Raw genomic sequence first — 64,207 nt, 5'->3', positions numbered from 1 at the left:
CAGGAAAGTGGAAGGTTGTTGGGAAGACAAGTAGCTGCAAAAGCACAACAGAAGGAAAATTCCAGGAGCAATTCATTGATTTGTCAGAAGGAGCAATAGATAGTCCTCAACCCTGCCCTGGGATGAACTGGGGCTTCATGATCAAAGAGCAAAGTGTGGCTCTGAGCCCTATCTTGTGATGTAAGATATGATCACACAGAGGTTCTGGTCTAGTGGAGAAAACACCCCCCCCCCATGACTTTCAGTGAGAAACTCCAATTCAGATTACCGGTAAATAATGGGCAAGCAGCACATACACTGGATCTCCCAGTCATCTATACATCTGCTCCTACATCTAAATCATATTGTCCGTTCTCTTCTTCCTTGTAGTAAAATCTCCACCCCAAAATCCTTTTTATTAAAGAGAACTTATTAGAAGGTAGCAGCTTAGAAATGTGGGTTTTATTTGGCTGGTCATAAACCTGAGCAGTTCCCTGCTACTGCCCCCCCCCCACCCGGGTTGAAAACTGGTTTCTTCCATTAAGTTCCCTTTCAGTTGTTCCTTTCTACCAAGATAATGAACCACTAAAATTCTAGTTCACATTTGTGTTGTGTGTCCTAGATTTAGCTGTATATAAGCTAGGTTTTGTTGCTGAGATTTATGAGTTCAATTTCGGGTGCTTTTGTAATTTAGTCGTAAGCCATTATTTTTTGAACATGTATTTTTACCCAAGTCTAGGCGGTTTAAAACACAAGCTAAAAGTTATTTATTGTAGAGTATGTGGAAACTATACATGTATATATACTTAGAAATGTATGTGTACAAGTACAGAACACATGTGTACACATATTTCTATGTAAATAAAGAGAGTTTGTTAAAACTGTCATTTGTTAGGTTAGATTTCATTTTGAAATTTATTTTTCTCAGTGCAACAGCGAAATGTCATGTTTTATGATGCTTTATCAAAATTCATCAGGACTCCAACTTACATCCACCTACCTGGAATAATGCCCCATTAAAGTCAATAAGGCTTATTTTAATTAGACATGTCTAGCATTTTACTGGCACAGTGCAATACAATGCATGCCTACTCTAAAGTAAATGCTATTAAGTTAAATGGGACTTACTCCCACACAAAACAGCATAGTATCACAGCCTTTGTCTGTTAGGTTTATCCTGCTGTTAACTGGTGAGTCCACTAATTCATTCAATATTGTTGTATCTGTGAAGCACATCAAAAGTGATAACAGGGAAGTCTTGTTTTCACACTGGAATTTCCAACTTGGAACAGGAATGTCAGCGGATACAAGAAAGGGAAGTTTCAGTGCTGCAATGTCTTCATATTACCAAGCTCCTGCACAGAACACACTCCAGTGCATGAAGCTGTATGGAAATTCACATAAACATAACATACAGCATCTTACATGCGAGTTTTCAGCGCGTGTACAGTGTCCAAATCACAGCTAGGTAATCTAAGTCGCAAATGTTCCACAACAACAAGCCTCGTGATGAAGATCAGGGTTAAAGAAAATATATTGGGAGGAATTCAACATAGCACTCTGACATCAATCAGTCTGTCATTGAAAGCATTTGAGCTTACCAGAAGGATTTCTCCTTCCTCTCTTCCACCTATGCACTGCTCTGGCAGTTCTCCCAAACCTGTCACCCTTAGCCAATTTGAGGGAAAGGGGGAAAACCCTGTTGCACTAGTAGAAGTCCTTGCACAGGCTTCTTCTAGTGGGACTTGGTTGAATCCAGCCCTTAAATATTAGAAAATTATTTATTGCAAGAAAACAATTTTCATATACAGTAACCCTGCAACTTACACTGGGGTTACTTTCCAGGGATAGCGCCTAAAGCCCAAATCATGCATGATCAAAACACATTGGGTGCAATGGTGGGTGGGCTTGCCAAAGTTTTTCCCCTCGACTCTCATTCCATTTCCACCCCTTTTTATTTTTAAATTGCCAAGGACATAAAGTTGAATACACACAAGTTAAATGTGTATACAAATGTTGCAATAATGCATCGTTAGTAGGCCAAATAGTGTGCAGTGCATCTCCATATATGCCAAACATATTTCAGCCCAAGGGTCTTAATCGGTATCCTAATATGAGATGAAAACTGTGAAAAAAAATTAACTGTTAAGAGGTCCAGCACTTCTAGAATAATAATAAAATAGCCACAAGTAAACAGGTGGGACTCGGCGATAGGCTTATACGCAAAGCTTCAGAGGAAGAGGGCCAAACAATTCATTTAAAACTTCCATTGTGAACTAGTCCTGGATAAACAACCCATTTGCCATGATCCCCAGTTCCAATCATATAAACATCTACGTTGACAAATCCCAAGTTTCAAAATTAACCTCAGGGCTTACTAAATAATTATTAATTTAAATGACCATTAATACAAACTTTCCCAGGCTATTTTAATATAATCTTTGACCTATTAAGCGTTTACTACTGGAATGCTTCTATATAGTTGTCTAATTATTTTTGTAATAAAGATACTTTGTAAATATTTCCTCCTTAGCTAGAGTTTAGGTTGCGCAAAAAGCAGCTTTACCGCACATACGCAGTCAGCGACAAACCTGGTTGTCCAATAGCCATATCCATGTGCAAATAACTTGCAGAGTTCCTTAGTGCGTTACACTCCTATTATTATTGCCTTTATACTATTGGAGATTCATTCTATCTATTTAGTACTGTATTGATTTCTACAAAAATGTTGCATCTTATATACTAATAATATATGGTCTTAATTTGTCAAGGTCATCAGTACGTAAGTCCTAGCACTGACTCTGAGATGCTTTATCTTGGGGGTGGGGAGTTACCAGCAACATCCCCAGCTTTTCACCAGGTAGCCACTGAACACCACTGTTTATATGTGTGATAAACAGTTAACAATCCTATCTGTGGATTGGCTGGCATTCAGAAATGGTATTCTGCAAAGCGAAGGGCTCCAGCTGCTCATGAGAAAGTCCCATCGATCCAGTGTAGGCTTCCACTGCCACACTATTTCAGAGAGTCCTCCAAACCTGCAAAGGGGCTGCAAAGAGAAGGATGAAAATATCTGCAAAGAATTGCTAGATCCAGGCCTCAAAAATCTGTAAGCTGCTATTTGCTTTCTGTAAACTGTGCTTGAGAAATACCGCCTGCCTTCAATAACACTCTAGAGACTAATAATAATAATAATAATAATAATAATAATAATAATATTTAATAATAATAATTAATAATAAATTTTATTTATACCCCGCCCTCCCCAGCGAAAACCGGGCTCAGGGCGGCTAAGAACCAATAATAAAAAGAAGTTGATTAAAACACAACTTAAAAAACAAGATTAAAATACAACATTAAAACATTAAGATGCAGCCTCTAGTACGATGATACCTCTGGTTGAGGACAGGATCCGTTCCGGAGGTCTGGTCGGATCCTGAGGTTTTCGCAACCGGAGGACCACTTCTGCACATGTGCGCGTAGCCAAACCCAGTAAAATACTTCCGGGTTTGCCGCTTTCACAACCCAAAGGTTACCCAAGGGTAACGTAAGCCAAGGTGCTACTGTACTCAGCTTAGCATCCATTTTTAACAGGAGTTGAAAAGCTGGCAACATTTAACTTTTTTAAGGGATATATTTTGTCTGCCTTTCTGCAAGCTCAGGGTGTATACAGTGAAGCAGTATAAAAACATAGTAACATCCCAGCAACAATAATACAACAAGAAAGCAATCAACAGCTAATCCACCATTTAATCACCAAATGCCTGGGGCAAACTGCCATGTTTTCAGCTAGTGGCAAAAGAGTCAGTACCAACAAGGGCATGCTACAGTTGGGCCCCTTCCTTTCAGAAGGGAGGCACTGCATAGTAGATCACATTCAGCTGTGAAACAGATCTGAACTCACATGCATGGGAGGAAGTGCTCCATTACATCTAGCCCCAATTATATCATTAATTGGAAACAAAGAGTACTGTTTAATAATATGCTGGTTGGAAAAAGATAACCCATGTTATTAACTAACTCATTCTTATGCTCTGTTATATTTTTGGACGCAGCCGCATTTATTTAGGTGAACTGCCAATGCCCACTCTCCCCCACACAAAGCTGCACACAGGATCCCACAGATCATAAATCCACCACTGGTCCAGCAACAGTAACTTGGAGGGCCACAGATCAGCCACTCCTGGTCCAAACTGACCTTATCTGACCTGGCAAGGTAGTTACATCTTTTGGCACTGTGATGTTTTCCAAACTTCCTCATGAATACCTTTCCTTTTATGTCAGAATAAAAACATTGCCGTATCTCCATTATGAACCAGGTTGGCAGCACCAGAAGCTCCAAATCAATTTATGGTTGTGTCCTCAATTCAAGTCTCCTCATTTGTCCTTGTGGCTTTTACTCCCAATTTGATAACCTTAGATGCAAATCCAATTTATACTGCACACACATTCTCTCGCTTCGTTCCTAGCCACAAGACAGCACTCGTTCTTTCATCATAAGTAAAGGCAATTAAGCTTTGGTTACCTTATCTTAGCAATTCCACATAAGTCGGTGATCTCCCTGAAAGGTGATATGTTGTAATTGGTTTCAGATTGGAAACCAGGTATTTAGAACAGAAGAGATGGGGAGGGGGGGCTATTTGTAGTTCCTCTGAGATTTTATTTGAAGCAGGAAGTGTGGAGGAAGAGAAACATGTAAAGAAATTAACCGACAGCATGCTAAAATGAGAACTATTTAGCACAAAAATTGGTAGCCTGTGGCCTTCCTGATAATGTTGGACTACAATTCCCATCATACCTATTCATTGGCCATGCTGGCTGGGGCTGATGGGAACTGGAGTCCAACAACACTTAGCGAGTGACAGAATCCCCATCCTTGGCTTAGTTGCTTAGCGAGCACTCAGGGAAAACCCTCTTCGAGACTATGTTTGCTATAGTTGTCAGCGATTATGATCTGCAGAACCAGGGTATATTCGAGTGTTTACATAGCAAGCACTTTCTTTATCACTTTCACTGCTGAATTTAAAACTTTCACAGCCACCTTCAGGGAAAGCACATTTCTGCATTTCATTTCTTCCTCCAGAAGATTCTCAGACTTGGGTTTTGGAAGAAAAGATGCTTCAGAGTTCATGGCCAGCTAAGAATATGTCATAACATAAGACAAGTCCTGCTGGAACACACAGGGGAGTCCCCACTTACACAGAGGTTCTCTTCCGGGCCACTGTGCACACCACCAAGACACACACAAGTGGAGATTCCCCCATTCTGCCTTTGCCACATTCTGCCCCCACCCTGCCCCTTTTTGACGTCGGACGGGAGGCCTATCTAGTTCAGCAGTTCCCTGACACAAGCTGCTGAGCCGAGGGGGCCCAAAATTGAGAAGATTCATGACTGAGAAATCCATTTTGGGGTGTCAAATTTTGACCTCGCACAGGGCGCCATATTACAAAAGATTGCCAAAGTCCTCCCTTGCTCACAGCATCCATATGGGAAGCACACAAGCAGTAGCTCTACCACTCATGATCTCCATACTGCCTCTTGATACTGGAGGCAATATCCTGATAGCAATTGATAGCATTGTCCTCCCTGAATTTGCCTAATTCCCCAAGTTGGTGGCCAACATCTCATGAGCATACCCTGCACAAACTATCGTACTTCCTTCTGTCTGTCCTGAACCTTCCAGCATTCAGCTTCATCGGAAGCCCCCTGATTGTGAAAGGAGGAAGACAAACATAGAATTACAGAATCATAGAATTGTAAGGTTGGAAGGGTCCCGAGGGTCATCTAGTCCAACCCCCTGCAATGCAGGAATCTCAACTAAAGCATCCATGACAGATGGCCATCCAACATCGGCTTAAAAATCTCCAAAGAAGGAGAGAGCAAAACCTCCCAAGGGAGCCCATTCCACTGTCCAACAGCTACTACTGTGAGAAAGCTCTTCCTGGTGGTTGAACTCTCCTTTCTTACAACCTGAATTCATTAGTTTGGGTCCTCGCCTCTAGAGCAGGAGAAAATAAGCTTGCTCCACCCTCTATGCAGCAGCGCAGAATTTTCAATGCATTTTGTCTATGTATTTTCCCCCACTGAACCTCACACTCAGAAGCAGCATTGGCATGTTTTTAGTAAGAACAATCTGAATGGTTTAACAGTCAATCCCTGTTCTCAGGGAACTCTGAGAATTGTAGGTCCGCTAGGGGATTAGGGGTCTCCTAATGATTCTCAGCAGCCTTAATAAACTAAGATTCCCATAAATCCTGGGAGGAAGTAACGACTTTTTAAAGTGCTGTGGTACTGCTTTAAGTGCATAGTGCAGATGGGAGCCTTTATTTTTTATTTTTAAAGTTGCTCCTGATGCATTTTGTCAGTGTCTTTCCACTCCGCTTTAAAAAGAAGCATATTAAGACACAGTGAAGAACCTCATATAGATACCTGAGACTATTCATTGCCAGAGAATTCCCGTGAAATGTGGTAGCCAGATAAATGGAATCAGCAAAATGTTGAAAACTGTCAGGAAACATGCAAGCCAATGACTCTGTGGAAGAAAATGGTGACCAAAGCAAACTAAGTTGATTTTTTAAATTATGGTTAAAACACTTGATATTTAACCAACTCTCATCACATCCTGTTGCTAAATTTTGATTAACATTTATAGTTGGAAGAAATAACTCAGAATCTCATTTCACTTGGCTTTCTGTTCCCTCTTGCATTAAGTTTAACACCAATCACATTTAAATTTTATGACTTGGATTTGCATAGTTATCATTTACCAATGTACTATCTTTAATTACATAACACAGATCCTCTGCACTGCATTATTAACAAAAGTGGTTTAATTAAACAGCCCTTGGAATATTATTCTATCATTAATTCCGCCTGCTTTCGCCTCTGGATATTCAGATCCCTTTCTCATAGTCTGAGGCTTGCTTTCCCCCGGTGGGGTGGCAGAATTCCGAAGTTGGAGTTTTAACAACAAAGAGGGGGTGGGGAACCATTATGAGTGTTGAAATTGCCCTCACAGCAGCTGGCACTCAAGTCCCTCCTCCCTTTTACTTTGTATTATTACCCTTCAGCTGATTTGCCTTAATTTTTAGGATCATTGAATGTTTGGGATCAGGGCTTCAGAGGTTTGTCTCCCGTGAGGCAGGATGAAACCCAAACTCATCATGAGATGCGTTCACTCAACCTATTCAGAGCTTCCACTGTTGAGAGTCTAACAATTGCTGGTAGTGTTTTGTAATCCCGTTTTCTCTTTCACCTAACCACAAGCACCATACTGTATCTATTCTTAGGGTCACTTTAAGCAATTCATTGTTCTGCATAAAAAGTAGTACTAATAATTATCGCAATTCTCCAAGTGATATAAAGCAGCTCCACTTAAGAATGTCACAACCACAGAGAGTCACTATTACTGATACTGGGCATTATGGACTGATTCAGACAGGGCATCTTCACATACTAAAAAATCCTTCTTAGCCTGGGATGGACCTAAAATATTTTTGAACCATTTCTGTAAGTGGTTTTATTTTTCTTTATTTGTAAGATTTTTACCCCACTCATCCCCCCTTAAGGACACAGGATGCCTTGCAACGATGTGATTGTGTACAACCTTTAAAATAGTTCAGATCATAACAATTATTTAATAGAACAAAGGTAAAAGTAAAGATAAAGGACCCCTGGTCAGTTAAGTCCAGTCAAAGGTGACTATGGGGTTGCTGCGCTCATCTTGCTTTCAGGCCAAGGGAGCTGGCATTTGTCCACAGACAGCTTTCCGGGTTATGTGGCCAGCATGACTAAACCGCTTCTGGCGCAACAGATCACCGTGACGGAAACCAGAGCGCACAGAAACGCCATTTACCTTCCTGCCGCAGCAGTACCTATTTATCTACTTTCACTGGTGTGCTTTTGAACTGCTAGGTTGGCAGGAGCTGGGACAGAGCAACAGGAGCTCACTCCATCACGGGGATTCGAACCGTTGACCTTATGATCGGCAAGCCCAAGAGGCTCAGTGGTTTAGACCACAGTGCTGGTTCTATTGTCAACTTAAGGGCTTGAGTTTAAAAAGAAGTCTTCAATGTCATTTCAGTGACTCAGCTGTGGGGGCAAATCCACATGTTCCCTGAAAATGTGGTGCTGCCACAGAAAATGCTTGCTTTTGTGTCTCCTGCCTCCTCACCTCTGCCAAGGATGGGACAGTGATTCCCTGGAGCCTAGAGTGGCTTCTTTCAAACTCTCCTTGATCTCATCTATCAAAGTAGGGCATACTATTTAAACACATGTCTCATTGTCTTTGTTACATGTGACAAATGCTTGCCCGTTTCATTTTTAAAGATAACTGTAGTACTTGTTTGTCACCATTATCTCCGCAATCTTGCTTTGGCAACTACTGTGGGAGGTTCTTCCTGGGAATACTTATCCCAGCCCATTGGAGGCCATGTGCTGAATGTGCGGACATCGCTATGCTACATTCCCAAGCTCAAGAATGAGTAGAAAAGTGTCCCTGGATTCAGTTTGCCTCATTATAAATGGGTAAGTACCTTTGTCTCCTTTCGTCAGGGTTGAGAAAGTGAGAGAAATGCTCCCTCTTGCTGTAGGAACTGTCATAAGGGAACAATCGCAAGAATGCCTGTGAAATGCGTTCCAGACTTTTGAGTCTAAGGGGTGCTTCCAGACTGTGGCTGGTTTTGGGGTGGTATTCACTCATGGGCTAGCAATTTCAGGTTGCACAATTATAGTTCACTGGGAGATCTTGAGCAACAAACTGGACTTTTTGATGGAGAGATGCTGTGTAGGTTAATACTTGCTTTGGCGCAACATCATCAAATGGCTCTACAAACAAATCAGGAGGAATGCTCAACAAACAGGTCATCTGGAAGCACCCCGATTATGGGCTGTATTGAAATATCATCAAGTGTTTGAAATACAGTTTGAGAGAGTTCCTTCTTGCCACAGATACCTAATCAGGTAGGTAGTTGGGCTAGGTCTTCCTTCTGATCAGAGAAAAAGCTCTCACTAGATTTAGGGCTCCATTGGGATATTAAAAGACCTGTTGGTAAGCTTCATACTCCCTTAATTTTCATATACATATATATGAAAATTGTTCATTGTTGAACTGTTAGTGCTGCAACAGTTTTAATTGTTAGGTGTTGTAATCTGCTTTGAGCACAAATCTGTGGAAAATGGGGTATACAAATGATCTGACTATGACAAACTTTTAAAAATGCCACCAAATGCTGAAATCTGACAGCGCTGAGCATTATTGCAAAATGTGGCTCTTCGCTTTCAGCCCAGCCCTCAGTTCGTCCCAGAAGAAAAATACCTTGTGCTTCTGTACAGCACAACTAATTACAATATGAGCTCCTACTCCAAGCCCTTAATGTCTACATAAAACATCAGGCCATAATGAAGATAATTGAAAGTATGACTTTCATCAATATTTAATTAGCATTTGGCGCTAACTCATTATTTCGGGACAAATTTGACATCTCGCTGTGCCGCCTCACACATATTTCATTCCACACGGCTCTTTTTATTGGTGGGGCAGAAGCAAACCTAGACATGCGCGCCCCTTCCCTGAGGCTTAGAGGACACACTATATGAACTAGGGAAAAGATGATTGACATTTTAATCTGCTGCAGAATATGAAAGCACAATGTACAGAGTACTGGAAAAATACATTCCGTTTCACGACAGAAGGAACACACTAAATGAAAGAAATATCCTCCAAACACACATTTGCACCTTTGTGATTATCATGCTTGATTAGCTATTCAAACTACTGATTATTTATACAGGTTTGGATAACTTAGCAAATTGTGAGATAAAGACACTTGATAGGCACTGCAATCAATAAAAGGGACCATGTTCCCAGCCAAATTCAGCTTTAATGATGGCTGCCGGAAGAGCAGCAAAATTTTCCATGGTAGAAAAGGTATCACAAAAAGTGGGATGGGAGAATATTGTTTGAATGGAGTTCATAAAAGCAATGGGGGGCAGAGAGAGAGGCGGGCTTAGACATATACTAGGGATATGCAATGACAAAAATATTAATCTTGTATCCATTGGAAGCAGAGCAATCTGTTTTAGAGCCACTCTGTTATCCCAATTAGATTGACATTGAGGTCCAGATATGATCTGTGTTAAATCTGAAGTTTTGCTTCGTACCCATTGACAATAATGTGAAATCTAAAAATGGCCAACTTTTTTCACATGTGGATGAAATTTTCAGGCAAAGGAATCCCTCAAGTGGATTAAGCCCACTAATTTTCAGGTTAAATTTTCCAATAAGAAATCCCTAACTTTTTATTTTCTGTCAGAATTGGATGCAAGTTGCTAGCATGGTTGCCTCTTCTGAGGGGGCAAAGTGTGACAATTTCCCAAAAGACAGGTACAACTGGTCTCTTGCAACAACATACTTTACTGCTTGAGGGTTGGAAAATAGAAATCACAACCCCTCTTTTTAGGGGCAATCAGTTTGAAAAATGGGAACGTGAGTGAGATGCCCCTGGGTACCTTCCCTATTAGAAAAAGATAACTTAGTTACAAAAAAAATTTTTCTCACCACCACCCTCCACCTTTGTGGAAGTACCCTCTGTGAGGTAGGGGAAGAGGGCAATGTTTTTAAATTGTGTATTAGGACAAAGAATAGATTGGGAAAGAAGCAGGCCACCCCAAAAGTCTAATTGCACTGCTTACACACTGCTCTCACAACCAAAACTCCGAAGAGAATGACAACTCATATAAAGAGCAGCTCTGTTTATTTTTACTTCAACATCCCTCTGTTATATACTGAAGTTCTCACCCTGGGCCAGCAGGGGGATACTGTAGATAGTTTTCACTCAGGTCCACATATGCAAATAAGGGATTGAAAGTGACGTTCAGTGATTGGATAGTTACAGAAAATCGTTACTGTTGTGTTCTAGTGGAGCTCTGTATAAGCAGGCTGGCTGAACCCTTCAGTTCAGTTCTGTTCTGGCCTGTGAATAAACAAGAGCTGTTTGAAGAATCGCTGTGTCGTCTGATATGTTCACCCACAACTTAACACCCTCCCCCCAAATCACTGTGACTGGAGAGTGCTGGGGAAATTGCAAAGATTCGCCCCCCCCCATCTCTCTACCCCTATCCCCTCTTGAGTGCTGGGAATTCCTTTAGTTTGATTTAGTTTATTAGAAAAGAAAAAAATGGAGGAGGGGGGAGGCTTGTGAGGAGAGGAGAGAGGCATTTGGGGGGGGGAGAATGAGGCAACTCAGAAGTTTGAGGACTCCCTACTGTATTTACAACCCCAAATAACAATGTTTGTAACACAACATGGCTTTCAGCCACATAATTGTAAACACAAATAGCTATAGACCAGGCACCCCCAAAATTGGCCCTCCAGCTGTTTTGGGACTACAACTCCCATCATCCCTAGATAACAGGACCAGTGGCCAGGGATGATGGGAATTGTAGTCCCAAAACATCTAGAGGGCCGAGTTTGGGGGTACCTGCTATAGATCAACTTTGGGATACAAAATTATGTGTATACGTACATGCAACCTTCCACAGCATGATCCCTCCCACCAAAATAAAAATGCATGTCCATCAACCTGCAGTCTGTAAACCATGGACCTCACTCCATAGAAAAGGTGGTCACCATATGTCCCACTGAAACCAGTGAGATAACTTAGTCATTATTTAGTCCATTATTTAGTGCATTATTAGTCCATTGTTTCAATAGGACTTAAGATCAATAAACTTTCTATGCTGAACACAGCTGGGGCATTTTTGTGCAAAAAGTATTTTCTACTTGATCTTTCTCCTTGTTAAACTTACACCCCATTTCCTAATGCCTAGTCCAGTCACAGATTGTACTGTACCTAATTTTACATTCTCACAGCAAAACTCATATTGCAAAAAGTGGGGGGAGGGATTGGGGGGTAGAGTGTTAATTTTTTAGAATTACTGTGCAAAAGTGATTTCATGCTCTATTTACAGTTCACAAGTGTTCAGTGGAGTGTTCCATTTGCATTCTCCCCAACACACATCACAAATAAATTTGATTATTGCTCTGTTTAGAAGCATGAAGTCAGGTAGCATTAGCAAAATTGCTCACATTGGCTCTCATAATTGCTCCTTTTGTCAGGTAATGGCAAAGTCTGTCCAAATAAAGCTGATAACACTCCTATTGTTGGCACAGATTTCTGAATCAAAGGCCACTTCGGGCAGATGGAAGTTATTACTTTCCCTGTCCACTCACAAGCCATATCCTCTCTTTTTTTTTTTTTTTTGGTCTTCCATATAAAAAAGAAAATGTAATAAATCTATATTAAATAGGATGTGTTATAAATGCAGTGCAAGAGTATAAAGTTCTCTCCAATATTTGTCTAGAATAAGTTTTTATTTTTAAAATTAGCTGCCTATCCATCTTCAAGCCAACATCTGGCGTGAGAAGTTTTTTCTCCGTTCAAAAGACCTAGTCAAAGTACCATGGGCCGATTAGATATCTGTGGCAAGAAGGAACTCTCTCAAACTGTGTTTCAAACACTTGAGAATATTTCAATACAGCCCACAGTGAAAAGGTGTCAAGGGTGCAATGAGGAGGAGAACCTGAAGCCCTCCAGATGTTGGATTCTCAATTCCCACCAACCTCAATCACCTTAGCCAATGGTCAAGGTTGAAAGGAGTTCCCCACTCTAGGCCCTGCTAAGCTGGGGCTTGTTTTGCGTGATAAAGTCACGTGTTAATTCACCCTATACACTATCATCGTGTGATGGACTTTTCACATGCTGCAGCTGCACATCTAGAATGATGACATACACACACAAGTAAACAGCTTTTCACAGTGATGTTGCTTTGTGAAAGCCACAAACAAGGAATGCAGATTTCAAGCCTACTATATGTGGAAAGTGTGGGTGAAGCTTGTGTCACTGTTATTTTATATTATTATGAACGAGGCTGTTTTGAGGGGGAGTTTATTGTACCCGCAATGCTTTTAAATTTAAGATAATATTTTTGTTTTACTGTTAACTGTGCTGCTTTAAATATGTCTTTTATATTTGACCTTTGTATGCAATATTTGTTTTGTAAAGCCTTGCTTGATGCTTTAAATTAGGTTGTGAACCACTTGCGAGTTAATAAATAAATAAATAAAGGAATAATTTAAATAATTAAATAAGTATTATGTACATACTGGCAAAATGCTACCATCGTGATAAGTTTCAGACTTTTATTGTTGAAGCTGGTGGGACCAGGTAGCAATATGTATCATAAACGCCCAAGGAAAATAAATAAATAATCCATCCATCCATCCAAAGAACACCCCTTAATAGTGACAACAACATAACTCTGTAATTGACAATCTGTTGCCTTTTAATCATACCTCTAAAAGTGCTTGAACGTCACCTCAGCCTGGCTGAGGAAGTTTGGCTCTGCTTCTTGTCAAGAAACACTGCTCCCTTTAGGGATCCTACAAATTCTGCTACAGGCAGCGACCATTTCAGGCATGTCCAACTGATGTGTGACTGCCAACGTATGGGTCCTTTTCGACCTGGAGGAATGGGGGCAGGGCAGGCTTATGTGCATTCCCCCGATGTGCATAGGGGCCAGGAATGGAAACCCTGCAAAAAATGGTAACTGCCTGTACACTACAGGATTACAGCTGTGGGGTGGAAAGTTTAGGTTTCTACCATACTTCTTTGCCCAACAAACAGTGGAAGTTACTTGTACCATCGAATTTAAGATGGAAACAGTCATGGCTTTGAAACCTGCAGGCTGGACCCACCAGCTTGATATGCAGAATTCTTAGTGATTATACCTGGGAATCCTAAAAGTACTGGCTTGGATAGCAAGATCTGGGTGCTGGTTTTTGGATTTGTAAGTTGGCTAAATTGAAAAATACATATGGTAAAATAAAAGGAGAATTCCCTGGATGCCTAGATCCAGGTTTGGGGCAAGTATAGGCACACACCCCCCCCACTTATGTGCATTATATTTGTGTGCAAGTTCATCATGCGAAAAGCTGGGCTGGATGAATCCCAAGCAGGAATTAAGATTGCCGGAAGAAATATCCACAACCTCAGATATGCAGATGACACAACCTTGATGGCAGAAAGTGAGGAATTAAAGAACCTTTTAATGAGGGTGAAATAGGAGAGCGCAAAATATAGTCTGAAGCTCAACATCAAAAAAACGAAGATCATGACCACTGGGCCCATCACCTCCTGGCAAATAGAAGGGGAAGAAATGGAGGCAGTGAGAGATTTTACTTTCTTGGGCTCCATGATCACTTGAGGGCACAAGAAGAAGGGGATGACAGAGGACGAGATGGTTGGACAGTGTTCTTGAAGCTACCAGCATGAGTTTGACCAAACTGCGGGAGGCAGTGGAAGACAGAAGTGCCTGGCGTGCTCTGGTCCATGGGGTCACGAAGAGTCGGACATGACTAAACAACTAAACAACTAAACAACAACATTTATGCATGGTGCCGAGAAACAAACAAATAGAATCATACCAGGAAATGGTGGAAGAGAGCTGGAGAGTCCTTGTGGCTTGTGAGGAGATCCTCTCCGGAGCCCGAAGAGGATGTCATTGTGGGCAGAGGAAGTCTAAAAGAAATCTGAGCTGCATCGAGACTTTGTTTAGGCTGCTCAGCTACCCTGCCTAACAGCTGACGTGCTGGGTAGCACAGCAGCAGCAGGTGCTTTCTGTTAGCTTCTAGATGGTCCCAGAGCTTCAACTCTAGATATTTTGGTCTGGATTGGAGAGCGGGAGAGAGCTGGAGAGCAGGGGAAAATAGGCATTTAGTGTGTTTTCTTACACAATTTCACTTATGTGTGCGGCGCCCGGAACATAACCCCGCATAAGTGGGGGGATGCCTGTATAGAGAAATGGAGACTGCTGTCTAGCTCACTTAACAGGATCTAGTTAAAGTATGCTAATTAAGATTCTGTGCTTCAGGAAGGGGAAAAGGTTGTACTTTAAAATCTGGGGGGCTCATCCGTGTAGTGTACATTTACGACGTTTCTTTACCTCTGCAGAAATTCTGACTTGCCCTCACAACAAATCTGCATGTTTTAGACATGCTCGAGCTTGAATATGCAAATTGAAAAGAATGTATTAATTATCATTAGACATTCCTTCACAAAAGACTAGAACTAATTGGAGAAATAATTTGGGGAAATTGAGCTACATGACAGAAAACATTAAGATTCATCAAGTTTCAATTCTCTAATTCTGTCAGCTTGTCAAAAGTAGGAGTCTGCTATTAATATCTAAATGACTGGAGAGCATTTTTTCTCTCCACACCCACCTCGCCCTCCAACAAATAGTACAGTTTACAGCCTCTTAAATGTTTCCTTTCAAATTAACCAGACCTGACCAGAGTGTCTCCCCCCGCCCCCCGGGTTGAAGGTTATTGACAAAGAAGTTTTAAGAAAAACTTTGGGGGTTATCCCAGTTATTGAAGTTCGTATTTCAGTATGTCTATTCAGCATGGCTAACATTACATATTACCCTTAAACTGGATACATAGCTTGATTTGTGACATAAGCCTTTGGTGAACTATGGCTAGAAATCCAAAGTTGTATAAAAATACATTTTCAAAAACTCACCTCCTAAACAATATGGCCTCCTAAACAATATGGGATGAAGTGCTGCTGGGAAGCGGAGGGACTCAGTCCCAAACTGGGCATCAATCTTTGCATTACCTCACAACCCAGCCTGCTTTGGAAAGGGAGCAGTTTTATTTTTCAAGCCATTATTTCACAATACTCCCTTCCCTCTTCAGTCCTTTGCCTACACTTTGGGTGAAGCCATCTACCCCAGGATGACCGTCGCTGAAAAGTTTTGTGCTAAAATGCTGACTGGAATTCAAATTGCTAACCATCTGCTTCAAACCAATAGTCTGAAATGCAGATAGTTCTGTTACGAATATTTGCCTCTTAAACTATTGGTTCGGAGCAGATGCTTTTAATAACGAAGCAATTAAACAGCCAAGGCATCTCTTAAGTTGGAAGTCAGCAATCAAAGTACTTGTGTGGTGAAAATACCTAGAGATCCTGCAGAGTAGGATATAAACAATACTTATAAATCATCATTCAACATTTTGCATTTTTGTGAAATGAAAACAAGAATACTGAAAAAGTCTTAGTAATACAAGGACTAATATCCAGAGTTGCACAGAACAGAATTCCAATAACTCTTGCAAATACCATGTTCCCCTTCCCAAAAAGAAAAATCTGCTTCAATGGGTTGGGGGGTCTGGCATATATCACTTCCCTGTCTACCTGAGGGGGCACCCAGTTCATGGGAGCTTCTGCTGGATTCAAGACATTTCTGTTAGCAGAAAAAGTCCTTCTATTTGTAGGATAACAGGTCTGGCTCCAACTCATTGCCAACAAGTGTAAAAATGGTCAAAGTTAACAAATGTGATTTCTGCCAAAGACCTTCCAAAATATTTTAAAGGAGGCAAGGAAAAGAAGGCAAAACATGATTTTCTAGGAAGAGAATTCTGTAGCTCAGGTGCCACAACAGAGAAAGCCCTGCTCTAGGTAGATCAAAAGTCAGGATTTGAAATCTGGCCCCAAACTGGCAACCTATGCTGGTGGATTGAAAACATATCAATATATTCTCACCAGCTCATTTCATTTCATAGATGGACAGCAACCTTTTGTACCACCTAAAGTTTCCAAGTCATCTTTAATGGGATGTGAATTGGAGCTTATTACAGTAGTCTGATCTGGACGTCACGGATGACAAATAGCTGTTTTTATCTTCCAACATTTGCAAACTGGCAAATTAGTTAGTAAAAGGTATTCCAGACAGACCAGAGATATTGTTGTGGGCAGCACACATGCCACAACTCTCCCCTCCCCAACTGTAACCCCCAAAATGAGATCTGGAATAACCTTCTATTAGCTATGAAAGGTTTCTTCAAGTGAAAATTCAGTAGGAAGTGGTCAGTGCCCTAGCTCTCGGTGCAGATGTACCCATAGATGCCACTCCAAATTTTGAATATGATTTTTTATGACACTTTCTACAATGTGGCAGCCTATGTCCTTCTCTAAAATCAGCATTAATATAGTGTGCGTGTGTGAAGTTGTAAACCAGTGTATACAACGTGATCTGTTTTCTATTGATTTCTGAATAAAAAAATTGTCAAGACGGTGAACAACGTTGTGATCATCGTTGACGTTGCTATATGTCAAGGGAAACGTAGCAAAGTCAGTGTCTCAAAGACAACAAGGTACACAGAAGATTTCTGTATAAGTAACAACTTTATTGTAACTTGATGTCCTGAAATGCAAAAATATTTTCAGCAACAAGGTACAAAAAGTATTTCACTGTTAACATCAGGCGGATATAAAAGGCTGGATGGTTTGATGCAAGTGTTTAACATGATAGGTAATGTGAATAACTCCCAGCTAAGACCCAGGTTTAAAGTCCTTCCAATGTTTAGATTCTAAAACAGAACTAAAGAGAAACCTTCATTCTGACATATCAAAATCCAGGATTAACTAGATTACAGAGTATGATTAACGCAAACCACAGCAAACACTGACAAAAATAATGAGTGTCCATTTCAGGGGAAGTCCATTTGCTGCAAGCAGGAAGCAAGCAATTCAATGTGCTTGTGTTGTAAAACAAACCAGTACCTAATGGTTTGTAGGAAGTGTTAAGAAAATCCAATCAACCCAGCCAATAAGAATTAAAACTTGGGACAAACATCAATTGGTTTAAATAAATCATATGTTATAACCTAAAAACAAAGCACCTCCCACTGTTTAACCTCACAATTCCTATAGGAACTTTACTAGCACAATTATTTAGACTTGACCTTGAAGGAACAGCCTCTTCATAAGGGGACAAACACAGATACTATACTCTGTGTTACTCTTAGAAGGCAGATGTTATCAAAAACTCATTGAAATTCCATAGTTAAATAATGAAACCATACCAACAAAAAAACACACACAACCCCAACACAAATCATCTTAAGCCTTTCTTCTATCAATAACCTCATTTTAGAATTCAGAGTTTACTGAGCACAGAGAAAATATACGTCTGAAAAATATTTTGCATCTGTAGCTTCTGAAGATAGACAAACTGTTGTACATATACCCACTCTATTCTGCATTCATGTATTCCTCATACATCAGTACTCCTCTATACCTTTTCCAAGAATTTTCAAAAACAAATTCATCCCATTATATTTCAAAAAGGCACTATGCATTCATACTTCAGCATGCAGTAAATGGACTGTCGAAATCTGGATGGGTTACTGAAGTACATTGTCACATACTTCAATTAAGTGAAACCTCTGCCACTTTTAACAGCAAACAGAGTCCTTTTTTTCTGAAAAACAAATCTTTGTTAAAAACTCACACACCACTACACAACACATGCAGGGTGCTCCCTTGGGGGGGCGGGGGTTGATGGTGATGGCCGGTGGGTATTGAAGGGACAGAGTTGGCAAGTCAAACATGGCACTTGGGTAACTGTGCTGAAAATCCCAATGAGTAGACTGTTACTATTCTCACCAAATGTCAAGTATTCAGCCATAAAAAAGCATGTGCAAACAGACCTTTTCTCCTGCAGCACTAGGGGGAGGATCAAGGCTGAACCAAATCAATAGGGCCCTCCAGTGGAGAAAGGGGTGATTGCTACCAATTTCCCCCTGCTTCTTTAGCCCCATGCATCCCCCCCCCCAAAGCTGCTCTATGGGGTCAGGTGACCCTGCAGGACAGCTGGGAGATGGAGCATTGGCGCTGAAGGAGGAAGTGAAAATCACCTTTCTCACCCTTTCCCACTGAGAACCTCTAATGGACTTTAGATCTCTTCTCTGGAAAGAGAAGTCTAGTTCCAATGAGGATTTTTTCACATGGAACAAGAGGAAATGTAATCAGACTGCAGCAAGACAGAGAAAATTGTTCTTGCCAGCACTATCGGAAGAGTGAAAACACTGCATGTGGTTCACTAAAAGGGTGCAGGGGGCGGGATGTGGATTTGTTTAACCCTTTTTGTGTATTTTTAATAGCAAATGTATGGAACAATATACACACAGCTCCTGCTTTCAGAACACAATGCATTTCCAGGAAATCGTTTGATAGGCAAGTGTTCACATAACAAGCTGATGGTTTCCAATGTTTCCTATGGGAACATTTCTAATCCATGATTTGTCTGATCTCCCTGTCTGCCTGAAATGGCTGCTGCAGACCAGCAAACCACAAACAAGTAAGGAAGTGGGTAAACGCTGGCTGTTCAGATATCTGAATCAGCCATTTGTGTAGTGAGGTTTGGGTATAATTCTTTGTGTACAGCTAACTGAAATTCCAGATAAACAGTGTTCCATAGTGGGACCTGCGTGTATATCAGTTATCATGATTGGCTGCTAAGTGTACCATGTGACATACATTTTGTTAATTTGACAAGTGGACTTTTCATAGAGTTGTAGAAATTCTTACAGCACAGTGTTTTAATTATTATTTTTTGGTACAAAGTGTGCTATTATGCTTTTTAAAAACTTGTAAACAAAATGCTTAAGATTTTCCATCTGATTGCTCTATTTAGCAGTTTCTGAATAAGCTGAAATGGACAGTTATGGTATTAAATAGTCAAGTCACTCTGTCTATTATAGCTGCAACTTTCACGTTGCGAGGCTGTTCATTATGATAATTTCTTACACTGCAGCAGAAGTTTCTCTGCAATGGAGGGACACAGCTTACCTGACACCTACAAGACCTTAGTTTGGATTAGGAGAAACTGCCAATAAATGTTAAAATCTATGATGCATCTCTGTATCGGTTTGGTTCACTGAGTAATATTGAGGCCCACTGAAACCACCAGGAGTGCAATTAAAATAGCCTTTAACTGTGCCTGAAGGATGATAATTCAAATACTGCATTCAAATCACCCTAAAGAGTGAGTTTAGCCAGAAAGTGGGTAAGTTTCACATTTTAGCACTGTGCTGGCTTGGGAACACTCTGCTTGCCCCCAACTGTTCTTTAATAAATGTTTACTCAAATTAATAAACATGCTCGAGAACTTTAAACATGTCAATGCTCCTCACTGAAAACAGAAAGGAGGCACGTTTTGAGGAGGTAAAAAATCCCTTAATAGAGTAAGCATGTGAATCAAACGGGTCAATTAAAATATTTAGTTAAAAATTCAGAGCAATTCCCTTTTCCTATGGTTAAATACAACTTTTACCACACAACAGATCTAGCACATCACCAGGTTTAAAGTAAAATTCACTGTCAATCATTCAAGAAGCGTTTACAAATGTGCACTGCTGCAGACAAATCCTCCCAACTGTAAACAAAGCTAGCAAAAACACTGGAAGTGGTGGCATTAAAGCAAAGGTTTGTATAGAAAAACTGGCCCTTTACAAGCAGTTTACAGGTTGTTATATCCTTTTCACATTATGCAGAATTTCAATACCATCCACAATGCTAGTACAATAGCAAATGCTAAAAACAGCAAGTCAGTGCTTATAAATACTGACATTTCAGACTCCTATTCTTCCTGTTAAGTGTGTGTCTGTGCAACTTCCACTAGTGTGAACAGGCTTGTGCATACACACACCAAAGGAACATAGCTAAGCCTGCCCAAAGTGTGAAAATAGAATGGATTCTAACATGAACACTTGAGATAGTCACTTTAATCAACATCTCTAAAGTCATGCTTTCCTTGTTTGCAGTAACAAAACTAAATCCCATGTGGCTGTGGGCATCTTAATGTATTTCAAAAGTTAGGCCACAATTGCTGTACCATATTTATCAAAACCAAAATATATATGTACCACACAACATACAAAAGTTACACATTAAAAGTGCATACTGAGAATCCATAATTTGGCCCATTTCTGAAATTTACATTTGGTCATTCTTATGCATCCTTGACCTTCCATGTATCCCATGTGAGAAATAACCACTTCTTCCCCAGCATTTATCACTTGTTCTCTCTCCATACTAGCTTTCGCTCTGGTTCAGTACAATGTAAATGTAAAATAGCAACGAATCGTGAAGGAACACAGGCCAAAAAGGGTTACTGTGTGTTTCTTTTAACATCTGATGGAGACACTCACGGAGTAAGCATTTAGAAATTCTAGCAAAATACATTTCTGGGCCAAGACATTGCATATTTCTCTCACTCACCTGAACCAATGAAAAATAAATTATATTCAGAGTAGTATATTGCCACAGCATGCCTGGCAGCACCCTCTGAAGGTAGACAGATGCACCCTAAATACAGTACTTTGACTGGAGTGCTTGCTGCCCCTCAAGTCAAGCGCTTTTAATAAGAGGCTAGTTGAAACCTTCCAGTTACCACAAGACCAAATTATACTCTTCATTTTGGGTTTTGTTTTGTTTTTTTTAAAAAAGGAAGATCCCTTTCAAGAACGGTCTTCATTTATCAGCATTACTGCATTATGGAGCTAGTGCAATCCTACATAGCCGAGTCAAAAAGACGAGGCACAATTTAAAAAGAAAGAGGAAAAAGAAAACCACAAATGAACTAGAGTAACTGACGTTAAGGCCTTTCAGTGAACTGGAGAGTTATCAGTCTAAATTAAAGCTGATTATTAAACCATATATTATTATCCACTCTTAAAAGCTTTCTGTTCTGTGGACAGGGGGTAGCAAATTCTGGCAGATGGTCTGTGGAAACCCCTCTGGACAGGGATGAGGAGTCTTATATTCTCTATAGTTCATGGAAGATTTCATGACTGTTTTAGTCGTTTGCGTGGAATGCCAAACTGTGGACACTGTGCAGATGCTAACGCTCGAAAGGCCTCAGCTACTAAGTGGGGGTGGGAGTGGATCATTGACTTCCAGCCGGCCGTTTCCATGATGTCCGTGGCTTGGCTGTCAATAAAAGAATTACAAGAATCAGGTTCAGGAGACAATGCAATCCTATGTATGTCCACTTTGAAGCTACAACAGTAAGTTCAATGGGACATGCTCCCGGGTAAATCAGCTTGCTGGTATATCTAAGCCATGGATTAGAAGAGTGCCTGCGATCCTGTGCATACTTTTCTGGAAGCAAGCCCCATTAATTCAATGGGAGTTGCTTCTGAGTAAGCATGCATAGCGTTGTACTATTAAGGATAATTTTTTCAGCTGTTTTAGAAATTGTGCACTTGGCTGCAAAGGACAATCTAGCTTTTGGAGAATCTGCAGCAAACTTGTTTTTCAATTTTAAGCCAAATTTTTATCATTTGTACCCCACCCATCCCGTTGGGTCATCCCAGCCACCCTGCTACCAAAGCAGAATTTAAAGACCTGCAGTCAGTCCAACATTGCCTTCTCTGAATCACATGATTAAGTTTGACCATGACTACAAAAGCTGTCTTTCAGATCTTCAAGTCCTGGATCAACATGGGAAGCTTGTTTAAGGTTTCAGCACAGGCCCTATACTGTTCCAGATGGACATTACAAGAATATCTTCTGTGACTTAAGACACTGCACTTGTGGTATGAGAACAGTGGAAGATATTCTCTGTCAATTTCAGTGCCCTATGCACAAGGAAAGAATTGCTGGCCCGGATTCAACTAACTCAAGTGTGCTAGCAGAAGCCAGGGGGAAGGGCTCCCATTATTGAAACATGGTTCCCCCCTCCCCCAAATTTGCTCTAGGGAATGAGGAAAACCCCCAGAAGAGCACATTTGGGGCGGGGGAAGGAGAAGAGGGACTGCTCCATCTGGCAAGCAGAAATGCTTGCGCTGATGGAACAATCAGAAGAGTGTGACCTGGAATTCCACCCATAGTCTCAGTTTCAACTCTGCTTAAGTCTACAGAAAATGGAGATACAGGAAATAATTGGTAACAGAAAGTGGCTTCATTTCTTTTGCAAGAGGAAGTTGGGAACAAATCTATATGGATACTGGTATTCTAATTATTTGTTTTTGGTATACATTGTTTATTCTGCTGTGATAGAATTTAAGATCAAGACAACAAAAACTGATTGGGTTGTATTCAACCACGTTTTACTCAGAGTATAGCCAATTAATGACCCTTAGTCACATCTATTAGCTTTGATAGGTCTACTCTGATTACAGGACTTGTGCCAAATACCACACACTGTTTACAGACGGCTTTGAAGCATAGCCAGTACGTACTTGCTGTTCCAGTTTTTCGCATCTTTACAACCAAGTTGCCTAAGAACACTGCACCTGTGGCATGAGAGAATATCCAGATATTAATTTTTCAGGAGATTTCACTTCACGGGATGCAAATTCTTTTTAAAGGAAGGAAGTCAACTGCATACCTGTTAATAAACTCTATTGCTTGTGCTTTCAACTGCTCCGCACTGTGCAAATCTGCGAGGATGAGGATGTCTGCAACATTTTCTACTGAGAGGTTACTACACAGAGCTTCTTCACACATGATCTTTAGCCGTTCCAGTGCATACTAAAGGAAGAGGGGGAAAGCCCATTGTTGTTCACATTTGTTCTTTCCTACCTTAATCTAAAAAGCAGACATTTCTAATAGGCATATACTTTCTAGTAACTGTGAAGTAATTGGCCCCTCAAAGAATTGCCAACTGTGTTAATGTAAGGAAATACACAGACTCCCTTCAAACACACATTCAGTGGCTGTGTGAGGTGGAATGGGACTGTGCCGGCTGGTTATGTTACCTGGCGGCTGTATCTCTGGCAGAAGAGGACCTATGTATATATACAGCTTAAATACAATTTGCCTACTAATAGCTATAAAAGCCTGCTGCTGTCATCTCAAGCTTTAAACAAATGTTAAGGGTTCGCATCTGAAGCTCACCCTCTGTACCCGTGACACTGTGATAATGTCTGGACACAGCGTAACGGGCAATAGGCCTGAATTAGTCCTCTATCACTTGTCTTTGCATATTTACTCCTCGTAAACAAATCCATTCAATTCGCACAACAGCATACAAAGGCAGCTGTTTCTCAAGCTCTCTCTAAAGACACCCAGAACACCTGAGAGGAAGCATTTAGCTAAACTACATAGGATCTTATGTCTTCTAGTACATTTCTACTGCTAATAATCCAGTTCCTTACTGTGCTTTTCTTAACTATATAGAAATCTCCCAAAACAAACACTTTTTGGGTTTCATTCAAATGACCTATAAAGCCCTTGTATAGGCAATTACTTACTTTGTCTGCTGCTGCCAACAAGCTGTCGGCCATTTTGTCAAGGTTTGGAGCTTTCCCAGTATAAATGAACCTCATCATCTCTTTAAAAACGTCAGGGTCTACATCATTTATTTCTACACGATTCTGTTACGTGAAACAGAAAAAAAACTTGTCATGGTTCCAACTTAAAATATTACAATCCATCTACACTGAGTAATTCCTAATAACTTACTATTTCATATCCAAAGTGTCCTGATGTAATGTGATAAGATATATTTAGCTCCTGCTGTAGTTGCTTAGAATCCTATTCTAAGTGGTGGGCACATTCAAATCCTATTCAAAAGTTAAAAATCGGAGACTCTTAACTCTTAACATCTTAGTTCCATGGGTCTCTACATACATTTCAGACAGGTTTCTAGAGCATGCTGAACCATAAGACTGCACTTGCTGAAATGGATGGAATCTCTCTAGCTCTTCTAATCTTAAGGGCCAAGCATGTTAATTCTATGCTTCTCATACAATTACTCCCTCCATTTCCATTTCTGAGGGAAAGTTCCAATTCGAATGCAATGCCAGTTTTATTTGAATGCTTCTCAATATTAAATCCTTGCAACTATATCCTTTGCCCCTCAATTTGTTTGGTAACAATGACAGTTTCAGGAGCAGCTAGGCGATATTGTGCCATGAGTTAGTCTTGTTAAAAATGCAGCCCACCTCCTGACCCCGGGAGAGCATGAAAGCAAAATGCCCCATCTAATGTGGCACTATTGCCCATAGTTTTTCTGCACTATAAATAATTGCCATTTTAAACAATGTTCAATTAAAATCTCAATCACCTTTTAAGCTAATTGTAAGGTTTTAAAAAATCAGTTAACCTAACCCAGTTACCCAGCTACTGCATTCTTGATCTACACCAAAAGCTTACAGTTTTCTGTAAAAAAACAAAACCCTCCTTTACAAATCATATGACGATAACATTCACTCACCTTTTTGCTTTCCTCCATTTCGTGTTCAAACATTGCATTAAAAACAGGTGAACGAGCTGTCGCAAGAGACAAAAGCATTAGTACCATACCAAGGTCAAAATAATTTTATCAAACAAATTATAATATAGAAGGAGGAGGTACCTGCAAGAACAGATTTATGAGCTTTGAACTCTTCTCCACCTACATAAAAGCTACAATCTGTAAATCTTGTTGTTTCCCAGAGATTTCCTAGATCTTCTGCTAGCCGGCATTCAGGTACCTTTAGTGTGTTTGTACTGGACTGTCCTGATATATTCACTGAGTCTTGGACCACACTCACCTAGCAAAAAACAGTAATTTTATGCGATCATAATGTTACAGCTTCTATGGTTAACCTAGATTTAAGAATACAAACAAATAGATAGTTCTTCAGTCCTCAAGCAGTGACAATTCATTTTAGTTGGGATATTCCGATATCCCAATATAAGCTGGAAGAAGAAAATGAAGCACAGAAGCAGCTATCCCTAAAACCTCACACTCAACTGGAACAGTTCTTTATACAACCAGCACAGAAGAAATAAAAAATCAGGGGTGGACATTTCTTTGAAATCCACCACCAACAAAATCAGCAACACGCAGTACTACTGTTCCAACTTGCAACCCGAATAGTTCCTACCCTGAAGGCGAGATTCAAGAATACAGCAGACTTGAAGAGAGTTTGCACTGCTAATATCTTTAGAAACTAAGCAGAAGAATATTAATTTTGTAACACTCAGGAATGCCTTCATAGGTTAGGAAAGGTTCTGCTAGCTAACATTTTATAGTACCATTTAGAGATAAAGCAAGTTTTTAAAAACAAACAAACAATAAAACAACACAGAATGCAGGTGGCCCAACCAAGGTCAGAAGGAAGTGGCACTGATGTAGAAAATGACCTCTCCTGGCTGAAGTTCACATTGGAGAAGGACTGAAAAAGGGCTAGGGTTCAATCCCTGGAAATTCCAATTTATTTACTTTTATTTTTAACATTTTTTAAAAAAAATCAGGTAGAAGAGAATGTGAAACACATGCCCAGCAAATAGCCTGATCTTGAATAAGACTGCGTCATATGGATAGCATCCAACCTTCTTGCTCTGGGAACAAAATAATGGCTTCGCAAGGTGAAACTATTGGATCACATCCTGTATTCCTATGATAACTCTTGACCAGCAAGCAGGATCAGCCTTAGCAAATTCATGGATGGGTAGCGTTCAAAGCCAATATGCAAAGCTAATGCTTCAAGACTTGCTTTGCTCTACAAAGGGCAAGGTTTGATTCCCCCCAAGTCAAACCACTGCAATGCAAAATATTTCATCTTTTACAGAAACCCCTGACCTCTTAGTCAATATTCACTTATAAAACTACTTTGATCTACAGCAAAAACTATTTGAACCAGAAATATTTTATGGAGTAAGGATCCTTTTCAGACCTAGACATGTGTTACATCCACTTACCAACTGAATAATTGTATTCATAACAAATTCATCACACAGCTAATTTAGCCTGTCTATCTAAATAAAGTAAGATGCAGTATATTTGCACTATTTAGTCTCAGGGGCCACATTTCAATTATTCTTCCTACACAGCATAATGACACATAATTAAGTTGTAATCTTGCCAAGTTTTTTTTGTACACATTTCTTGTAAATACACAGATCAAAGCAAACTTATTAGCAGTTAGAGCATCTATCATCCTCCTAAGCCACTAATCAGTCCAGGGCAGCAGTGATAACCTGCCAATGTATATTTAACATTCAGTGCACTGGGATCATAACCTTCCATTTTTAAGTATCATAAGCAGTCTTACTGGATTTTACTAAGACTGTTTAGGTTTCCGGCATAATTTATAGCTATTTACATATATTCCTCCCTGAGGCTAAAGATCTATTCCACCAGAGAATCTATATCCATAGGATTTTTCAATTAATCTAAGTAAAATGCACTTGCTTAAACACTCAGGTGTAGTAGGGGTTGCCAATATTTTGTAATGTTGTGTTAACAGGCTTAAGTCTGAAGGGTACCATAATAAATTTGCTTCTAAATATCTAATGCTATCAAGGGATCGTTGCTGTAGAAACCTTATCACTATATGGAAAGTTACAATCACTTTTAAGAATCCCCAGTCCTGTTGTGTTGGATGTGTTTCAATCAGGAAGGCTCAAGGATGTGGACAAGATGCTTGGATCGTTCAGGGTAACCATTTGTACTCTGGAGCCCTGCCCCTCTTGACTGTAAAAAAACCCCAACTAGCAGGGAGGAGACAGCTGTTTGGGGCAGGCCTTGATCAATGCCTCCCTGCAAGGTGGTCCTTCAAAAAACTCTCCCTGAATTCAGAAAATCTAAGTAACTACCAGGAGTTGCTAGTCTCCCCTTCTTGGGCAAGGTTCTTGAGAAGGTAGTCACAGATTAAATCCAGGCGCTCTTGGAGGAAACTGACTTTCCAGATCCATTTTAATCAGGGTTTAGGCCCGGTTTTGGCACAGAAACTGCTTTGGTCGCCCTGTATGATGACCTTTGTCGGGAGAAAAAGGGGAAATGTGTCTCTGTTAATTCTACTCAACCTGTCAGTGGCTTTTGATACCATCAACCATGGTATCCTTCTGGAGCAACTGTCTGAATCAGAGGTGGGTGACATCGTTTTCTGGTAGTTCCCGTCCTCCTTGGATGGACGTTTCCAGAGGGGGATGCTTGGAGAGTGCTCTTCAGCCCCATGGAACCTTCAATGTGGGGTTCAGTGTTCGATTTTATCCCCTATGTATGCTATTTAAAATCTACATGACACCACTGAGTGGGGTTATCCAGAGGTTTGGAGTTCATTGTAATAATCTGCTAATGACACACAGCTCTGCAGGTGAGGCAGTGAGTGTGATGGACCATTGTCTTACCTCAGTCATAGTCTGGATGGGAGCCAACAAACTGAAGCTCAATCCAGATAAGACTGAGGCACTATTAGTGGGCAGTTCCCTAGACTGGAAGGCTGGGAGGTTGCCTGCCTTTGATGGAGTTAACCTCCCTCTGAAGGAGCAGGTATGTAGCTTGGGGGTACTTCTGGATCCTTTACTGTTGCTTGAGGCTCAGGTGGCCTCAGTGGCCCGAAGTGCCTTCCATCAGCTTTGGCTGGTAGCCCAGCTGCGCCCCTATCTGGACAGGGATAGCCTAACTACTGTTGAAATAAAAATAGATGATAGATGATAGATAGATAGATAAATGTCCAGTAGCACCTTAAAGACCAACTAAGTTTGTTCTGGGTAGAAGCTTTTGTGTGCATGCACATGAAAGCTTATACCCAGAACAAACTTAGTTGGTCTCTAAGGTGCTACTGGACTTTTTTAAAAAAAATTCTATTTATTTAGACTGTGTCAGACCAACACGGCTACCTACCTGAATCTAACTACTGTTGTCTATGCTCTGGTAACCTCGAGGTTAGACATAGGGCTGCCACTGAAGATGGTTCAGAAACTTCAGCTGAATTCGGCAGCCAGGTTCCTCACCAGGGCAAGATGGTTTGAGCATACTACACCAAACCTGGCTCAACTGCAGAGGCTGCCATTTACTTTTTGGGCCTAATTCAAAGTGCTGGTTTTGACCTATAAAGCCTTAAATGGCTTAGGACCGGAATACCTCAAGGACCCCCTCTTTCCATATGAACCTGGATCCTGAGGTCATCATCTGAGGCCGTTCTTCATGTGCCTTCTCAATAGGAGGTCCGAAGGGCAGCAACATGAGAACGGGCCTTTTCTGCAGTGACTCCCTGTTTGAGGAATGCTTTCGCCAGGGAGCTTTGGCTGGCACTTTCATTATACACCTTTAGGAACAAGGCGAAAATGTTCCTCTTCAAAAACGCCTTTGGCTGATTAACACCCTATACCATTTTAAATGTGTTTGTGGTAGGAGGTGGGGGGGTTTATTGGTTTGTTTTTGTTTTTATTATGTATTTTGTGTTCTCATTTTATATTTCTATGTTGTGAACTTCCTTGCGATCTTTGGATGAAGAGTGGTATACTACTACTACTACTACTACTACTACTAATAATAATAATAATAATGTCCAGATGACTGAGATTTTACTAACACTTGTATGTTAAATTCAGCCCTACATTTGACAGTCAGGGGCATAAAAATCCGGTTCTTCAGTTGTCACTGGCCAATTTAAATACAGACATAATATTAATTTAAATCATAGGAAGAGGGAGTTCACTTCCTCTCAAAGACAAACCAACTGTGGCTTCTCTGTAGCTCCACAATGACCATCATAGAGTACCAACCTAGGAAACCGATCCCACAACCCTGCCTTATGTTACACCTTCTTCCACCCCAACAAGACTACTGCAGTTTTTATTATTCTACAGCTTTCCTTTCACTACATGCCAAGCAGGAATTCCCCCAATGGCTCCCAATTATTTTTAGAAAAATCTTGCATCAAATACTTAAAAAAACAACAACCATTATGCTAAAACATTTTATCAGGGCATTTCTGTAACACAGAGGGATAAACATAACATTTGAAAATATTCTTCATTCATAGCCATGGAAACCAATATTCTATTTTAAAAAGCACTGGTTGATTACCTACCTCACAAAATAACGTAAGCTTATCATCTGGTAAAAGACCATTAGCTTCATCAAGTAAGAAGTCTCTTCGAATGAATTTTTTAAAACCCCAATCTTTGCCTTGAACAAATCGATATGCTCTTTGGCTTTCTAAGTAAAATAGATTAAGTACGTTCAATTAAAACAGTTTTAATATACATACACAATAAGTGAAATCCAAGAGCCAAATCAAACCTAATAAGATAACAATTGTACTAAAGATGAGCTGTATCCAGATTAGCACCTTCATTGAGAGAAAGACTCATTTTGTTTACACCTGGGCATGGAAGCGGTGGTCCTCCAGGTGTTAATGGACTGCAGCTTCCATCATCCCTGGCCATGCTGGTTGGGGCTGATGGGAATTGGAACACACCACCAGCTGGACAGCCACAGGTTCCCCACCACTATGTTTGGAGATGGAATTAGTTCCAGTACAGGTTTCCCCCACATCCCCAGGTAGCACACCCCATGTCATTCTGTAGGGTCCTCCAGCCCCCCAGTGCAGTTTTCAGGGGCTGCAGTGGGAAGGAAGAATCAGTACAAATCACCTCCTAAGTGCAAATGGAATGTCACTGAATGCACATCTGGATACAACTCTATATTTTAAAATTAAGCTTGGTGGTGTGGGGGAGGTTTGCATATGATGTTCACATTCAGAACCCAAAGCACTGTAGACATAACTTCATAAAGTCAAAAGAGGTTTGAGACACAGCACAAGGACTTCATGTGGGCAAGAGCCCATGCATTTAACTCATGGGATTCTTTTTAATGTTTGATATGTTACTGTTTTATATATGCTGTAAACCACCCAGAGTGGCTGGGGAAACCCAGCCAAATGGGTGGGATATAATAATAATTAATAATAATAATAATAATAATAATAATAATAATAATAATAATAAAAAATCGGACTACTGTGTTCATTTTCGTGGAATTACCACTTTCTTTTCTGAGATGCCTTTTAGTACAGGAGATTAGTGCAAGAGTAGAATTTCAGCCACACGTTTCAGCTGGAAGTACAAAAATCACCCCCAAAATCTCTCATAAGCCCAGATGAAGCAGAGGAACCACTGATGTCAGAGACACTGCAGATGGCTAAGTTCATATAATTCCATTTATTCCTCCCTCTCCCCCTTCCCCACATGATTCCAACCTCCAACTTCACCTCTACACCCACTTACCACAAATTTTCTGGGAGCTACAGTGGGGATGTGAAATTCCCATAGCACTAAGGCAGCACAGGGTACCCCCCATTATTCTGGTTCTAAGTTAATGCAGTATTACTTTTTAAAAACAAATGTTAGCAGCAATTGGACCATTAAAGACAATGGATTTTTTCTGCAATTAGCTGCTGATGTTACATTTTAGGAGCATTTTAGTGCTTTGAACAATTTACAAACCTTATCCCATTAAGGGCAAAATATATTTTTCCATAATTGAATGATACAGAGTTAAGCAACAGCCGATTTCCTCACTTTCTTCAGTAAGTTTATAATGAAAAGGATCTGAACCAGTCTATTATTGAATCATATACTCAAGGCCACATCATATACTAGAGGACACATGTTTAATTCCAGATGTGGTGACACACAAGACCAGCTCCAATACATATTCTTTTTCAGTATGGCTGAGAACACGCACACACGGACACACAATGTCCAAATTGCACGGCAGGTCCTGTTCTCTTGCTTGTGATAATAGTTCATTAGCAAGATATAATTTAGGACAAAATTAAACTTCAGAAAGTGGGATTCGAAAAACTGAAGTCAGTTTCATTCAGGATATGTAAAACAGAACAACTGATTTTTAACGACAAAACACACTTGGTAGTCTCATTAACCCCTGCTGGCTAAAATGCAAACATGATTTGTAGATAAAAGGTAACATCCCACATTTCCCCCTTCTGAAAGAAAGTATCCACCAGCAGAACAGGGGAGGGAAGCATTCTGGATTATTCCTCCTCCCCTCTGTCTCCACCCCATATGCTCCAGGTGCCCCCCCAACCCTATGGAGCAGGTTTTATTTTTAAAGAACTTGTCAAACAGTGAATAGTCCCTCTTTGTTCTGTTTCCCCCAAGCAACAGCTGGATATTTGTCATGGCAACTTGAAAAATTATATCATAAATAAATATACCACAAAACATTAGGAAAGCTTATGTAATCATGTTTGAATAGAAAATGCATACAAAAAGAAAGACAGTCAAATCTCATTTAGATTTAAATAACTGAAATTGCCTCTGAATTGCCAACTATACCATTCTCCAAACTATACCATTGACCAAAACCAGAGGAAGCCATTACACTGTGACTGAACTCGTACAGACACAAAATAATAAATCTGAGTTTACAAACTTTTAAATAAATAAATAAATAAATAAATAAATAAATATCTGATTTGACAGACCTTTTACTCCTTAAAGTGAAAACTACCTATTGTTATTGAAGCATTTTTAAATCCACTTACCCATTGCTTTCGTTTCTTCTCTTTTTGCATTTAAAAGAGAAAATTTAAATTTTGCTCTCACTTCACTTTTTGGACAACTAACTAGAAGTAAATACAGTGAAAGGTAATCTTTGCTTTCATCATCCAGTCCTTTGGGGTTTACTCTCAGGCACCTGAAATAAAGAACATAAGAAGCAAGTCTTAGAAACATCAACTTGTTCTCCAATCCATAAAGGCCTAACCTGCGAAGATATTTAAAAATTGGAGTACTGTTGTGATATGATTTTTTACACATACACAATAAATCCCCTGGGCTCCGGAGATCAGTTTTTTAAACTTACATATGTATTCAACACCCATGACCTCCAGTTGCTCATATCTATATATCCCTATTGCTCTTCTCCTGCTGTCACACCTTTCAATACTCCAAGGAGCGACCATATATACAATGGTGTTCTCCTGAAATGCTTCTTCAGAAGGGTGGGGCCCTCTTGGACAAAATGAGATTATTATTTTTATTTATTACATTTCTATACCACCCTTCATCCAAGGATCACAGGGCAGTTTACAAATAGGGAACCCTGCTAGTGCCACACGGATGTGAGCTGAGCCATAATTTGCTTGCTCCAGACAAGTCCACAAGGCTGCAAGTCATTCAACTAACCTTGGCTCCCATGGCTTTGCTCACAGCACTGTGGCAGGAGCTGCAATGAAAGACCAGCAAAGCTGCAGCAATCTTTCTTCCGGGAACATGGCTTGGCTTAGTATTACATGCAAACTGGGCCCCTGAATTGCCCAAATTGCTCTCAGTAACCTCACAAATGGAGATTTGAACCCAATGTATCTCTGGCCCTAATCCAACATAATACATCATCTTGCCTTATTTTGCCACAAACTATATAGTATTTCAAACTGTTAGCTGTTCGGATCTCTGTAATGTAGCAGAAAATCAGTGATAGTTTGCCCCACTTTCAACAATAAAAGCAGCTTTAAGACTGGAGGATAAAACACCATACATGTGATTTTATTTATGACATATTCACAGATTCTCAAGAGACCGTATGCTTAAAGAAAAGAAAGTGAGAAGCCACTGACAAGTGACTAATACCTACCATTTCATTTTGTCATTTGGCCCTGATGAAAAAGTAGAACTCTTTAAAACTTCCCCCATTTCTTCTCGGCAGAAGCTGAAGTTATTAATGGTCCACATATAAGAAAATTTTACAACTTTAACCTGAATAAGAGATGCAGACAATCACATAAATCCACCAGATTCACTTTTCTTCATCTTAATTTTTTTTTAAAGCAGTTATTGAAGAAATAACCTCAACTGGTTTAAACTGGTTTTTTGGGGGGAGGGATATCTCATAGAATTAAGGAGTCACTGCAGCTTATACTGTGCACTTGTTAAAAAAGCCAGTTTCAGAATAGGATTCCATAAGCTACCAACGTATGACATTTGAGCAAGATTCATTCCTTAGGGGTCCCTTATTTGATCAGTTATCCACCAGCAACTGCAGGCTTTTTCAGAGCCACAGGTTGAATTTTTGTAGACTTTAGGTGGTTAATTCGTCCTACATCTCAGCAACCTTAGGTTGTATTCAATAGCTGCACAAAAAGAAGGAAGCTTTCACAATGAATGTTTCTCAATGGATGTCCTCACCTCTGCAAATCCTCCCAATCACTGGATACAACCTTCAGTATTTGATTTCTTGCCTATTATATTGCTGATCTCACCTGTCACCATATTTTTATCATTATTTTTGCACATAGTATACATTTTCTTTCTGAATTATAGTGCTGGAGGAGACTCTTGAGAGTCCCATGGACTGCAAGAAGATCAAACCTATCCATTCTTAAGGAAATCAGCCCTGAATGCTCACTGGAAGGACAGATCCTGAAGCTGAGGCTCCAATACTTTGGCCACCTCATGAGAAGAGAAGACTCCCTGGAAAAGACAGTGATGTTGGGAAAGATGGAGGGCACAAGGAAAAGGGGACGACAGAGGATGAGATGGTTGGACAGTGTTCTCGAAGCTACCAGCATGAGTTTGACCAAACTGCGGGAGACAGTGGAAGACAGGAGTGACTGGCGTCGGACACGACTAAATGACTAAACAATAACAAATACATTTTCTGATTGGTTCTCTTTATTATATTACTTTTTTGCCTTCTTATTCCATTTACTTGGAACCAGAATTCTGGGTATCACATTGCATTACTGCTGGAAGCTACATCTGAAAGTGTCCTACTATTAAACATGCCATTAACAAAACCTAGACACACACATACATACAGGTATGCAGCTTACCTGTGTGTAACACCAGCTTTCAGCTATAGGACCACTGGACATCTCTCCAGGTGGTGGAGGAGTGGAGACTCTTGACATCCCCACTTTATTGCAATTTTTTACAGTATAAAGGCAGCAATTCAATTGTCAGTATTCTTCCTACACAAATTAAGATGAAACAATGCATTAGTATTTAGAAATAGTACAGCCAAGTACTCACTATTAAGGTATTACTTTAACTACTTACAGTAGACGTTAGATAAATTACTGGAAAAAAATCAAGGGCAATTGTATGACAAGTCTATTGACCAGATATCAAATACCAACAAAAGTTTGTGTTCCACCCATATAAATGAAAGCTATATTGTGCTTTAGTACCCCAGGGAGGACATCCCTCAATTTTCAGATGGGACACAGTCAAAGTGAGATTGTCTAAACATCAGTAAACCTGTATTACTCTTGGGGATGTAAAATCAGTGGGAGGCTGATTAAGTTATATGTGTGCTATAGAAGAATAAATTTATTCTTCTCAACTAGAAATTCTGTGAAGACTATCTTCTGAAAAGCAGGTGGCTTTTACAGCAGCTGAATCACAGTAGATATTTCTACCCGAAGTCATTCATGCATTATGTCTATCCAAAAGTTCTTCCCTACTCTGTCCTTGACTGAAAAGTACCCTTCAGTTCAGAGGCTCTGGTTTGCGCAATTGCCTTTAATTTTTATTACAGGATGGCTGCCACGTCTATACATGGCACAATCCAAATTGAAAGCAAGGTAATTTGCTATTGTCTTAAAGCAAAAAAGCAAAATCTATACACTCCAACCAGTACTACCAATTCTTCATGAATAACCTTCCTGTCCCAATTTACAATAGTAAGAGAACAGCAAGTTGTTTTGATTATTTAAAAGCTGCCTCATAGAACTTCACACCTTCCAAGAAGTTTTATAGAACATCACACTACGTAATATGGAGAGTCTACCTCTTATTAAATGCAAATGGTTGGTTAGTTCAGGCTCCTGGGCACTCGTAACCTGGCTACTGTGATGTTCAACTGTGTTATTTATTCCTCCATTCTGCTAAACCAGTCTTGTATTTAACAACTTGCCTAGTAGTCATAAGAGACCAGAATTCCATGGATATAAGGATATGAAATTCAATGAAGACAAGTGAGCAGACTGCCAGAGGAAGGAAAAATTGCCTCAACCCTTTTCTGCCAATGTGCTTAGTAGAAGATCTTTTAAATAGCCTTCTAAGAGGCTAGTAGCTTGGAGGAGAGGGGTTGGCTTCCTCTGTGGCCAGGATGAAAACACAAAATACTAGCTTGTTTCCAAACTAGTAAAAAAAGGCTGGTAACTTTTGTGGGCATATTTACAAGTTGCTCTAAATTGCGTTACTGTTCAAAGATGCCTGCACATGCTCATTAAAAGCTAAGCTAAATGCAAAGAAAGGATAAAATTTCCCTGAAGAGGTCATGACTCCTCTAGGGCTGGGGAGCAAGAAGCTTCCACTCCTGCTATTACTATCAGATAACCACATAAAAAGATTCGGTGGCAATTATACAAGTGTGTTCTAGACTTCATCTAGTGGAAACTGTTAGTTGATCAATCAAATAAGGCAGAAATGAAATGAACAGCATCTCAGCCCTATAATTGCTTCTTCAAACACTATCCTCTGCTTACTACATCTTTGCCATATTTCTGCATGCTGCCTTGTGATCATTACTGTTCCTATAAATGAATATTCCATGAGGAAAATGGGGTTGTAGCCCACTCAGGGTGACTTTTCATTATAGAAGTTACACAAAAGTAGACCCACAAAATAGTTTAATTTATTGTCAACTACATGGAAGTTTCAGCCAGTTATCATTTACAGTTTTCTTTCTGTAAATAAAAAGCAGGTGAAGCAAAACACATCCCAAGAAGAGCAAATAAAACTTACAAAACTCAACCCAAATGTAGTGTTATTTTGGGACATTTTTTCACCCTTATATACAATCACCTTGGGATATAAAAATACTCCCTAAAACAGTCAAGTTTCTTAATTTTTGCTTATGAATTAACATCTTGGCTAAAAAAAAGATGGCCATGTAATTTCTCAAGTGAAAATCAATCCAGGGAAGCTTAGCAAAAAAAGTGTGCTTTTCCTGATGCAACACATAGCTTTGCTTGGGATACCCTGCTCCAAAATACATTGGAAGAAAGTGTCAGTGTAGTATAGTGTAGTGTTTAGGACCAGGACCTAGGAGACCAGGGTTCAAATCCCCCCTCAGCCATGAATCTCAATAGGTAACTTTGGGCCAGTCACCATCTCTTTTAAGGAAGGTCAACAATACCTATAACAATACACAGCAGCACATATTTTGACAACTTTTAAGTGTCAAATATTATCAAAATTTTGGCCATTCAATTTGGTAGTAATACAAATATCTATGCTTTAAGAATCTGAGCCCATTGGCTCCTAGTTGTTGATATATTTTGGAAACCAGTGATGCTGCAAACCATATAGCTTGTGTTACAAGCAAAATAGATACCATAACCTTTGCATTAATAATTTTAGTTTTAAAATAATTTCTACTCTATCCTTGCCCATGAAGAAACAATAGTGCCATCTACTTCAGAAATATTTTTTTAAAAAGCTTAATACAATAGGCACAACCCAGCCAAGTTAAACAATTTATAACATCCTCCTAAACATGTCTACTCAACAGCAAATTCCACTGCATTCCATGGATCTTGCTCCTAATAAAGGTTTGCACCTTAAATCTCCCTGATTTCTATGGAGCATTCAAGTACACATTGAGCATCTTCCATTTAAATAAATGGGATCTAAAAGTGCTTAACTTTGGCTGGATTGTGCCCAGTGTAGATTTACGACAGTGTGGATTATCAGAAAGAATGACAGAGTACAGCTTTAAACTGAAGCTTTGGCAATATGTGTACGAACATGTAAAATCACTATGGAAATTCTGTTTGTAGTTACAGGCTATGCTTTTTAATGTTCTGCTTGCAGCAGTTATCAAAAAGTAACTGTAGATATGTAATCAGTGAAACTCCTAAAGCATAGGTTCAGTAAGGGTTGCTCATTTCACAAAACAAAAATAAATCTAGCCACTTCTGTTTGCAGCAAACAGCCCAGAGCCTCAAAGATGAAGCTGAATTGTCCTCAAGTGGTCTCTTACCTTAATTCTTAAATTTGTGCTAGCATTATTAATGCTTAGCAGTCCCATTGTGCTATGTGTTGTACATGACTGACGTCTTCTCCACTCAAGATCAAAGACAATATACACCAGAAGCGCAAAACACATAGACAAGGTAACAGTAAGATTAAGATGAATAACTGTCAGAGCACTTCACAATTGTCTACTGTCAAGCTTTCTTTCATGGTTCACAGGACAGCACAGGGAAGCTGTTAAAGATAGATCTGATCTGAGGAGGTACATAACATCCGCTTTTTATATGTTTACAATGAAGTACTTCAATGCATTTGGTGCCCTGGGAACAGGAAGAAACTTGTTGTAAAGTTTGATCAAATGGGCATCCCTGGAAGCCCACAGCTGCAAACATCTCAGTGCTCAAGATAAAGCAGACAAATGCAGGTGGAAAGATGCAGAAATGCACATAAAACTCAACAGTATCATTAGGACAGCAGCTAGCATCTTACCACCAGATCCTGTTTCCTAAATTTTGCTAAACACCAATATAAAATATTGTGCTCTTCTTTTAACACATTTAATGGTTAAAAAAATTATAATGCTTTATTTAAAATATATTTAAAAAGAATAACAAATTAAGAATCAGCTTTATTGTTTTAGAGCTCTGGCTAAAGATGCAGCATTTGCTGAATTATGTAATTAGTTGTATAATAAAGAAGACTCCTTAGTATTAAGGCCAAACTTTTGTTCTACAAGCAAAACCAAACTGGGATACAGTCACTCAGCAATGAAGTGATCTAGTCTCGTTAGCAAGAAAATAGTTTGCTCAAGATGACCAGCTGTAGCTGGAAAACCGAGGGGGTGCGTGCACACAGATTTCTCATATGATATTAATCACCAGGACTTCTACTAAAATTAGTTCCTTCTTACCTTTGCACTAATATTGTATTATGCTACCTTCCTTAAAAACAAACCTTTCTAATATACTCAACTCAACATTTTCTCCAGGCATCTCATGCCCACAAGGAACAATTTGAAGGGTTCAAGGAAGAATAAAAGCAATAGCACAATCTTAAACTTGGTTTACAAAATGTCAACTTTAGCCAAACATCTGTCTATAAGATATTCATCCATATTCTATCCTATTTCTGAAACCTAGGAACAAATGCACTAACCACTAGCACACTTCTAAAATTAGGAAACTGTAGGTATAGATATACAGTAGTAGAGTCTTCTGCATGCACAGAATTGGGAGGGAAGCACTTGGCTGTATCACTGTGCCTTGTAGCAACTGTCAGAAGAACCCTTCCAAATTTCCAAGAAGGGAGAGAAGAGTCCAAGGGCATCTGCTCCCACCCCAGACCTATCACAAGGGCACATTTCCAGAACTAATCTAATTTAATAACCACAAGTAGCAACATGTAAGAGTAATACTGATGGTGCAGCCACTTAACGCTCCCATTCTGCTAAACCAGATGATCAAGTACTTATTCTTGGATTTGGTGGGAGGCACTGGTTAACTGTTAGGCTAGCACACTACAAATAGAAATAATAATAAATGTTATCATTTAAAAGAAATATCATTTAAAAGTCCTAAATATTGATCACTGATCTCCACCTGCACCCTTTTATGTGCATACCTTGAGAAATATGATACCCGCTTCTAATGGTTAAGCTGTTCCAACAGGTTAACTGCAAGTTTATACATGCAAAATGGAACAGACATGTTTATTTTAATTGAAAGAGTGAGCAGTACAAACTTCTGAACCTTATTTACGTTCTACTTCAATAGATCAATCTTTTAAATACAGATAAAGAGATCTAGCCTAGTCTACAAGCCTCATCTTACACAGTTAACTCCATGAACACTACAGCTAGTTACTGCACATAATTATACAGACCATGAAATCCAATTTAAAGGCATTATGAATTGCATATCAAACTAAAATATTTAGTCTGTTTCAGAAATGTATGAGCAAAAGATGTATTAATCACAAACAGCTCTACTTTATTAGCTTTAGGATTTTACCAAAGCCAAGAGGATCATAGTTGGATTGTTTTTAGTAAGTCAAGTTCAGATTTGTGCTAGGTTATGAACTCTAGAGACACAGACATATTTCTTGGTGTAAAAAATGTAAAGGTGCTAACTGACAAATGAAGTTAGTACAAATTCAAGTCAATTGTCAAAGAATGGGTCTACACATTTGAATCATATTTATTTTCTTAGGATTTTTGCTTATGCGTCGTCATCGTCATCATCATCATCATACCACAAAATAAATTGATAATCAGAGTTCATCTTGCTTTCTGAAACCATTTCCCCCCACAGTGGTTTACTGCCACCAAATATCATTACACAAGTTTATACAGTTACCAAAACCAAACAGCATTAGCAGCTGTCTTCCATAATTCTTATTGCCTTGGTGAGCGTACCACCACCTCTGGCAGGTGTGATGAGCCCCAGCTGTCTCAACTGGAAGCTACATCAGTGGTTGGGAAGTAGCCTGGCAGCTGCAGAGCAATCCCTGCCTCTTTCCCAGCTCTAAGGGTTATTTGGTCATGGCACTGTAAAGGGGGCCAGAGCACCTTGGCCCTAGACAATCAAACCAAGCAGGTTTTACACCTCCTTTTACACATAATGCAAAACAATTGTTTGGCTGTTTGTGCTGGAATATTGGGCTTACACTTTGCACCCTCCTCATATCCTTCAATTCTCTTACTTTAAAATTTAAATATTCATGCCAGAGCCTTGAACTTATGCACTTCCCCGTCCCTTCTCTGGGCAAATTCCCTTTTTCACTTTCCGACTTGATGAGGCCACATTTTGCCTAATTTGGACACAACAGCCAACTATGTTTTGATCAAACCAGGAAATGAGAGCTGGAACAGGTGCATCCAGGGCAGGGAGAAGAAGCACAGGAGCCCAAGGTTGCACATGAATATTCAAACCATAGTTCCCCACTGCAGGTGAACGGATCCAGTATTGAAAAGCAACCGCTTTTATGCAGTTACATTTTGGCAATGAATTTTAGCTGGCCAATAATAATTTATGAAGTGGTGTCAATGTAAGAAATAACTCTGTAGCATCATCAAGAACTTAGGATCCAGGAAGGCAAAATAAGAAAGGCTGTTGCATTAGCCAGATGAATATGATATCATCATGCACCTTAATTGCAAATTTGCGTTTTGCCATCCATCATCCAAAGACAAAAATAATATGGTGTGCTTCCATGGTATACCAGTATCTAGAAAAAGCTTCACCCGACTTAGCACTTGCTAAATTACAGATGCTTAGGAATTAACATACACAGCTTCTTACAGACTTAACTCAGGGGCCTTCTTTGGGTAGTGGAGTTTGCTGTGCTTTTCCAACTCCTCATAACTGTAGGAGTAAACTAGGACTACACAACACACATGAAGTACTAATAAGCAGATTCCCTCACCAAACTACAAAGGAATAACCTTGCAAGCAAAAAACTCTTTTAAAAAATTACCTTGAGAAAACATTTATATCACTGAGCCCTGAGATCAATGAAGTGACACCGCCATACTGTTTTAGTCACATGACAGTACTTTCCCCCTCGTCCAATGGTTAAAGGTCTATATTCAATGCCACATAAGATCATATCACACAATTACTTGGAACCAAACTACCTGCAGGGGGGAGGAAGGGTATATTCATACCAATTTCTCATTCCCTCTGCATTTCCATAAAAGCAGTTCTGTGAGGGTCTGTGGAGCTTCCAAAACATTACAGGAAGTAGAGCCAGGGGCATCAGTTAAAATCATCCCCTGCTCTAGCAACAGCCTCTGCTGGATCTCAGCCTCTTCCATGAATGGAAGAAGTCCTTCCATTTGTGGATGGTGATGTCTAGATCTAACCCAATAAAAACTGTTGAGATTATCACAGAACTACACAGAACTCCTAGTGCTGCATGGAACAAACAGAAAACTCACCTCAGCAGTTTGCATTCCCTTTTTTTATCCATGCAATCATAATACACATACAGGAAAGGGAGAACAAGTGGATTACTGCACTTCTAAATGTCTACCTCTTTCACAGAAATGCTGCCCTGGAGACCTCCTACAAAGAGTGGAGGGTTACAATACAATCCCTACTCCTCTCTTTAATGAGTGTACAACAAACAGCTGTGTGAGGAATACATTGTCCTGAGTGTTTCTTCAAGGCAGTCAAACCACAGTTCGGTTTGTGTTCAGAACAAAGAGAAATGCTACAGTGCCAAAGCAACTGAGCAGATAAGAGTACCAAGCTACCAAATTAGACAATATTTTTTTAAACTGGATTTTGTAAATCATTCTCAGATGAGATAGGCTTTATATATATATATATATGTGTGTGTGTGTGTGTGTGTGTGTGTGTGTGTGTGTCTCTCCCGGACATTGAAGGCAGCTTATATGGGTTTCTGTCATCTGATCCTTATACCAACTCCATGAGACCGAGAAACAAATCAAGTTTTATTTTCATAGTAGCAGCTAATTCACTTAATTATCTTCCTTCTTATAATTTTTAGATTATGTCAAGTATGAATAGGACAAACCTGTGTGTGCAGCATATGCAGGCGCACTTCCCAAAATTACATGACTAAAGACGCTTGAAGTTTACCAAAAAGTAATCCTGAGTACAGAATTAATTCGGACAGATCAAGCATGAGAACCACCACTTAGTCTGAGGACAAGAGAAACCCGGCTTTGAATGCTGCTGTCTTCAAGGGAGCTCAGTTTTTATCAGCAGCAGGTCTCTCCTTTAATGAGCTTTCTTTGCACCTTGCTTTGAATTCCAAACCATCAGCTGATTTTTGGGACTTCAAAGCACTGACACCCAATTCCATCAGGTGACTGACAGGTGGATGGCCTTGTCTATCTGTCAAATTTGGGGGATAAGATAGATAAGAATCAAGCCCGCTGGCCAGATCCAGTCCCCACCCTTCATGTAATAAATTCCTTTCAAATGACGCCTGCTATGCTTGATCCTTCCAGGTTTTGCGGTATACAGTCATACCTTGGTTCTCAAACGCCTTATGACTTGAACATTTGGCTCCCGAATGCCACAAACCTGGAAGCGAGTGTTCCGGTTTGCAAACATTTTTTGGAAGCTGAACCTCCAACGCAGCTTCCAATTGAGTGCAGGAAGCTCCTGCAGCCAATCGGAAGCCGCGCCTTGGTTTTCGAATGTTTTCGGAAGTCAAACAGACTTCCAGAACGGATTCTGTTTGAGAACCAAGGTATGATTGTACAGCAAAAACCTTTCAATAAATATATGAGCTGTAAACGGTTTTAGTCTAAAATTTTAGAGAAATACATGTCTATGCCTTTTTGACCAAATTTTGGATTTATTATAGTCCTGTAACTTTATCTCTAAGCTGCTATGTGTGTCTTATTAAATGAAGAAGTTCATATTTATTGTTGTTGTTTTCTTATATGCCATCCTTCTGAAAGTTCCCAGGGTGGCTAACATTTCTAATAAAACCATGCTAACAAAAAGTCTTAAAAATCACCTTTAAAACTACGAACACACAATGAATATATTGCAACAGGTATAACACAGCAATTTAGGCAGATGATGCAGGTAACATCCATTTCGCTTATAGATTAATACTTTACTCAGGATTTTGTTGTGTTAACTTCAAGTGTCTTCAATCATAAGGCTGGAGACCTGTAGGAATAAACAAGTTTTTACCTGACACCTAAACAAAACTAGTGTAGGTGCCAACCTGATTTCTAAATGGACAAATTTCCATAAGCAGGGTACCATCACTGAGAATGCACTGCTTCATGTGGTTCCCCAAGAACACATCAACAGCACTAGTACCAAAACCTCTCCCCACTTCAAATCTTAAAGTCTGGTTGGCTGGTACTGGGAGGCATGACCCTTCATAGACTTAGAGCCTGAGCTGTTTAGGGCTTTATATGTTAGTACCAACCCCTTGAATTCGGCTTGGCATATCTCACTGACATTGCCCCTGACAACACACAGGTAGTGGCTTTCTATGTCAGTTGCAGCTTCCAAACCATCTTCAAGGTTAACATTGTTAATAAAGCAAACCTGTTAAGCAATCTACATTAGGAGGTGGCAATTGGCAATCCCTTCACAAACATAAAGCCAGATGCAGATGCACTAAGAATTTACATACTTACATACCAATTTTGGAGGGAGAATTTTATTTCCAAAATGACACAAACTTTCCCTTTATGTTGAGAGTACAAAGCAATGCAATGCAATCTGAAATACTTAGTGGATATAAAAAGGATTTATTAGAATAATCCACTGAGAGATCCAGGCCTCCATGCCAGAAAGGTGGAGACACATAATTTGTAGTAAACAAGAGTGATTCATTTACTACAGCATGACTACAGTGGTGTAAGCAGCCAATAGCAATAGGAATTCATTTCCCGTGTAGGAGAGCAAGGTCAAAACAGATTAATTTGAGCCACACATTTTCCTTTGGGCTGGGTTCCACTGCAGGAAGGGCAGGATATAAATTTAATAAATAATAATGTTTCAACCTCCAAACAAACTGCACTAAAAGTTCCAGCTGAACATTGTAAATGGTTTCCTGAAAAATGCATTTAGGACTGGGGGTGCTTAAAGATAAATGCTAAAACTGACATTAGACTACTGCAAACTCAGTAACATAATGCCTGCATATCCCAATATCTGGTTAAATACATTCCAAATCCATACCCCCAGTCAGAGCTCGCCCATCCATGAGGCAAGGTGAGGCAACTGCCTCTGACAGAAGGACCCATAGGGGCAGCAGATCCCAATACAGTGGTACCTCAGGTTACATATGCTTCAGGTTACAGACGCTTCAGGTTACAGACTCCACTAACCCAGAAATACTACCTCGGGTTAAGAACTTTGCTTCAGGATGAGAACAGAAATCACGCGGTGGCAGCGAGGCAGCAGCAGGAGGCCCCATTAGCTAAAGTGGTGCTTCAGGTTAAGAACAGTTTCAGGTTAAGAACAGACCTCCGGAACGAATTAAGTACTTAACCCGAGGTACCACTGTATAGATCTTTATCCCCACCCCACCCCCTGCTCATGATGTAGATCTTCATTCACCGCTTCTTCCCTGGTGGGGAGGAGGTGACTATTGTGTGGTTTGCCTCAGGTGCCAAAATGTCTTGAGCCAGCCCTGCCCACTCCACTCTAAAGGAGTTGCATAGCAAACACAATAGTCCACTTCAAAGCAATGAAAAAGGAAAAGGGTCTGAAAATATTTTTTAACAAAATGCAATCCATGTATTGTGTGAGCACTGTGAATCTGAGCACTGTACCATTTTGTACTGTTAAACATAGACTCTGCAAACGAAGTTTGGGATTCCTGACATACAGCGTATCTCACATACAAACCAAGTCTCTTTAATAGTGCAAAATGAACTAAAATTGTTTGGCTGATATCCGGTTTTAGTCATACTCAAATTGTGCTCACTGAATTCAATACCAATTTCAATAGGTGCACTCTAAGAAAAACTTAGTTAGATATCACCCTTCATTTTTGTAACAGTTAGAGCTGAACTTTAATATAACTAGAATATGCACATTTTTAAAAAGCAGATGAGTTTTGTATTCCTGTATTATTCTGGGATCAAATTATCTTCAAAACTATTGTATTTTCTTGGAGCACTGTAATATCCCACTTTCATTAGTAGCACCAGTGGTAGGGGAGTGAAGGTGCACCAGTTTTACAGATAGAAAGCTGCAGTTTCAGCCTCATGCCTTTAATTCTGTTGAAATCACTGGAACCAAACTGATTTAAAGCCAAGCATTCATCTTAACTATTTTATGCATCATTTTAATTCTGACGGATTTAGTCAACAGTCCTCTGAAATAAAAGGCTATTTCAAATGTTGTTCTCAGTCTCTTATTTATTCTTAAATGCATGAGGTACAGAACTCAACACAGGCCTAATGTCAGAGAAGGTCTCCTGATCACTGCTTAAAATGTTTGCTAGAGTAACAGACTGCTGTAAAAATTCAAGCATTTTTAGAAGAACGATAATGAGAAAAGGCAAGGAATGCCAGTAAGGTGGAGAGGTATCTATGGGGGTTGGGGAATTTATTATAAAAACAGTTTTATAGTAACTAAATTATTACAACAATTTAGGAAGTTCAAAAGTTGCCATTAACATTTTTGTTGTTGACTGTCCCTCATGAAACAGATACAATGTACCATTCTTTAAGCATGCTAATAGTATTACATCATCTGTTTATGTCTTCAAAACTTTCCATAAAATATAAATAATTCCCAGATTTGTAAACATTGTGAAACCACAGCTTCAAATAAACTATAGGTTAACATGTATGAATGCTTTTGCTTCCCTACTCCTGTCTTTGTTATGCAAAGGGAGAGAAATAAGCAAGAGTCAAACTTGTCTTGAGCAGGGTTTGCTTGTGCAAATGAGTGCTCATGGCTATTTCTCTCCAAACAAACACAAAGGTACAAATGCCAGCTTTGCCCATTATGACAAGCCAGAATGAGGCTTGTTTCCTCCCTTTACATGGGGACAGTCAGCAGAAAGGGAAGAGCTAAGTGTTCATACACTATGGTTAAGCACTGCATGCAAACAAGGCCTTAATAAGGGAAATATATTATTCCTAATCAAATATTTTAATTGATCTAATTTTAGTTACCGAGGGGGAAAACCTCAGGACATTTGTATAGCATGTGTAAGATTAACATAATGGGTTTTGTTTACTAAATTACAAGTCATATATTCTAAATTAGATTCTAACCAATAGAGGCCATCAAAATATTGTTCAGAAAACCCATATTCCGGAGATATGCACAACAAAGAATTATGAGCTGAACTACCACAGCCAATTTTTTATTTAAGTACTTTAAACAACTGGGCCCTGAAACTAAAACATATACAGATTGTCAGCTGGCTAACTGTAAAATTACTAGTACATACACAGAAGGCAGGAATGGGTGAGGAACTGGTCTTTCAGTTTCCCCCCTACATGTTCAAAAGAAGACCTGTTCAACTAACCACTTACTTACCAGAAAAATGTCATTACCACTCTGGAGGGGAAAGCGGGAGAGAGGGTGGAAGAGAGGAAGAGAAAGAGAGAGAGAGAGAGAGAGAGAGAGAGAGAGAGAGCGCCATCCAGAGCAACAGTGTATCTACCATCTCATTGAGAAGAACATCAATAGTACTTTATGGAAGAATAAACTAGGCTGATGTGTGTAGTACTGTACTTTGGGACTGGAGATTTCTCCAAGGCCTCAAATGGAAAAAAAAGTCTTCTTTGCCTGCACACATTTTCAAGGTGAGCTTCCTTCAAAAAATGGATAAAGGTAAAGGGACCCCTGACCATTAGGTCCAGTCGTGCCCGACTCTGGGGTTGTGGCGCTCATCTCGCTTTATTGGCCGAGGGAGCCGGCATACACCTTCCGGGTCATGTGGCCAGCATGACTAATGCATGTGCTCAGATAAAAAAACTGTATCAGGCAATATTCTAAGGGACTTCCCTTTTATAAACACAATAGTCAAAACACAGTGACTAGTTAAACATGTCCATCTGAAATACAGGGTGGTCAAGTGAAGGCTGGACCTCAAAAGAAACAAATGCGAAAAATTAACACCAGAGACCAATGTGAATTTTAATTTATAACAAGTCAGGATTTGAAATAAAGTGCGAGTAAAAATTCACAGCAAAATACCTTGGTAAATCCAAGAATACCTGCCAATATTGTACCAAGAATGGAGAGTGGCAAGATATAAAAGAACAAATAATCTTAAAGCACCTTCAAGATTGACAAATGTACTGTAGCATATGCCTTCAAATAATATAAGAAAAAAACCTTCAAAATCCACATTTGGGCAGTACCTTTTTTGAGACGAACCAAAATTTCACAGAAGCATGACACGTTTTTGAGTTCTACAGAACATCCTGCCTGATGACAAGCTCCGGAGAACTCAAAAACTTGTCACACTTTTGTAACATTATGGTTGGTCCCAATAAAGGCATTGTCAAAGTGTGGATTTTGGGGGAAGTCATCTGTGAGATCTGTAGGCCTCAACTCCTTAACCAATGAGACTCTTGCAGGGCCTGGGGTCTAGATTTTTCTGACACATGTTCTCAGACCACAAAAGATTATGCTAAGGCACATTTGTTAGCCTTTAAGGTGTCACAAGATCACCAGGTATTTTTCACAACTACTCTTCTTCAACAGAATTAGGACTGTCCTATAATTAAAACCCTGCGGAAGTTGGCCACAAAACACCTACAATGACATCTGGCCACGAAATGACATCTTGACCCTGCCTCTAAGGCTGCAATCTTACAGGGGGAGTAAGTCCCGCTGATATTTAGTTTCTGAACAAACATGAAGAGGAGAGCAAAACACCACAGGAAGAAGGTTGGTGGGGGGTGAGAGAAAAAGAGATAAACAGAGGCAGAAATTGAGAGGAAGACTCATAAGAGTAGCAAGTAGAGAAAGCCCTTGTCCAACAAATCACATTCCCAAAGAGGATTGAATTAGACATAAAATGACAGCACTGCATCAGAAGGAAGCTTTGATATATATATGTGTGTGTGTGTGTTTACCAGAAAGCATATGATAAAAGAAAACTGTATAAATATGCAAAGGCATCTGGGATTTCCTCCAAAAAAAAAAAAATATCCGGAAAAGAAGGTGCAGAAACATCCCAGGCTGCCCCTAGAGTTGGCAAGGCGAGAGGCCCTGCTTAGAAGAGGGCTCCCCCCACCCACCCACCTCTCTTGGGCACCAACCTCTCTTTTTTGGGGTGGGGGGCAGAATCATCACTAACAATTTCATGGGGAGGAAGTAAGAGGAGCCTCCCGTGAGAAGTGCGTGTGTGCATGTTGTGTGTATGTGAGAGAGAGAGAGAGAGCGCTAAGTGTGTGAAGTGTGTTACCCGAGTGCCAATGCAGCCCCCGCCCACAGAGAGGAGAGAAGGGCTGCCCCATAACCGACCCAGACTGAATCATCACCCCCCTGGATCCTTTTACCGGAGTTCGGCGCTGGCGGGGGGTCTCGGCCGGCCTCATACTGACGGGACTGGAAGAGGGGGCTCCGCTAGTCCGTGGCCCCCGCTGACGATGGCGTGAGGGGAAGAGGGCGAGGAGGGAGCAGGAGGAGGAGACGGCGGAGGAGGGGGCTGTGGCGGAAGCGTCGCGTCCGGGCAGAGCTGCTGGCGGCGGAGCCGCATTTCCCCCTCTCTCTCTCCTCCCGTCACAAGCCTCCTCGGCCACCCCTCAGGTGGGGAAGCGAAAGCGAGGAGCCCGGCCGGCCCACCTTCGCGCACGGGCGCGGGGCCCCTCTCGGCTCCCGTACACAGGGAAGAAAAAGAGGGGGGGAGGGAAACGGGGGTGGGGGGAGAGAGCAAGCGAGAGAGAGAAACCCTCACAGAGGCGGCGGCGGCGGCGGCGGCCGTAGGCAGCTGCTTGTTGCTATTACTGCTGCCGCCGCCGCTTCCTCACTTCCGGGAGCGACGCGGCGTGTGTGTGACGTCATGACGCAGCCGGGGCACTGGCGCGTGTGGTTCCCCCCCTCCCCCAAAAAAGAGCTGCGCCGTTCTGTAGGAGGGCTTATTTGAAGAAGAAGAAAAGTATTATAATATTTTTACTTTTTAAAAAAACGACCCGAACGCCTCCATCCGGGTACTTGCAAGGGAAGCTCCGGTTCTGCTGAGGGAAGAACGTAGGTGCCTGTATGAGTCCGTGCCCAATTCCATATTACTGTATAGGAACTTGCCTTTGGGCGCAAATACAACCCTTTGTGTGTATCACATATATATATATATTATATATATATATATATACATATACATATATATATATACGTGTGTGTGTTTAGATATATAGATATATCTCTATATATACATACACACACACACAAATTAAACGTTTACACATACACAGAGAGAATATATTATTATTATTATTATTATTATTATTATTATTATTATTATTTGCAAACCACCAAGTGAGAGTTATAGTTCATCTGATGAACTGGGCTCTAGTTGACAAATGCTTTTAGGCCATGATAAAATTTAGTCTTTTAGGCTTCACAAACCTTTACTGTGGCTGATCACAGAATTATCCTGCCCTGGGCAACATGAAGGGCAGATTTGGTCCCACGTTGCTCAGCTGTCCATGAGCACTCAGCCAGCAGAGGGAAGGAGGGTATACAATGCAAGTGTGTGCAATGCCTATCTCTCACTCTCTTTTTTTGGCACGGTAATGGACACTGAGCATAGCGGCAAGCACAGACTTGTAAAATCCATTACCAACTGGCAGGTAGGGGAGGGGCTGAGCAGAGGGGACAGGCTTCCTTCCTCCACAGCCAACATGGAAATCAAACATGCTTCGTCTACCAACAGCCCACCCCCCTAAATATAATTCCTATTGCTACCAGGCAACGAGTGTATTTGTAGACCACTCTTCATGATTGCCCATAGTGATCTTGGAGCAATTTCCGAGATAAATTACATTCAACATAGAATTACATTGAAATACGAAACTTAAAACAAGTCATTAATAAAATACAGCTATGCAGAAATAAAACCTAAAAGTGTTAGGCAGGCTGCATGACTTCATTTCCTCCAAAGGCCCTATAGAACAGGTATGTTTTTACTTGGCGACAAGCCTTTCAGAATTGTTCCCATCCCTTGTTAAATACAAGCCTAGACAAGCCCAGTTCTGCACTGCACAGAGATTGGCAGAGGCCAGCCAAGTGCAGGCAGTGGCAGCTTCTGCTCATTCTGGCTGGCCTGCTGGACCCAAAGAGAACAGGTAGAGCAGCCTTTGACAACCTGGTGCCCTTCAAATGTTTGGGAGTGCAACTCCCATTAGCAGCAGCCAGCAGAGGGAGGTAGCAAAAGGCAGAATAGTGGTTGGTCCTTGCAACTCACTGGTCCAGCCCTATCTACCATGCTACCTGGAGACACACTCGCTGGATCATCACCTTGTCATGGTGAGTGGGCTTGCACGTTCCTATGACCCTTGTGAACGAAGCTATCAGGAATCTCATACTCCCAGCAGGGTCACCCAAGGTGGTAAGGTCAAAGGGTTCCATCAACAGTGTCTCCGAAGAATTTTACACATCACTTGGGAAGACAGGTGAACTAATTCCAGTGTACTGGAAGAAGCAAAGATCACTAGTGTCAAAGCAATGATTCTTCAACATCTATTTTGGACTATTCATGTTGTTCAGATGGCTGATTATCATCTTCCAAAGCAACTACTCTATTCCGAACTTAAAAATGGAAAGCGTAATGCTGGTGGTCAACAAAAGAGGTTTAAAGACTCTCTCAAGGTAAATCTAAAAAAAAGTAGGATAAACACCAACAATTGGGAAACATTGGCCTGCAGTTCTCCAACTGAAGAAAAACCTTTACTGAAGGACTTTGAAGATGCTTGAACTCAGGACACAAGGAAGAAACACGCGAAGAGGAAGGCACGTTTAGCAAACCTTCACCTTGATCAACTCCTGCCCGGAAACCTATGTCCCCACTGTGGAAGGATGCGTGGCTCCAGAATTGGCCTCCACAGTCACGTACAGACTCACTGTTAAGACCGTGTTCATGGAAGACAATTTTACTCGGCTATGAGTGATCGCCAAAGAAGCTACCTAGAAATAGAAGATTAGAATTCTTTTTCCTTGAACAAATTATTTTCATATCTGTCATAAGTGTCTGCATAATAGGTTTTTTTAAATGGGGGTGGAGTATCTTTATAATGGCAGTTGTGTTAGGGGGTAAGATGAAATATGGTATCAAAGGCAGTGAAAATCCAAAGTAGACCTCATTCCTTTCCCCTCCTTTCATCTCCAGGGGGAAAATGCAGTTTATAGAAACAACTAAAAAGTTGTTTTATTTTAGTTGAATATCTAAATATGCTTTTTGAAGACATTGTTATGAATTTGGGGCATACAGCCTACCCCCCATCCCTATTCTAATTCCTAGATCAATTTCTGGAATAGCCAGGCCAGCCTGGTAATGGCTTGCTATGTATGGGTCTTTAAGGTAACAAAGGAAGTGGCTCTGTGCCAGATGTCAAATGTGTGGACCTCCCTCCCTCAACTGTTTCTCAGCTAGAAGGACAAAAGACCAGAGTGGAGAGTTGAGTTATGTGAGCCAGAAGCTGGAAGAAAAGCTGCAGGCTGGCCAGGCAAAGAGAGAGAGCAATGACTGATTTCTTTTTTAACCCAAGGCTGTGGCTATGGGAGAAACAAGACCCTTTGGGGTGTTAATGCTGTGAACCCCTCCACTGCAGGCTCAAGTTATATATGTGTGTGTAAATAAACCATATATTACATTCTCAAAGGAAACACGAACCCTGGGTAAGTGCCTGGAACACCGCTTGGAGATTGGAGTGGCATGCAACAATATCCCTCCAGAGTTATAGATGAGCTTTCCACTTTCCTAACTGAATGCCGTGTCTGGGGTGGGGGTTGCAGAAACATCCTTGCCATGTTCTTCCCTTTGTAGTCATTCAAAATGATAGGATACAGGACTCAAGAGCTTCCAAGCTTTATACAGGCATTACTATTTTGTCTTGCAAGCACAAACAATTTCCCATGCTTTCGTAAGTTAATGATATTTTCTCCTTCCCCTGCATTTACATGAGTTTAAGGGTATTTGTTTGCATGGGACATGAAACGCTGGGTTGTGGAGCTGAATACTGTGTGAAATGGGGCGCCAGAGAAGGAGTTAGCTGTAAAATGCATAATTTACAAACGAGAAATGTAAACTTTGTAGAAAGAAAACAGCAGCGAATAAGTTCCATTTGGGTTCCTAACTTGTTATGTAAGCACGAGAATTGTAGCACATCTTAGGCCTGAGCTTCATGGGCAGCAGCATGGGGTTCTTCTGCTTTGAACCACTGCTTCTGCAGCAAAGGGATTCTGACCCAAGGTAAGAGTTCATGTTTGGGCAGGCAGAGGAAGGCAGGACAAAGTAAGTCAAAGATGAGACAAGGCAAGGATTTCAGGATTCAAGTGATACCACAGACACTACCTAGCTGATATCACTCCTTTAAGACTGGTTTATGGGAATGGGTTAGAACCTCAGAAATAATGAGCTCACATACAACAGTCTCCTGTTAAGACTTCAAGGCCGGTGTCATAAGGTAATTGGGTGGAAGGGGTGAACGCCCGTGGTCTAAGTTCCCATATAACCTGGATTGGTGGGAGCTCTTGGCAGCCAGCCACCCAGCATCTATTTGGGCTTTTGACAGCATCTTGTTCTGTTGCTCAGCCTACTGAGATTTAAGTGTAAGTTTTTGTGTTATTTAGCTGGATTAGTTAGTGTTTGTTGCTTTCTTACCTTCTGAGTTATTTTAATCTGTGTAATTATTTGGCGTTTTTCACTCTTGTAGAGTTTTGTTTTAGTAAAGTCTGTGTATGATTTTTGAAATTTGGTCTGGTCTGGGTTCCTGAACCTTTTAATTTTGACCACATGTTGCTTTTCGGAGCAAGGGTCATCCGCCACAGGCACTCTCTACAGCTGCCTTTTCTGCTGGTTAAATGGATCATGGTGCAACTCTTCCTCTACTGCTGTTGTAGTCAAGGCTTGGCTATTGAAGCAGCAGTCCTTTCATGTGAGCATCCCTGGGAGGTAGGGACCTCAGCTTCCCTGGTCAATTTCAGGGGTTCTCTTAAGTGCTCGCTGTTCGCCATGTCTGGGCTCTTTGAAAATATGGCACAAACTCTGAAGGCTGTAATTTTAAACACAAACCAGGGAGTAAGCCCCATTGCACACAGTGAGAGTTACTTATTACTTACAGCCACATAATATTCTAAACAATGGCCCACCAAGTAAGGAAGCAACACCAGTTAAAGAGAGGCAATTCAAAGTAATCACTTAAGACACATTACTTACCCAATAAGTGTTCATATGACTTCAGTTAAGGCTGCTCTGGCTGCTACTCCAACCACAATATGAGACCAGCAAAAAGAAGGCAAGCAGGGTGGGTTGGGGGAATTTCCCTGGCACTTTGTTTATGTCTGCAGTAACATCCTTGAGCTTTCCTTCTTCCCATTTTGCTTTGGTTTGACTGTCAGTTTCCTCTTGATGCATTTCCTCTCCGCAGGTGCTTCCTCCTCTCAAGACTATGAGCTTTATTTCTTCTTTCTTCTTTTTGAGCCGTATCGCATAGACACCTGCACACCTTCACACTCCATTACCCCATAACAAATGCTAAACAGAAGAAGGAAGAAAACACCATATGCGTGAGATTCGAATGAAGTTAGGACTGTGCAGAGTTAGGAGGAAATGACCAAGAGATAGGGTGGAAAGAACGAGTGAATCGTTGGTGGGGAGGTCTGGGAGAAGTGATGGTGGAGGAGGAATCCCATGGAAATGGCTAGGGTGAAGGGCGCTGTAGGATAACCTGAGAGAAACATACAAGGACTGCAGCACAAAACCTTAATTGTGATAGGGCCTGGGGTGAGGAACAGATCTCACAAACTGTCCAATGTACATTCAGGTGCATATTTCTGTGAAAGGGACCCCCTTCAGTCTGAAATCTCAAGACAGATTTATGCTGAAAGAAGTTGTACTTAACATCAAGAGGATGCATTTTAAATAATAATAATCACATTTACAAGAGCCCTGAGCAACTTAGGTCCACATTTCCATTCCACCTTTCTTCCAAGGAGCTCACAGTGGCATATATAATTCTCCCCTTTCCCCAACCTTGTAGGGTAGGCTGAGAGACAGCGACCGGCCCAAGGTCACCCAGTGAGCTTTCTGGCTGAGGAGATTTATTCCTGCTCCTCCCAAGCTCTAGTCCAGGACTCTAACCCCTACACTACACTGGCTCTCTATTAGAGCGAAGGGTGTCTAACGTGAGTTTTCAGGGTGGGGTAGCTTATTTTCTAGAAGTATTTCACATTAATTATAAAAATATTTACATGCACCTGTATCATTAAAAATATATCACAGCGGTCCACAGCAATATATAAACGTAAAAACATGCAGTAAAATAATAAAAAGTTAAAAGCAAATTAAAAGCAAAAGAATTGAAAACAAACACCATTAGGCCATTGTGTGTGGTATACTCTAATTCCCTGCCCAGAATAGAAAAGGTGTGAGGTGGTGTTTAAAAGTTGGCACAGAAGGGGCCTGCTGAATCTCTCTTGGCAGGATGCTCCACAGGACTGGGTCGAGAACACTAAAAGCTCGGTTTCTCCTAGTCATCAAAGGAGTCTCCCTAACTGGAGAGAGAGCCAGAGACGCTCCTACAGGTTATCTCAAGGGTGATAGAGATGACATAGAAAGGTTCAGTCAATCCCTGAGTTTTCCTGGACCTAAGTTGCTCAGGGCTCTTGTAAATTAATGAAAGAACATTGAACCTGGCTTGGTAGTAGATGGGCAGCCCATGGAGATGCTTTGACAGTGATGTCACATGTTCTCAACCAGAAGCTTCCATCAGCAATCTGACTGCAGCATTCTGCACGAGCTGGAGCTTGTGAACCAGACCCGGGTGCCAAATCATAATTTGGAAAGTTCAGCAGGCTTATAAAGTCATACCTTGTGTTGCATCCACTTTTTGTTGCGTCTTTTCGCGTTATGGGTTACTTCCAGGTTTTGTCACTCGCACCTGCGCAGATGCAGCACTTCGAGTTGCGGATCCGGAACAGATCCGGTCCATAACACGAGGTACCACTGTAATCACGCTTTCAGGCTCTAAAGAAAATATTGTACTTTTGGACTGTTGAAAGCAGGTGCCCATACACACTATACCCTTAAAACATATTTGAAGCACAATTTTCTCCTCAAATAATTCTGGGCACTGTAGTTTATCCCTCACAGAGTTAGAATTCCCAGCAACCCTTCATATACTGGTGTGCCCAGAATTCTTTGAGGGCCAGAATGTGCTTTGAATGTGCTTTTATGGTATAGTATATATAAACCCTAAAAACGGCACTGAAACAGACTGTTTTGAATGCGATTTGCTGCATGTATCTTTCTCAGGTTGCAAGCTACTCTTGAAACACTTCTTCACTACTCTTGTTACACACTTACTTTAGGAATTCTATCTTCAGTGATTAACGTATGACTCATTCTTCCTTTCATTTATGGCTTCTTGTTTTTCGCACTTTTGGGAAACCACACAGTTTTTTTGACTGTTTCCCTCTGCTTCCTTCCTCAAATCAGTAACATGGTTTAACACTGTTCTTTTAATTTCTAATCCTTGAGGATTCTTTAACCAATTTCTAGATTCCTTTCCTCATCAAAATAAAGCTGAAGCAAAGACTCGTTATTTCAACAGCTCCACCAGCTTTCAAATAACAGATTTGTAGCCCTTATCAACATAGGCAGTTTGCCGTTATTAGAGGAGGCATTTAGGACACTTCCAGGCTGTTGCTGTTTCCGAGTGGAATTCAGTGACATGCCGGCAAATTCATATTGCACAATCATAGTTGATTGGGATGTCTTGCAAAACATGCCCACTTCGCCAAAATATTGGAATTATTATTATTATTATTATTATTATTATTATTATTAGTATTATTATTGCAATAAGGAAAGTGATGGGGAGATGCATTGGAAAGTTGCATGATAACATTCGCTTTAACACAATGCCATTTAACCTCCCAGCAAACAAATCAGGACAAATGTTCAATAAACAGGTTATCTGGAATCACCTTTATTTTATTGTGGTGGCCATGAAGACACTAGCTTCATCTACTATCTCAAAACCAATGAGAAACATGGGATTGCTGAACAGCAAACTCACAGTATGCAGTTTATGGGGTGCAATTATAAGACAAAGAAGTTCTGGGGCACATTTGACACCATTGATTCCCTGAACCGCTGAAAATTTCAGCCCTAAGAGGCAGGGTCTGCAAATTGGGAGAGGAAGGGACTGTTACACAGGCCACTTGCCATGTGGACTTGTATGGACTGGCCTGGTTTTCTTTTGGCAAGGAACAGATGCAATAAATTATATCTGAGCTATGGGAGGTGGGGGGAGGGAGGAACCCTGCCAAATGGATAAGGAATACATATAAACCACACTAAACTTGAACGAGCTTCATAGGTTCGGTGCCTGTACAGGCTTTCATTTGTAACTGCTGACATCCCGTTTCCATTGTGGCACTTTCCACATCTGATTCAGCAGACCTTTTGTATAAGCTGTGTCTGCTAATGAGCATAACTTTTAGGAAATTATCCCTTCAGATTCCAATTCCTTCGGTTCCCACTAAGAGTCGATGCTATTTCCTGTGAGAGAGGGTTTTTTTTTATAAAAAATAATAATCATAATTTGAAACTATTCAAAGCTCAAGAGGAGGAAGGAGTAATTTAAAGTATTGATTATTCAATATAAAACTGAATAGTTTAATTTCCATGACTAACAATAAAGTTGGGATGAGCTGGAAACTTATAAGGAAAGCTTCCTTGAAATGATGTGACATAAAAAATATTCACCAAAGAATTTCTCACAGGGTTTTACTGAGCTCCGGAGGGGCTCTCCGCATGCTGGTTTTGAATCTGGAATTACTAGAGCATATTTCTTCTACAAAAACATTGAAGGTTTCGTAAATCCACTTTCATTGGTCATCTGTGAAATCCTGAGGTGGGCATTTTTAGAATAGCTTCCCTAATGGGAAGGAAAGAATTTCATTAGGCAGACTTGGGTGGAATCTACATATGTATAAATGTTCTGAAAATGCTTTTTTAAAAAAGCGTTTTTAAAAATACATTGAATTTTCCATAAGGCTCACCATCACATCTAGTGTCACATTGGATATTGCACTTAAAACACACTTAAAACGTTTTATTTGCAGCTGTATAGCTGAGTCCTTATACACATTTAAGAAAAGCACTTTAATTTTATTCAGTTTTATTCTGTTTCATTCTGTATGAAAGACAAACATACAGTAAGAAGTAATAGCGACAAACACGTGTATTTGGCATAGTTCAATCTCTCCCTTTAACTAGAATGGAAGGAGGCGGGGAAAGAAAGAAGGAAGAACTGAACTCAGCTCTCTTCCATCCTGGCCATAGTGAGCTGGCAGAGCTTCAGAAGTGATGTTAGCTCCATCACAGATTCACCACCACCACCGCAAGACAGCTCTGCAAGAGTGTAACTAGATGAAGATTTCATTTTAGTTATTTTTCTCTCAAGTGTGTCACCAAACCTCCTGAATGCTCCTAATGCTAATTAGTTGGGGAAAATTTATACAGCATGCTTTCAATCTTGTAGTGCTCCAGTAATGTCAAGTGCGTTTTAATCACAGGCATAAATAATGAGAATATAATGTTTTGAAAGCTTCCATGAACAGTGCTGATGTGGAGGAAGGGAAGAAACCTGCAATAATAAAGTACTAGATCTTCTTGAATGCGAGTCGGGGTGGGGGGTGGGGGAGTAGGGACAGCTTGTATGTATTCTTCTTAACAAGTAAGCCCACTTTATTTTGCATGTGCAGTAGCAGCTGGCAGGGTGGTTGTAGAGGGCAACATTGCTTACCTGGCTTCTCAAAGCCATGCATTGCTGCTATTCACCAAAAATGAGAAGGCAAAAGTGGCTGGAAGTCCTGGTTTGGGCCCCAGTCAGAGGGGGCCACACACAACCCTAACATATACAGTACTGTATATATCTTTATTTTTGGGAGAAAGAGTAACATCTGCCTAAAAGCAATAAAAAAATCTTATGCCATCTGCACTTTTGGGCTTCATTTTGTCAGAACTTAAAAATGTGAAGCATAGTTTGAGCCTAAAATGTGAATTAGGATTGCCTATCCAGGATTGCCTATCCAGCCATCAGGTATGGATACTTTTGTTGCAATTCCTGCATTTCAGATGGTTGGACTAGATGACCCTTATGATCCCTTCCGACTCTACCAGCTGAAAACTGGTTTGCACATACATGCATTGTTGTTCTGTTACACACACACACTTCAAGGATTGGGTATTTAATATGTGAAACTGAATGAAAAAGCCCCCAAACAAATTACAGAGGAATTAACAAGGATGTTACAATGTTGAAAAATATGATGTTGTATAAGCTTTTTCCAGGACCTTAGAATGTGAACCCATTCCAGTGACTTTTCCCAGGTTTCTATGTCCTTCACCAGATGTCAATAAAAACTATAGTTTTGGCCACCTTCTAAAGTTGAACAGCTGGGCTCTTGAGGAGCTCTTGAGGCAGCAGTACTTGATAATTCTCCTATTGACGCAACAGAACTGCCTGATTCATATTCTGAATATATGAAAATTGCACCTGTAATGCAGCTCTAGCCTGCTAGGAGCAGGTGTAAATAGCCAGGCAGGAAATGCTACCAAACCACCAAAGATTAGCAAAATGTGTTCAACACTACACTGCTGTCTTTGTGCTCTGGCTAACAAAGTTGTACACAGATATGCAGCCACAACAAGCACATACAGCCCTGTTCTCACTGACTGACTGGAGTAGTAAGATTATGCTGGCAGACCCTGCTTCACTCTCTGCATTCCCACTGCCTCGAACCCAGATTGCTGAACCTCCAGAGAAAGTGAGAATAGGCTCTTCACACATACAACCGTATGCACAACCATCCAGAGCCTCTGTGGCTCAAACCGGAAACTGTTACACCTATACCTGCCCAATGAAGGTACCCCAGCTGTAAAGGCAGTTTAGTAGCCTCAGGGCCTGGGCTGAGCCCACCTACCCACAGTGGTCTTTATATCCTTCTGGAGAAGAAGGATAAGAGAGCTTCCTGTTCCAGTGAAGCCTGCCTTGATCAACAAGACCTTCCTTAGCTCCTGGGTATTGCTGTATCCTTTGTTCCCAGCTTGCTTCTCAGTATCTCTTGATTTATGCTTTGTCCCCAAATCCTGGCTTTATCCTAAAGGTAAAGCTAAAGGGACCCCTGACCATTAGGTCCAGTCCTGGCCAACTCTGGGGTTGTGGTGCTCATCTCGATTTATTGGCCGAGGGAGCCGGTGTACAGCTTCCGGGTCATGTGGCCAGCATGACTAAGCCGCTTCTGGCGAACCAGAGCAGCACACATGGAAACACTGTTTAACTTCCCACCGGAGCGGTACCTATTTATCTACTTGCACTTTGATGTGCTTTCGAACTGCTAGGTTGGCAGGAGCAGGGACTGAGCAATGGGAGCTCATCCCACTGTGGGGATTCGAACCACCAACCTTCTGATCGGCAAGCCCTAGGCTCTATGGTTTAGACCACAGCACCACTCACGTCCCTCCGGCTTTATCCTAGTGCATCTGAAACTGTTGCCCATAGCCTAGCCCTCACAGCAGTTAGGTGTGAACTATGCGCATATGTTCATTCAGGCAAGATTCATTTTAAAAATGTGCAAACTCCATCACCACAGACAAATTTCAGGAATAGGCATAAGAGAATAGTGATAGTTTTAAGGGAGATATGTGGATAAGGTGGTTTGAAGGATCCATATACAGGTTTAAGAGAGGTCATGGGCAAAGTGGTCTCTGGTGAACAACCCTTGTTCCCTGGAGGCTTACTGCCAGTCAGCTGGGCCTGGACACCATTTTCATTTAGCCCAATACCTCTTATGTAGCATTGTTTTGGGGCATTATGGGAAGGTAATGTGGAGCCCAGACCCAACTTCCAGATGTTGCTCAGAATACAAGGCTGGAGGAAAGCATTTTTAAGGGTTCAGGAGCGCAGTGGGTCAGTGCATCTGGCTGTTAACCTGAAGGTTGGTGGTTCGAGCCCAACCAGGGTCAGCTGTGGGCAGAATTCCTGCATTGCAAGGGGTTGGGCTAGATGACCCTCTGGGCCTCTTCCAACTCTACAATTCCATGATTCTAAGTTCTCCAAGGATGCGAGGTGCTGATGACAGGCCTGTCTCTACAGTGTTGTTGCAATTACAAACACTTCAATTGCAATGTATTTTGAGAAACATAACTGCCAGTGACACAGAAATGAAACTAAAAACTGTTAACATGAAAGAAAGAAAATGCTTTGTTAATCCAAACTGTGCTTGATAGAAAACTTCTGATTTGATATGTAGTTTTCATCCAAGCAGTGATCAAAAGAAGAAATACGTCTATCCTGGAAAACAAATTAGGATAACTTGTTTTAAAGCTTTTATAAGTAGTAGCTGGGTGCGCTTCTGAAATTAATACTTTTTTCTCTCTTAAAAAATTAAAATATTATTCCTTCGGTATGACTCCTCATTAACTGTGTTCATTACACATGGGCTGGTTGTGAGAGTGCATCCATAAGGGTTGTTTGGAGCCACAACTCTTGAATTCAAAGGGACCGTGAGCTAAAAATATGACTGGCTATCATTTCAATAGATCTGGAGCCATTCAAACAATTTCTACACAGGCAATGTAATCTTCCTCCAAGGTTTGGTCCCTGCCAGGTTTACTCTGATGTCAGACACAATCGCATCTAGATGTGCAGCAACATCTTTGCATGTCCAGGCTCACTGAGACATAAGACCCAAGAAGCCATTCATTGCTGGCCAGTGCTAAAAACCACTTGATCTGACAGTAGCCAGACAATATACCGCATTAGGTTTATCTGTCTAATGCAGAGCCAGTGTGGTTTAGTGGTTAAGAGTGGTAGACTCATAATCTGGTGAACCGGGTTCGCGTCTCTGCTCCTCCACATGCAGCTGCTGGGTGACCTTGGGCTAGTCACACTTCTCTGAAGTCTCTCAGCCCTACTCACCTCACAGAGTGTTTGTTGTCGGGGAGGAAGGGAAAGGACAACGTTAGCCACTTTGAGACTCCTTCGGATAGTGATAAAGCAGGATATCAAATCCAAAATCATCTTCTTCTTCTTCGGAAAGGCTTGTCACAACCAGTTCTTCACTCATTCTTGTAGAGAAAGTGAACTAATCTATGTGGAAATTAAACTTGGTGGCAGATCTTGCTAGCCAAATGGCAAATCTGCCCATTCACAAGATGCCATGATTGCTGATATCCTGGAAGCATGGTGTGGTTTGGCCCAACCCTAGGTAACTGTTCCTGACTAAAATAAGGGTTATCTAGAGTAGCACTGAATTGATTACAGGAGTATTAAAGTTATGCAGGCTTTAGTATTGTGTTGCTGTTCTGTTATGACATAGCTCACAGCTATGTAACAGAACGGGCAATTATAATCGTAGCTTGGCAAACATTAAAACTTTATAAAGAAAATGCTCTTAGCTTCATAGTGGGGCTAAAAAGGAAAAGCTAAGGCCGTGTTATTTGCTTTGTTTGAAAAATGTAAGCAGGCATCTTTCAGGGTCACATTCATAAGACAAATTGCACATGAGATTTTCAATATGTCATAGAAAAAGAATAGTTCCCAATACCTTAAAGAGAAGCTTTTGAATGGATTGTATGATCTGAGAATTTATAACCCTGCTAATAGAATCTTCTCCACACAGTAATGGAAACACATTGCTCAAACAGGAAGAAGTATTTGTTTTCAAACTTTCTAAGCACGCCACCAAACCTGAAGTAGCATCACTTCTCATGCTTTCAAAGTAGGATATTAATACATGCAGCAAAAGATTTGTCCGCAAAGACCAGCGCCCATCCAGTCTGAATGCTCTTCTCCCTGCAATCATTGGAGTGTGGGGACTTGGTAGTTAATAAGTGATAATGAAAATGCACTCTGCATCTCCTCAGGAGCACTCTTGTTTACTGTGCTCCATAACTGAGCCCTACAATAAGTTCCGCTCTACCAACATGGAATTGCATCTATACCGTATATTTAAGGCAAGTGGTTTCCCCAAAGAATCCTGAGAGCTGCAGCTTGTAATGGGTGGTGGGAAATGTAGCTTTGTGAGCTGCAAACTACAGTTCCCAAAATTCTTTGGGGGGAAACCATATGCTTTTAATGCATGGTGTGGATGTGTTAAGAGTTGAAAAGGATTTGAAAGAAACGCCAGTCCAACCCGCCCCCGCCCCCCCGGCTCAGTGCAGGACACAATCCTTGACAGATGGCAGTCCCGCCTCTGTTTGAATGCCTCCAGTCATTAAACGCACCCTGTATCTGTAAGACTGATGAGACAGTATGCTGCTAGATACACACACTCGCTTTTCCCATGCAGTTGAAATGCGCTTGAGATGGAGGGGGAAAGACTTATAAATGGCGGGCCAGGATGGGTGTGTAGCCACTTAGTTTTGCATAAGTACATATGGCAGAAATGGGCTAATAATGATTATGCAAATATTAGTACATTTTATCTCATTTATGCATACACAGAAGCACCAGGGGAAGGTATCAGCCCCTATAAAATAGCCATGAAGAATTGAAGTTGCGTCTCTTAAACGCTTTTAAAAAACACACACACACAAAAAACACTTCTTGTTCTCCGTAATATATTGGCACCGTTACAATTAATAGTCTGTTTGAATCTCCATTAAACCTTCCAGAGGTTTACAACTCAGGCATAAAATTTCACTCTGGGCTGAAACTTGTTATCTAAAGTCTCAGCCCAGAAGCTATGCTTTTTTAAAACAATTTGTTTCATTAAACAATTTGCCTTTAACTGGAAGCCTTTCATTTTCAATTAATTTCAAGCCGTGTGATGTGTATTCCCTCAATCTGGCACAGCACACACACACACAAAAATCAATTTGAAAGCAAGTGGAATAGCACATATGCGCTTGGGGGGGGGTAGTGTTGGGTGTTGGCTTGGAAAAGGCTATGGAAGGCAGCTCAAAGGAAATGGTGTATTAGCCATGCGCTGGAAGGAACCTCTTGTTGGATTGCCCTAAAAACCACAAGGATTGTCTAGCCAAAGTTCAACACTGTGGAATCCCCTTTATTTCAACATAAGCGAGTTAACAGACGCACCATTTGTTCACTGACGTCAGAGGGACAAGTGCCGAACTTTGGCTGGTTAATGTCCAGGAAAGCATGTTCTAGATGTCATATAGAAGTTGCCCAGAAATGGGCAACTAGAGTACAAGCACAGAAGCTGCGCACGTAAAAAAGGAAAGAGCTTCTGCTCTGGTGTCGGGGCTGGAGTGTTGGACTAGGACCAGTCATGGACCAGGTTCAAATCCTTGCTCCGTCACAAAACTTACCCTTGGATGACCACGCTCATCCAGTTGTTGTGAGGATGAAATTGGTGAGAGCAGGGAGAACCAGATATACTGTCCTGAGTTCCTTGGAGGAAGGGTGGGGAAAATATGTAACCAATGCAATAACAGAAAAGATAATCCAGATGGGCAAAAGTGCCTTGTTGAGTTCAGTTCCAGCCCCTGCAAGTAGCTGATCACCGCCACATAGGCTCATGACTGTGCTAGTTAGACTTTCCATCCATGTGAGCATCTGAAACCCCACCTGCTCCTTCCCATACCAGCATTTAGAATGGCACAATGACCTCCCCATACGCTGTTCACCCCACCCTCCATTACTGTTTTTCACATGAGATGTGATTGGTTTGGAAACCCATCATTCAGCTTATCAGACACTTGATCCCCAATTCCAAGTTTTAAAAGAACTCAACCCTGAATGTTTAATATCGTGTAACAAGAAGAGCAGCGAGACTTGGTGGTTTCACCAGTACTCTATTACAATTTTTAAAAATAAAATAAATGTTTTCTTTCCTTAATAAATCGTCCCTTATTTCTTTTCTTTCAAGCAGTTGGAGGTGATGGGATTTATTGTGTCATTGGATATAGTAGCGTCAGTCTCTCATTTCACCACAGTAAATAGAATTTTTGATTACATCGCTGCAGGAGTT

At 40.7% G+C, this 64,207-nt stretch overlaps 1 protein-coding gene across 1 annotated transcript; it reads right to left on the bottom strand.

Annotated features, from left to right (window-relative positions):
- Positions 1–19,905: 19,905 nt before the first annotated feature.
- Positions 19,906–49,002, bottom strand: SPOPL (speckle type BTB/POZ protein like). The gene is made up of 11 exons (XM_053405776.1): positions 48,544–49,002; positions 34,412–34,549; positions 33,214–33,335; positions 32,123–32,274; positions 29,642–29,769; positions 25,192–25,369; positions 25,051–25,106; positions 24,086–24,208; positions 23,221–23,363; positions 23,072–23,125; positions 19,906–21,818 (listed from the first exon to the last, which is right to left on the bottom strand). Exons 2-11 carry the CDS (start codon positions 34,487–34,489, stop codon positions 21,674–21,676), a joined length of 1,179 nt encoding a protein of 392 aa, XP_053261751.1. The 5' UTR covers positions 34,490–34,549; positions 48,544–49,002; the 3' UTR covers positions 19,906–21,673.
- Positions 49,003–64,207: the final 15,205 nt, after the last annotated feature.

This window comes from Podarcis raffonei, chromosome 1, assembly GCF_027172205.1.
Source record: "Podarcis raffonei isolate rPodRaf1 chromosome 1, rPodRaf1.pri, whole genome shotgun sequence".
NCBI lineage: Eukaryota > Metazoa > Chordata > Lepidosauria > Squamata > Lacertidae > Podarcis > Podarcis raffonei.
The sequence above is the reverse complement of the archived record's forward strand: the minus strand, read 5'-3'. Positions and strand labels throughout refer to the sequence as shown.

Bases quoted from the DNA above. Each gene is read 5' to 3' on its own strand.
- SPOPL (XM_053405776.1), bottom strand. From the start codon at position 34,489: ATGTCAAGAGTCTCCACTCCTCCACCACCTGGAGAGATGTCCAGTGGT. The intron at 32,275-33,213 runs GTAGGTATTAGT...TCTTTATTTCAG, and splicing joins CCAAATGACAAAATGAAATG to GTGCCTGAGAGTAAACCCCA. The intron at 23,364-24,085 runs GTAAGTAATTGC...CTCTTCCTTTAG, and splicing joins TGTTGGCAGCAGCAGACAAA to TATGCACTGGAACGGCTAAA.